Below are 72,089 nucleotides of genomic sequence, written 5' to 3'. Positions count from 1 at the left end.
AACAAATGTACAGGTTTGTCTCTTGTGTTTTCAGTTTACAGTAATTAGGGCCCAAGCACTGAAAGCGTCTGCGTTGAACTACATTGGCCACCAAACTCAGTCAACATGATGTCAATAAACATTGAGGATGCTAAATTGTGCTTGGATATTGAATATCTCAAATGGTGTTGTCAAGGAGATTAAATTAATGACGAAACAGGGAAACAGGAAAACATACAAATGGCTTTGACATAGTCTACTTACATTTACCATTTTAAACCTGTGATATTTTCAACTATCAACATTTTTTCATTAAATGAATGCACTATATTTTAATTAAATAATATTAGTTTCTGTTGAAGGTGAAACCTACAAATCATTGAGTTTCCAGCACTGAATAGGGGCCACTACTGTATCTGATATAGTGAAGGACACATGTGCAGCACTACATCAGGTCTTGAAAGATGATTTCCTAAAGGTTAGAATTCCCTAATATTTTTATTATTAGTATCAGAATAACAAACATTATGACATACAGTATTTACAAATATGAAGACAACCAACATAGTTTGAAAATGACAAACTGAAAGAGGAGAAAACACAAACATAACAGAATGTATAGATGTGGTGGGCATAAGGTTTAAAGGAACACTCCACCGTTTTTTTTTAATTAGGGCTTATTCACTTTCTTTCCTACATTTAGATAGGTGGGCAAATGAATTTTTGTCTCAGTGCATGCATTGTTTTAGTTTGACAGGGTCGGCGCTAGCTTAGCTTAGCTTAATGAATGGAATCCTTTGTTGCCAGCTAGCATATCCTGAATAAAAGTGATCAAAAGAATCCTGAAATGTTTTCCTCAAAAAACCTAATTTCTTTTCCACTGAAGAAAGAAAGACATGAACATCTTGGATGGCATTGGGGTGAGTAAATTATCAGGAAATGTTCATTTTGGGGTGAACTAATCCTTTAATTCATCAATTGATCACCAGTACAGCCAAAACAATTGCATAACAAGTTTACTGTATTGTCCCAAATAATTATACATGATGCAAATATCTACATTACTTAAGCACACAACATGCCTGTCTGTAATACTGCTCTGCTTACACTGGTCTCACTGGGGCGTTGGGCAACATGTTTTTGAGGAACGTCTCGGTTACGTATGTAACCCTTGTTCCCTGAGTAGGGAACGGAGACGTTACGTCGGATGACGACGAATGGGGTTTCGCTTAGAAAGCCTATCATCTTCGAGTATATAAAACGAGCCAATGGCAATGAAATGCCATGGGTCTGCGGAATTTGCATAGCGTATCTCCGCCCCACGCAGGGGGTATATAAGGAAGTGCGCGAGCAAAATGCAGATATGTCTTCGCTGAGGAGCCGAGACTGAACTCAGGCGTTCCAGCGGTACAGCGGAAGTGGCAGGGAGACGTAACGTCTCCGTTCCCTACTCAGGGAATGAGGGTTTGGCCGTGAGCATCTTGAACGGCAGCCTGTGAAGGGAGCGGTTCAAGACGCGCAGGTCCAGGATAGGTCGTAACCCACCGGATTTCTTCGGTACAATGAAGTAAGGGCTGTAGAAGCCGGACCTCATTTCGGCTGGAGGGACAGTCTCGATCGCACCCTTCGCCAGTAGGGTGGCGACCTCCGCTCTCATGACAGGGGCATTGCCACCGACCATTGTGAAGCGGACTCCCCCGAAGGGTGGAGGAGACCGCTCGAACTGAATCGCGTAGCCAAGCCTGATGGTCCTCGCGACCCAGCGGGACAGACCGGGAAGCTCTAACCAGGCTCCCAGAAACTGAACCAGCGGGGTCATACGGACCACAGACGTACCGTCGGATGACCGGCCCAGGCGTGGGTGGCATAGCGGCCCGGTGCGGGGGCACGGTCATTAGCTGCGTCCTGCCAGAGGAGGACCAGCGTCCCACGGGGGCGTGCTCTGGCAGGGGTCTGGCGACAGAGGGGGATGAGAGTGGCGGGGCTCGTGAGCGGCGCGCACTGTCATCCGAGAACTTTGTGAGCTCAGAGATGGGGGTGTGAGTTCTTTCTTTAACCATTTTAGGGTGCTGCCCGTCGTGGGACGAGCAGCGGGGATGGGATAACCAAGGATTCTCCCCCGGCCCTCCACCGGGGGAAGGAGCGGCCCTGCTACCGTCTCCTGAAAAGAACTCAGTGCCATCTCTGAGCAGCCCGTCTCAGGAGCGCCGCTTGGCCTGGCGTTTAGCGGGTCGCGGGGCGGGAGAGGGCTGTGGCGCCTTCCTCCACGACGCGGGCCGGAGGCAGATGACTGCTGAGGCCGGTCGGGAGGGGCGGGAGCCACAGGAGGGCGCCCTCGGCGGCGAGCAGGCTGAGGCACCTGTGCCGACGACTGCGCTGCCGAAGCAGCGGGCTGCCGGTGCAGGACATGTTTTAAAGCCTCAGTCTGCTTCTGGGCAGTCGAGAACTGCTGGGCAAAGTCCGCCGCCGAAGAGGCCAGCCTGGGATATGGGGGTGTCGAGGAACCGGGTCCGCTCGGCCTCCCGCATATCAGCCAGGTTAAGCCACAGGTGTCGTTCCTGGACCACACACGTGGACATCACCTGACCCAGCGAGCGTGCGGTCACCTTCGTCGCCCGGAGAGCGAGGTCGGTGGCGGCACGCAACTCATCGAAGAGTGCTGGGTCAGTCCTCCCCTCGTGCATGTCACGTAACAACTGGGCCTGGTAGACCTGCAGTGTCGCCAAGGCATGCAGTGAGGAGGCCGCCAGCCCCGCAGCTCTGTAGGCCTTCGCCACAAGGGTGGAGGAGAACCTACAGGCTTTGGAGGGGTGCTTTGGGTCGCCACGGGAAGAAGCACTCTGCGGACACAGTTGCATCGCAACAGAGCGTTCAACCTGGGGAACCCCAGTGTACCCTTTAGCAGCCCCCTGATCGAGAGGAGGAAAGGCGGAGGAGGTCGCCGAGCGATCACGGGAAGACAATGGTGCCTTCCAGGACCTCGTGACCTCCTCATGCACGTCCGGGAAGAAAGGTATTGGGGTTGGGTGGCGACGAAGGTCAGCGGCCGCTCCCAAAAACCAATCATCCAGCCGCGAGCGCACCGGCCCAGGTGGCGGGGACCACTCAAGACCAATGGCCGCGGCTGCCCGGGAAAGCATGGCCGTCAGCTCGGGATCAGACTCGGGCAATGCTGGGACACCCGAGGGTGGCAGCACAGCCGAATCGTCACTTCCCAAGGACTCCTGCCCACCTTGTGATGCAGCGATCGACATACGGTCCTCCTCTGGAGCGCCAAATGAGACATGCGGCAAGTCAGTGGACTGTACTGCAGGCTCATTTGGAACACTCGCGGGTTGCACAGTGCTAGAGGGCGGTGTGGAGCGTGGAATAGTCGGCGCTTTGTTCCACACCGTAACCCTCAGGTCACCCTGGCCGCCAGCCGAAGTACTAGCTCTCGCGGAGCCAGTAGATCGGGGTGCGGGTGAGGGGACTCTACCACGAAGGTCATTGAGGCTCGACCGCAACCGTGCGATGGGCATGTTCCCGCAATGGGAACATGACTCATCCACAAACGCTGCCTTAGTGTGCTCGACACCCAGACACACAAGGCAGCGATTGTGCCCATCAGAGTCAGACACATATAGACCGCAACCAGAAGTGCACAGGCGAGGCATCTTTAAAAAGACGTGCCGCGTGCAATGCTCTTTTGTGAAAGGAGAATTTCTCCACAAATGTTGAAGTGACCAGGGAGAGAACACACACACTCTGGCAAATCACTGCACAGATAAGCAGGGAATGTGCACTCGCTGGAACTCGCTGTCACACCAACACTTGGAGAGAGGCTCGTCTCGAAGAGAATGAAGAGATGAACTCAGAATTGGCTGTGGAGTGAAGAATCAACTTGGCTCCGAAGCGAAAACATATCTGCATGTTGCTCGCGCACTTCCTTATATACCCCCTGCGTGGGGCGGAGATACGCTATGCAAATTCCGCAGACCCATGGCATTTCATTGCCATTGCCTCGTTTTATATACTCGAAGATGATAGGCTTTCTAAGCGAAACCCCATTCGTCGTCATCCGACGTAACTCGGAGTGACAACAAAAGGGAACTCCAATTTCCTCAACAGCCAAGCCTGCTTATTAGTGAGCCCTTTCTCCCCACTCCCACTTGGTTTGGGTTTGAAAATCTTGGTGTATTGTGTCCATAATGTTGTTGCTCTTGTTTTCACCTCCTCCACTGAAAATATACACTGACACTGACATACACTGTGTTTCCTCTCTAAATCCAGCTGAACTAATATAATTTAATATTAGTAATATTATTCAAACAAACTATGTTCAATGCATCTTTTGTTAGACCTGAATGTAGCAGATGATCATTGACCTAGATCTAATGTTTACATTTGCTAGCTAGTGCGCTAGCAACTTTCTACACTCACCCGGTATGTTCAAATCTGAAGCGATCTCTCCCCAGCTCTTCTCTTTGTTGTTCCGGTTGTGGTACTCTTTTGAGGAGACATTAAATAGGCACTCATACTGTTGCCACATCTCCACCATCCGTTCTTCCTAGAGATGCACCGATTGATCGGCTGGTGACCGGAATTGGCCGATTTTCACGTGATCGGCCATGACCGGCGACCGGCCAATCAGTCTGACATATGCCGATTTTATGCCGGTCAAATGCACTCGGGCGCCGCATGATTAACCTTTTGAGCGGTACGGTCTCATATGTGGGATTTTTATTTCTGTGCCCCTGAGAGTAACGTTACGGTGCCACATTTACAATGTTCAGTGACATCGCATAACTGCCAGATTCAAACTGTGCTTTCGCGCGTTGGCTGGCGCTGAGCCAGAGTCGGACGCGTTCAGCGCTGTCATATTCATATATCACAACTAAGCAGTGTTTTCAACCTCATAATGTTTATTTTAGGTTTCAGATATTTAAATACACATAAGCACGAGTAAAACAATACATTTGGTTTGTAAAATACACACTGATGTCTGTGGAAGCAGCAATAACAATCTATTCAAATATAATTTGCCTACATGTGTTATTCATATCAGACAGACATAGTGGAAGTAACTATAAAGTTTACTCTATTCTTCTCAGTTCACCGGCCACTTTTTTGCATTTATTTCGGGAGAAACTGATGAGTTCACGTGCTGTAAATCCGACTGACAGCAGGACAACATTGCGGCGCCCATCTCATGCTATAGATCAAGACACACTCACTTACACGTATTTGAGAATCGGAATATCAGATAGGCTAGTTGATGACATGGTAAGCAAGTTTGTGAATATTTTGAATAAAGGAAAAGCGAAATAAAAGCGACACATCTGTCATACAGTATTATTGTGGCTGCAGTGTATCGCGTGACGCGTCGCCATGGAAACATTAAAGGGAACGTTCGCCTTGAAAAAACTCACTCTGGGGGTGGGGGTGTCAGTTAGAATATTTTAAACTTATGCGTGAAAGGGTTAAAGAAAATATCGAAAATAAATATGTGTGTGTGCTGTAAAGTGGTTAGAAAAAAATTAAATCGGAATCGGCTAAAATCGGTATCGGCAGGTCAAACTCAATGAAAAATCGGAAATCGGAATTGGCCTAGAAAATTGTAATCGGTGCATCTCTAGTTCTTCCATCTCCGTTGTCCACCGGACCCGTACAGCTGCTTTCGCGGTTGACATTTTCAAAAGTCTCCTTGTAGACCTGTCTCTCATTGGCTATAGTGGACGTACTGACGTAATCATAGTCGTTTCACGCCCGATTTATAATCCTAGATATCAAACATGTTTGATATTATCGGGGCGGCCCTGATGTGTCTGCGAGCAGATAGGGAGGTGCAAGATTCGATCTGTGAACGCCTCACATGACCAGATAATCTGTGCCGAACATAGGAACCGATCGAGGTCCTCAACAAGATTTTTTCTCAGATTCTCGGGAGGGGTAAATCGGGCATAAATCGGCCTAAAACTCCTGTAGTGTGAGCCAGGCTTTAATTGAACAAACAATGAACAGTTGTATTTTTATTATGTTACTTCACACAGTGCATTAGGCTAACTAATGTTAACAAATGCAACTTTGGATTTAAATAATGTAGGCTACTAGTAAATGGTGAAATTTACATTAATAAAGATTAATAAATAGTAGAAGTGCAGTTTAGTAATAGTTAATGTTAACTAATGTAGTTAACTAGAGTTTAATAAATGGAACCTTATTGTAAAGTGTTGCAGATTTGTGATACACCGATTCAGTGTTGAACAGATCAGTTGTTTTAACCCTTCATTAAAGTGAATCGGTTCAAAGGAGTCACGATCACACGCGTTGATTATCTCGGCAGTTTAGGACATCGCACAAGATTTGTGTCATAGAAAACATTTCATCACAGAATAGGTTTGTTTTGTTTATTGAAAGTGTTTTTATGTCAGCTGAATGGGCGGAACGCTTTTCAGAGAAGATAAGGCAACGTAAAAACATTTTTTAGCACAATTCACACCCAGCGGTAATTCACGGAAAAATATCTCAATTGATTTTGATCAATATGCGCGAGAGAGAGAGAGAGAAAATGAGCAGAGAGAGAGAGAGAGAGCCAGACACTCTCTCTCTCTCTCTCTCTCTCTCTCTATCTGCTCATTTTCTCTCTCTCTCTCTCTCTCTCTATCTGCTCATTTTCTCAGTAACATGCGCACTATCACAAGCACAGCAATCATCTACATCACTCACCGATCAAATAAGGCTTTGGCAAGACAAAAATTCGCTTTGGCGGGAATATGTGTGGGAAACCCTGAAAGTAATTAAGCAAAATGAGTGTTTTGGATATTGAGAGATGCTACAATGTCAAAGCAAAATGTGGTGTGTGTGTGTGTTAGGGATTACCGATACAGATGCTGATGATGAAATCGCTGAAACCCTTAGAAAACATGGAGTTGTGGTGAAAGTAGTTAGAGAAGCCCCCTGTACTGAACAGTCAGGGCCGTCTACTGTAATAGCAGAGTTTGATACACACAATCCTGTTGCACTCATGGAGCCTGATTTCCCACTAGAGATTAAACATGTGCAAAACCCCACAGTTATCTGGCATGCAGATAGTGTCAAAGTGTTAGCCGCACTCACTAAACAGTCTCATGCCCAAGCCCCAGTGGTGATGATGCTGATTCAGATGTAACGTCTTCTGACCACAGCACCTCCATCTTGCAAAGACACAAAAAGAAATTGCAGTCTAAAAGATCAAAAATTAAGTTCAGACAGAAATTCAGATCCAGTAGTGAGGAAAAAGACTCCAAAGTCAGCATTGAATGCACTTACTTCTGATGATTTAAACCCATCTGAGGTGCAACGCATAGTTGTCGAACACGTCATAAAAAATTACTCTTCTGCAGTGTAGGCACATTCACAATGGCTGCGTTCCTTCTCTGGCCGAGCTCCAAAACCCCCAGGTGAGGCTGACTTTGACACATGGTGTCTCCATGTTGCCCTTTTGCTTCAAGATTCTCTCCCTCCAGATGTTCAGCAGAGGAGGATCCTGCAAAGTCTCTTACCACCAGCCTCAGATGTGGTCAAGCAACTTGGTTCCACTGCCCCTCCACAGGATTATGTGAAACTTCTCGACTCTGCTTATGGGCTGGTGGAGGATGGCAATGAGATCTTTGCCAGGTTTCTGAACACTCATCAGGACACGGGTGAAAAAGCTTCTGACTACTTGCAGAGACTGCAGACCATCCTTAGCTCTGCTGTCAGGCGGGACGAAGTAAAGCAGTCCTCCACACATCAGCACTTAATGAAACCGTTCCAGCGTGGGTGTTGGGATCATTCCCTGATACTGATACTTGCCCTTCAGCTTGAGTCTAAGACGAGGACACCACCTGACTTTGCTGAGCTGTTGTTAATGCTCAGAACTGAAGAGGACAGAAGAGCTGCAACACTTGATAGGATGCAGCGACACATAGGTGGTTTGAAGCATAAGTTTACGTATTAACATACACCTTCTGTCAAAATGATGATTTATGGCTCTGGGGTTATGAACCCATGTCACTCATGATTGACAGGGAATCCATGTCTCAAGAAATCAGTGATTCTGATTTACAGGGCCGAACTGACTGACATGTATATGCCAGGTAAGTATAGCGATGTGTTGTCATGTCGTGACATGTCCTCCCGTGGTGATGTACGGGCATGTTAAATAAGCTTGTTTGGACATAGGCTACCGGGGTCTATTGCCCCATTATCTGTGGTGATTGGGGTTTATGTGTGTTAATGATGTTGTGAGTGCATGCCTACATTTAACCCTCTGAGGTCTGAGCTGTTTTCTGGGCCCTGGAGGTGTTCTGACATGCTCTGACATTTCTGGTTATTTCTGTTACTTGTGACATTTTCATGGCTAAAGTCTAATTACACTGTATTCAGCACAAACTCTGCTACAATAATATATCAGCAGCATGTATGTAAAAGTTTGTAGTTTTGAGATAATGACATTTATGCGTGGTTTGTGAAAATACAAAAAAAAATTCTCACTGAAATAAGGCCATGAAACCCATACTGATTATTTCTTCACAAGACTTTTGAAAATTGTATCACGTAGCCTAGAATATTTGCTGCAAAACTATGTGAAAATCACCCTGACTGCTCATTCAATATATTGATTTAAAAATTTTACGATGTGTTTTGTGTGAAAAAGGTTTATGAGGAGCTCATTAATATGTAAGCTTTTCACACCTGAGAAAGACAAAGAACCTCCCCTATCGGCCCTATTAGGAGCTATCAGGCCCCTGTCATTCTGAGCAACCTTGCACAATACTGTAAATGAGGAGATTTAAAAAAAGAATGGCTTTTAAATTGTTTGGATTTATTTACAACACAACATAATCCAAAGATACACAACAAATGCCAAAAAAGCACTTCAAAGACAGAGACCTTTGTGCCATTCCTAAAAAACATTGTACATACCTTTCATTTCCAAGATTTTCACTTTACCGTGTTCACGTACAGAGACTCATGTGAATGTTGAAGTCCTCAGTGGCATCTGGGCCCTGAAAAAAAAAAAAAGTGAACATACTGATATCAAGAGAAAGGCCTGCACGATTTTGGAAATAAATATTAGATTTTTCTGGTTAAAATTGCTTTTTAAAATTCCTTTTTAAAATTCACAGAATACACACACACACACACACACAAATGTTTCCAACAATATATAATATAATGAACACCAGGTTTGTTGTGCCTTGTAGGCATAAGGTATATGCGCAGTGCCGGATAAAATAATAATAACAATAAATAACCTATAGCAGTATAAATCATCCAAAAGATTTCAGTAACAACTAAGCTAGAGAAAAATATATTGATTATCATGTTACTTCAAATGTTTCCATCCGTTATGATGATATGAAATGAGATAATAATAAAAACATGAAGCAGTTTGGTGCGTTTTGCTTTCATCCAAAATATGATACAGTACATTCAAACGCGATCGTGCAGCAAAATATGATACATTCAAACGCGATCGCGCTCAAATATAAAACATTATGGTTACCATATACATATCTACGTTTGAGCAGATATCCACAAACACAGTAACAGTAAACACGGGTCTAAATATTATAATATTCCCCATATATCTAGCAACAGTTCAACTGCAACGTGACATTTATGCAACAATAACAAACTAATATGTAAGAATTTCTTACCTTACATCTTTCTTGTCTTCAAATCGCGTTCTTCTTCTTCTGAGGTAGCCTAAATCCAATGTAAGCTCAGGCACGTCTTTCAAACTCGACGAAAAGTGAAGTGAAGTGTTTTGTTGTTGAGGTAATGAGCGAGTCCGCGTTCCATGTGGAGATTTGCATGTGAATATCTTTTGCGCGAGTGGGCGTGGCCAAATTAACTGTAATGAGCAAGCGTTTGAGAAGCTGGACATCTTGTTGGTTTTATACAAATGACTTAAACAGAGAATATTTGTTTTCGTTTTGAATCCGATCATTTAAAAATACACACTTAAATGTTTATAAAGGTATATGGCTCATAAATGTGTGACAAGTATTCGCTGAGTTTTGTTTCAGTTTATAGACAGGGTTCTCAAGTTTTATCAAAATCTTGGAGTGAGATCACATGCGGTTGGGGGAGGAGCCCTAATGGAGCCCCGCCCCCACCTGGCCCCGCCCCCCAATTTTAACCATTGTTCATAATTAACCAGCACAAATTGAAATTATAACAATTGGTAAATCTGATAAATGACAGAGCAATTAATCACATCAAATATGCTCTTTAATGTTATATTTCAAAATTACAATTAAGTTACAAAAATTACAAAAATATAACAAATTGCTCCAAAAGGTTGGAAAAACAAATATTTTTGCATTTTGAATGTGTCTAGTCGAAATGGTATAATGATTTATTGTGTGGTGGGACATTGAGAACAAATTACATATTAGAGTATTATTAAGGTATGTGTGTGTGTGTTTGTGTGTGTGTGTGTGTGTACACAAGAGTACACACTCCAGCTTATGAAATGTGTTTTGTGTTGCAAGTGATTGAAAAATACAAATGCAATGGCAATCAATGATTCATGTAACGTTATATTTTGACAGGATATAAAATATTACCCAGAGCACTCTGCTTTAATACGTATGTAGCCTTAATGTAACTAGAAATACTATTAATACAGTATAATATATAATATAATTTAAAATAAAATAAATACATTTAAATTTATTTAAAAAAAAATGAAGAAATACATCTTCATTCCTTTTCATACCCACTAACATTTCCCTTAGTTTCAGATAATGTAAGCTAGCCAAACTGAGCCAAAGCTTCTGGCCTGGTTGCAAAGTAGTTGTAGAGTTTTTGACTGCATCAATAATAATGTAAACGATGGGCTATATATTAAATGTTCTAGCCTAAAAATGTTAGACGAGCTTTCTTCCAACTTACCTTCTCCATCATCACGATGTGTGTTCGCGCGATGTTGTTGGTTACCTAGTAACGAACGTACGGTGGCCGAGAATGTTCCGTCAACTTCCGTGTGTTCGCGCATAGACATCATCATATAATATCTATGTGTTCGCGCATCTATGTTGCCTATTAACGAACGCAATCTGGCCGAGATACGTGCTGGCGGCAGGAAACTTCACTTTGTGTGCCCGCGCCTCATATACAACGTTATATATAAAGCTTGTAGGACAACTTGGTTGGCATTGCCTTTTCAGCGTGAGAAATACACGGTGTGGCGTGTGAGCGTGTGAACTGGTTGAATTGCGTGTGTCTCACGGCCAATGCGTGAGACTTGAGAACCCTGTTATAGATGTGCTCAAGAAAAAAAAGTTCACCGCGACGGAGAGGCAGAACGCACACCCTGTTTATTTTCTTTATTTTACAAAAGCACAATGTTTTGATTTGATTGTAAGTGGACACATACAAAAGGAGAAATATCACAGATTCTTTTTTTATATTTCTTTTTTCTGTATGACCATAAATGACGGAGTAATTTAAGTTTATAGTGCTACAATGTGGAGAAAATCCAGCAAAACGCGCCCGGGCGTTTGTCGACCTCAGAGGGTTAACACTTTTGACCATCCAATGGTACCTGTATAAATTTGGGTAGTTCACTTCATCAGTATCTAACCAAGCAGTTCATGTCAGCGTCTCTGTGGATTATCCTTATTCTCAAACTACTATTTTTCCACGCCACATTTTGTTATTGGAAACGTGAGTGTGCTTCACAAGAAGATGGATGCCTGTCTTAACAGTAAGTGTTTTTTATTATTTAGTAATATTATTAAGAACCTTTATTTATGTATTTATATGAGAGTCACTGTTCTATTGCGTTACTTAAACAGGTTCTCTGCGCTTCAGGGGACGTGACCGGTGTGAGCCTTTTCGAGATTGTTGAGGAACTTCATTTCCTGAATCAATCGAGTGGTATGTATAATTATGTTTTATGTTTAAATGTTGCATATTGTGTGTGTGTGTGTGTGTGTGTGTGTGTGTGATGCATAATAATATTTTTTTTAATTAACCAGGAGATCCGAACCAGCGGTCTACCATAGTATCAGCGCGTGCATCTTCACGAGAGAGCGCTAACGTGTCCTGTAAGTGTTGTTGTTTTTGCTTCCTGAGACTGACCCGCTTGTGTTGTGTGTGTGTGTGTGTGTGTGTGTGTGTGTGTAAACACATATGTTTCATCCCTGTTTATACTGTGTTGTGCATGTGTAAAAATATCTTATTATCATTGCTTCTCCTCTCTCTCTATTTTATTTTAACCAGCCGGACCGAAACGGGAAACTATCACAGCATTAGTACATGGCCCTCCGCGAGACAGCGTGCACATTGCATCACTCGATAAGTGTTTGTAATTCGACATTATCAGCCGTTATACTACTATTATATGCTATTATGGCTTTGTTGAATTTAGTTTAAAACTTTCTTATGTGTATTCCCAGAAGGCTTATCAAACCTTGTAAACAGGATTGATGCGTATGAATGCACTAATGATACAGAGAAGGCTAGTTTGAGAGGAATAGTGGCAAAACCGAAAAACAGACTCAAGCGTAAAGCTGCTGTGGACATCCATGCAAAAGCAAAAGTTCCGGTTGATGGGGCCGCGAGAGACGTCGATTTCATACCACAGACATCGGCCCGGAAGAAGCCAAGACGATCAGCTGCTAAAAGTATGTGAACTAAAAAAAGCTGTTGGATTAGTTTCTGTTCATTCTAAATCAGATGCGGATTAAGTAGTAGAGGATGATAATGTTTTATATGGTTGTAATAGTGAGTGATTGCCTGTGTGTGTGTGTGTGTGTGTGCGCGCATGCGTAGGCCTATACAAAGTAACAATGCGTTAGTTTAGAACTGTTGTTGACACATAAACTTGCATATATAGTATGCATTTATTTATCATTTTTAACTAACTGTAATGGAGAACGGTGTGTAAAAGTGGAGACATCTCTTTTCAAACCCCTTTATAAATGAGTACATTGAAAAAAATATAGATATTATTTTCTCCCATCTTTTTCTTAACAGAGGTGGTTGTGGTTGACAATGCAGTTCCCCATATAAATTATGTTCAGAGCTGGAGTGATGGTCTGATAGAATTGTGGGATGACTGTGTATTTACACCCATTAAAGAAACACAGTGGCCTGTTCCATCCAGCGAGCGTGTGGTGGCTGTGGAAGAATCCGACCCTGAAGAGCTGCCTTCAAATCAGGAGGCTACCTGTGGTTTAAATAAAAAAACAAGCAAATCTGGTTTAACCCTCTGGGGTCTGAGGTGTTTTCTTGCCCTGGAGGTGTTCTGACATGCTCTGACATTTGTGCTTATTTCTGTTACTTGTGACATTTTCATGGCTAAAGTCTGATTACACTGTATTTAGCACAAAGACCCTCCCATAATGGCCCTATTAGGAGCTATCAGACCCTGTCATTCTGAGCAACCTTGCACAAAGAATGAAGAGATTTAAAAAAGAATGGCTTTTTGATTGTTTGGATTTATTTACAACACAACATAATCCAAAGATACACAATAAATGACAAAAAAGCACATTATTGAAAACAATGATCCAAAGACAGAGACCTTTGTGCCATTCCTAAAAACACTGTACATATTTATTTTCATTTCCAAGGTGTTTGATTTTCACTTTACCATGTTCACGTACAGAGACTCATGTGAATGTTGAAGTCAGCAGGACTCAGTTGCATCTGGGCCCTGTAAAAAAAAAAAAAAAAAAAAAAATTCTAAAATCTTTTAAAATTCACAGAATATACACACACACACACAAATGTTTCCAACAATAATGAACACCAGGTTTGTTGTGCCTTGTAGGCATAGGCTACGCGCAGTGCTGCATAAAATAATAATAATAACAATAAATCAAGAATTCCAAAGGATTTCTGTAACAACTACGTTAGAGAAAAATATATTGATTACAATATAAAAACATGAAGCCTATTGTTTGGTGCGTTTTGCTTTTCAAACGCAGAGCGCGCTCCAAAATATGATACATTCAAACGCAGAACTCGCTCCAAAATATGATACATTCAAACGCAGAGCTCGCTCCAAAATATGAATCATTCAAACGCAGAACTCGCTCCAAAATATGAAACATTCAAACGCAGAGCTCGCTCCAAAATATGATACATTCAAACGCAGAACTCGCTCCAAAATATGAAACATTATGGTTACCATATTATACATATCTACGTTTGAGCAGATATCCACAAACACAGTAACGGTTCAACTGCAATGTGAAGTTTATGCAACAATAACATAAACTAATAATTAAGAATTTTTTACACCTTACATCTGTCTTGTCTTCAAATCGCGTTCTTCTTCTTCTGAGGTAAATCCAATGTAAGCTTACGGCGTGTCTTCCAAACTCGATGAAATGCAGAGACTTTGGTGAAGTTTGGTGCTTTGTTTTTGAGGTAATGAGCGCGTTCATGTGAGGCGTGGACGATTTGCATGTCAATATCTTTTGCGCGTGTGTGCGTGGTCAAATTAAAAATAATGAGCAAGCGCTTGAGAAACTGGTCATCTTGTTGGTTTTATACAAATTACTTAAGCAGAGAATATTTGTTTTCAGTTTGAATCCGATCATTTAAAAGTACACACTTAAATGATTATAAAGATATATGGCTCATAAATGTGTGACAAGTATTCGCTGAGTTTTGTTTCAGTTTATAGACGTGCTCAAGAAAAAAAAGTTCACCGTGACGGAGAGGCAGAACGCACACCCTGTTTATTTTCTTTATTTTACAAAAGCACAATGTTTTGATTTGATTGGAAGTGGACACATACAAAAGTAGAAATATCACAGATTCTGTTTTTATATTTCTTTTTTCTGTATTACCATAAATGACGGAGTAATTTAAGTTTATTGTGCTACAATGTGAAGAAAATCCAGCAAAATCGACGCGTTTGTCGACCCCAGAGGGTTAAAAATGGCTAAACGTTGTCAGGACTCTGATCAGGGTCGGGTAGGTAGGTTTAGACGAGACAAGGGCAGTGTGGTACCCCTTGAGCAGTGCAGTACCACAGAAACATTGCTCTGTTTAATTCAGACATTGGTGGATATGAATAGGTCTGAGTCAACAACTGATACATTGGTAGAATTATTAAACATTATGTGATCGATGTCAGATGAAGATCCTGAACCAAATATTGATTTTGAACATTTTGTAAATACCCAACATGTAGGAGAGGTGTCAGAACCTCCTCCAGAACCAAATTCTGATTTTGATCATCTAGTATCTTTTCACCAGTCAGGAGAGGGATCGTGTACCCACTCACACCGCACACTCAATCCTGATGCACCCAACATGGGTCTGACACATAGCAATATAGAATCACTTGTAAGAGAGGGTGGCGATGTGAGTGGGTACACTGTACTGCCACGAGCTCGGTTCAGTGGTCTGGAAATCCAGAGATGACATGATCACTCAGATTACATGACACACTTTCTGAAATTGTGCCGTTTTCCAGACTGTTCAGCGGAGACGGTAGTTTAATCAGCATTACCTTGAGGGGTCCGAGTTTGACATCAGATGTTAGTACACTTTTGTCGGGTGGCAATAGTTACAGTGTAGATCTATTTATAAACGAGCTTGAAAAAATAATGCAGAGCAACTCTGATGTGCAGTTTGATGAGAGATTTAAGAGTGACGATAGCGAGAAGTAAACGCGGCGGTGCTTATCGAAAGTTACGTGATCTTGCCCACAATGAAGTGATTGGCAAAAACAGACTTAATTTGTTCTGTCCCACGAACATTTCAAACAATCTTTGTTTTGCAATCTGCCTGGCACATTTCCTAAACCCTGAGAAACCACACGCAGAGCTAGAGTCTGTAGCATCTTCATTGCAGAAGTCTGTATATGCTGATCAACACAAGATAGCGTTTAATGACATCAGACAGTTTGAACACATGCTGAATGTTAGTCTTCTATCGGTCTGATACAGTGTTTTGGAGAAGTATACAAACACAGACGATCCGCATCCTAAAACAGCATTTTTGTACCTGCATGACTATTTTATGATTAAAAATCTATGCTCATTTATTGGCACACCATACGTGTGTGAGTTTTGCTACCAAGGATTCACTTGTAGAAGAGATCACAGATGTCGGTACACCTGTGATGTCTGTAATGCCCCAGAATGTCATAAATGACCCAAAAAGCCAAAACATTGCGGCGACTGTCTGCGGCACTGTAAGTCTGACTATTGTTTTGAGATAAACTACATCCTTGTGCATCGCTTTCTGACAGGACTTTTACGTGCTTTTCCCAAACCACTGAAGTGACGTTGACGTCCTGGTTAGCAGTAGCATGAGCCGTCAGGCAAGTGTTATTTAAATAAACTCCTGATGTACTTGCACACTTTCCAATGCCTCGTTTTATGAGTACAGAACCTATTTGTACTACTGTATTTACGAGATAAATCCTAGGATCCGTTAGCGCCTGCACTAAGCCATCCGGCTGATATCTCTGAAATAGTCAGAGGATGCAGTGCAAACTATTTTACCCTTAACCCCCTGAGGTCGACGGTATCGCCGGCGATACCAGCTCGCTTTTTTTTTATCAGTGTAAAAGAAACTCATAAATACTCTGTTGACTTTGATTTTCCATAGGAGTTTCATACATCAATCGATTCTGTTAAATGTGTATTATTTTTGTGTATACTCACAATAAAAACAAAGTGTTGTGCTTTTTGCCAAATAAAGAAAAATAAACACGAAGCGAGTTCTGCCTTCTCTCTGTCCGTGTAGTCCATTCTGAAACGCGTCCGAAAATGAACTGTAGCTCAGCGAATACTCAGTCAAACAGACATACAGACACACAGGCATGAAGCTTGAATTCTCTTCTTTTAAATGAAGTAATTTATATAAAAAACAAATATTCTCATCTTGTGAAATCTGTATTAAAGAGAGCGATTCCAGTCGACCTAATTACAGCTGACTCAGATGTAATGTGACTCCGCCCACGAAGAGCGTGCGCTATTCAAACGCAAATGATTGAGGCAATCCACGCAAACCTGTGAACGCCCCCATATCAGCTGGAGAAAATACAAGTTTATTCAGATCATTACTTGTTTACACCATCTCGCAGCGCTGTGAGGAATAATAATAATGGAAAATGTCCCTCAGAAGTGCGGGTATATCGAGGACAGGCTGAGGAATACTAGTAAGTTTTTTTCCTTCACGAATTTCTTCACGTGGGTTTCTGTTTATGAATGAATGAACGGCAGAGATGCGCGCTGTTTACCACAGCTGGCAAAGACAGTTTAAATTTAAATCGCGTGTGTGAATGAATGATGATGTTTTAGCAAACTGTATTGCTATACTGAGATGAGTAAAAATCGACTGAAATATGTTGAAATAAAATGTAGGCTATTTGTATAAGCAACGTATTAAACTGCAAATTAACAATATGCCCTAATATTTCATGAAAACAACGTTACAGTCAGGCGAAATATGAAAGTTTATAAAGTTTAAGAAATATACAGTTTTTACTGTAGAATATACTGCCTCGTCAAATAAGCTTTTGTTTAGCAATTTCAATATATAAAATACTATTTTTGTCAAAAATCAAGTCATCAACTAAGATGTTAGCTGTTCCAATGTTGGCTATATTCAAACTAATGAATACATAGATAAAATGTAGGCCTATAATCATTTTTTTTACAAAGAAAGAGTACACTTGAAATATTGTTGAAATTGTAATTATTGTTGTAATTGTAACCTTTTTAATAAAATAGCAAAACATATTTACAAGATAAATGTAAGCAAAATCTTAAATGGTCAATATAAGTCTTCTTCTAAATATATCTTTTGTCCTTGCATTGTGGCTCAGTCAGTGTCACACCTGAATGAATGGCTCATTATGCAGAGTCATTATGCAGAGTGGGTGGGACAATGTAATCTAAGGTGAAAACCACTCCTCGTTCACGCCCCCCTCGCATATTGACTTTCCTAGCAAAACCTGTTTTACATCAATTTAAATCAATGTATGGTTTTATGTGAACGATAAGGCAAGACTATTTTCACATAATTTTGAAGAAAAAACTATAGGCAACGACATCCATTAGTCAAAAGTCTTATTGCCACATATTTAGTATGTGTTTTGTGGCCTTATTTCAAAAACTTTAATTTTTAGTTTTTTCGATAACCACGCATAAACATTATTCTCTCAAAAATGAAAACATGTACATACATGTGGCTCACATATTATTGTAGTCCTGTTTGTGCTATATAGAGTGAATTTACACCTTTGCCATTAATATGTTTATAAGCAACTGAAAAAAGCACAAATGTCAGAGCATGTCAGAACACCCCCAGGGCCCAGAAAACCACTCAGACTCCAGAGGGTTAAGCGGTCACCCATGCTTCCCAAAAGGTGTAATTTTTTGTAATAGTCGCAAGATGCAACGTGCTAAGTCAGTGATATTCATAAATCGGAAGGTCTCCTTAATGAGGTGCCCCATGCTCCATTCATTAGTACCTTCGTTTTGATCTATCCTGGAGTAGCTTTGCAGGAACACCAGGCTGCACATTAATCTACTAGGAATAATGATTTCTGAATAATGCAGAATAAATCAAGATGTAACATTCTTGAAGATCTCAAAGCTTTGCAACGATTTCTGGGACTGTCAGGGTGGTATCATAAGTTTATTTCCCACTTCGCTGACATTGTTGCTCCATTGAACCACCTCAAAAAGAAAGGAGTTAAGTGGGAGTGGACTCCAGAGTGTCAATCTAGTATGGATGCACTTAAGAGTTTAGAGATAACTGGCAGACAAAGAAAGTTGATCTCCTGACAAATGGTCACACACCCCCAAAAGGTGCGACCTCTGAATGCAAATTTCTTTTGTTAGTACATTTCCATGTGAAAGGTTTGAATATATAATGAAATGTAGCCGGTGATTCGGGGCCTTTTCTGTAACTCAGATTGGTCTGTGAGGCTGAGAGTGAGAGCTCTTAGCCTCATGTATTTCTTAATGTTGGGTTTGCATCTTCTCTTTATTCCAGAGCATTTGATGTTTTGTATCGATTATCTCTGAATTGATTATGAAATTGGCATGATACATTTACCTGACATAATACATTGTAACATTTGATTATTCTAACAGACTTTGACATTATTTTCATTAACGAGTTAAAAGGAATAGTCAAACATTCACTTACAATTGATGATCCACAGATATCATTAAAACCTTTTCATTTATGGAGGTGAAATAACGAGAGAATACATATTCAAACGTATTGCATTTAATCAAAAAATACTTTGGCTCGAGAAAAGACAGTAACATGTTAAGACCTTTCGCGCTGGTCGGATGCCGGACTTTGGGCCGATCGAGCATGAGCCTTACACATATAAAAAATCTGTCTTAATGTCTTTAGCTGCATTCATTTGGAGATTCAAATGTAATTGCACTATTTAATGTTGGGTGTGATTAATCTCAGTGTGTGGTTAATTCATTAATTTGTTTAATCGGTTGACAGCAATAGTTTCTGCATATTTGATCAAAATATTATGTCATCACAACGAGTCCATCTTAGCAGACCAGCTCAGACTAAACTGGTCCTGTCGGGTTGAGATGTCTGAACACTGAGATTCTGCCTGCAGACCAGCACACACACGAGAGGGTCTGAAATCAATCTCACACTCACCAAGAAATGAGGAATAAGCCAAAGAAGAAGAGGAGGATAAAATGGAGTAAAGACTAAGAAGAGAACATTGGGCAGTAAAAGCACCAGCAGAGTGAACATGAACACAACCCAAATATGACGATCTGGTTTTCTGGATGTGTGAGAGTGACGATCAGTACAACATGAAGCTAAACTAGATATTATCCATGTGATCACTGATATAATGAACACTGAAAGATCAACCAAAAAATTATATTCCAACGAATACAAAAACCCAAACAAAAACAATAAAATCTCACTGATAATGATACAGAGAAACACCTCTATGTAGAAAGTGATGAAACAGGGTGAAGAGAAAACCGAAGCAGTGTACAGTGGATATTTCACTGAGAGAATTCCCTCTAGCGCCACCAGCTGGTTCAGGACGAGACCACAGTCTCTTGATGAGGACCATAAAGATACAAAAACACGAAATGTCCAATGTTCATTCCAGTAGAACTCATATAAGACAAGTTTTGACAGTATGATGGGACTGAAGAAAATCTCAATAAAGTCAGTGAGGAGGAGGAGGATGATGAAGGCTGAAATACGGTGTCCATTCTTTCTGTGATTAATTAGATCTCTGGCAGACCAAACAAGAGCTGGTAGACCTGCACACACACCGATGATGATGAAGATGGACCATCTGACCCTTATCTGTTGCGGGACATGATCCCAGAAAAATAGATGTTTTTCCATATTCCAGTCTGTCTTTGATCTGTTTGCGATATCCAGCTGAAAATATGTAATTAAATAAATGAAAAAGTGAAGAATTAGTATCTGCTGAATAAATGCTGAGCAACTTTCAGAAGACACAAAGCTCATTCCAGCTAAACATACGACTTAAAATATTCAGACTGAAAATATTAATGCAGTCTACCCTTATGAAACAAAAATATATGAGAATATACTGCAAAATATTATGCGATATATTACATAATGCATTTCCATATATGGGAAACTAGTGCTTATATTTTTCAATATGCTGCAATATATGCCCTGACTGTGTATGGCTGTATATTAATACATATAACATATTTATAAATGAAGACAAAAATAGCATTACATGTAATATTCACAAAGTTTTATCCTTTATTGTGTACAAATACTGCACACACATGTTCCCATATAAATGTGAATGTATGTTTTCACACACACACACACACACACACACACACACACACACATTCACGGAATGAGTTACAACAGATTTTTAGTTCCCAGCATGCTTTGCTTCTGACTGTTAAAGGAGAGCAAATGTTAAAGGTGAACTAAGTAACTTTTTTTCCTTAACCGAACAGCTTCGGAGTCATTGGAATAGTTATATGACTTTTTTCGGGTTGAATGGTAGTCGTCTCACCCCCCGGGAAAACCACCCTTGCAACTTTGGGCCGGCGGGCCGCCTCAGCGTTAGGAAGTATCGCGTGATATCTGGTCTCGCGGTGTAATGAATTGCTTTACAGCAAAATAATCTGCTAAAATTCTGTCATTATTGCGCTCCCTCACGCTGTTCGAACCCGAATGAAGAAGACGTTTTAAAGAATTTCCCATCTGCTTTGATGTCGTTGATCTACGACTACTAGCCTCTGGTATCTGAGAGTCACCAACGAGTTTTACGACAGTGTTGTCAAATATCTATTTTCCGAAACTGTAGGGGGAGCTCTATAGAGAAATCTGCGAGCAAAAAGCGAAGAAATTCCCGAAACTGCATAGCCCTGCTTTAAAGTCAAGTGTTATTAAATGTGTTTTGCTCAATATTAATATAGGGGGGAGATCTGCTAGTGTTTAATGTTCTATTATTGTTTAATTTAAAAGGTTTTCTGGTATGTGTGCCCTATCTTGCACCCAGTGCAATTGACTTTGTACACCAACGCATGTACCATTCCTATTTTGCACCTGCACACAGCGGACTTTTCCCTCCACAGACGCACGTTGGTAAACTAGCAAATGCATTTCCGCTCCCCGGGGCGGTTCAGCGAAAAGAGGAGGCGTGTTCCGGCGCAAACGTTCCCTGTTGTTATTTTGCAGGTTTAGAAAACAATTCCGCCACTGACCAGGAGAAACCTCGTCTAAAGTCAGTGGCGCGTTGCGCATGTTATTCATATGCTATTTTAAGGGTGCATGCTTGGCCATAATCAATGTAGCGTGTGCACAACGCACACACTTTGCTTCTCTCATCTACACAGATGCAGCAGTTTTCATTTTTAGAAAACCATACATTATTACAAGGAAAAATATTACCACATGAGGGAAATCATTGTTGTGTCCATGAAGATGTGAAAAAATAGGCATAAATCTAGCTCACACATTTACCCAAATTATCATACGCCTGTTTAACTGAAGCTAATTTGTGTGTGTTTCTCCATCCCCAATGTCACTCTCTGTGTGTTACGGCCCTGACGAGAGCGTCGGTCTCCTCGGCTGTGAACCACTCCTGCAAATCCGCCGTTATAATAGCAATCTGCCATGGAACAAGCGCGCCTGCTCTTAAAGGGAATGTAAGATGATGCTCTGATTGGTTTATTTCACGTTACGCCCAAACCACACCTATGAATAATGAAGCTCCTTCAGACCAACACATTTTAGACTTGCGCCGAGATCCGCCCAAAGTTACTTGCGTTTCGCGTTTGATACTTGCGTTTCAGATCGTTAAAATAGGGCCCGTGTGTGTTTTTGGGGTCATTGTGGGTCAAGAGTAGAGCCTGTGGTTCGGTTGACGATTGGCCGAACATTATTAAGACTATAATTATTATATTTTAAAAGTAATGTCTGTGCTCTCTTCAACATAGTGATAGTCTCTTGGCTAAATACTTTAGTACATGCAGGTGTTCTGGTGCTTTTGAAAATATGAAACATTTATAATGTAAATAATGAAAAAGTATAAATAAATATATTACACTATATATTTCTCTATATGTGTTTATGTTGCATGAGTAAATATATCTGCAATATATTACACATGCAGTACCATATCTGATCACATATACATATATATATATATATATAAATAATGAAATGTATTACTGAATATAAAATTACATACATTATGATTTATTAGTAAATATATTGTCACATTTTTCGATATATAAAAAGCAGCAATTCCTTAGGTATTATTCAATATATTGTAATATATGAACACAATATATTTCTCTGTATATTTTCAAATTTACTGTTAAACCATTTCATATATTGATCATTCATATATAGGGAATTATATATTTTCATAAGGGTAGTCTGTGTCACATCATGTCAGTTCATCTTTAATAACTAAAAGTGAAGTAAAATAAACAACCATGTCTTACCTAGATATATTCAGGAGATTTCTGCAGCGCTGTGCTCATGGCATAAGAACGTTTGCAGTCTTGCTTGATTTCTTCTCTCGTTCTGTCTGTGTTTTTGCTCTTTCTTCTCTTTTCTACTGCTGGTTTCTGGTTTATCTGCTGGTTTCTGGTTTATCTGCTGGTTTCTGGTTTATCTGCTGGTTTGATCTCAGCTCTCACATCTGAGCTCTGACTGTGGTTTCAGTAAGAAACACGGATAATATCTGCTTAAACCATCTTAACTTAAATGTTTAAAAGCTTTAAGTGAAATTATATAGCACCTCTGTAAATGTAGTGTAGATAAATAAAGTCATTCCGCACGATTTTCTGTTATTCATTAAGTTTTTTTATTAAGTTTTATTATCATACTGGGAATTTGTCCTCTGCATTTAACCCATCCAAGTTAGTGCACACACATTAGGAGCAGTGAGTACTGACATTACCTATCATTCTTGAGAATCGAACCTGCGACATCTGTGTTACAAGTCTGACTCTCTAACCATTAGGCCCCCAATAGAGAAAAGATCATATTAATATAATAGACACAGACTTGTAGTGGAAATAACATTAATTGACATTCCATTGATGTTTAATTGATGTAAAAAAGGCCTATCACTGAAACCACAGTCAGAATTTGTGAGCTGAGAACTGCAACCACACAGAGTTCAAAACCACCAGATAAAACCACCAGAAACCAGTGGAAGAGCAACACATTCTCACTCTAAAGACGTCAAAAACTGAGACATGGTTAAGTGCTTTGCACATCACTATTGCAGTTCAATAGGCAATTCAAACTAATTTACAGTTCAGTCAGGGCCACTTTCGTCAAATGTATATTTATTATAATGATGCATACAGTTAGTGTTGGCGGTATGGTTCTGTTATGGGCAAAATCCACTCGCCCGTCTATGCAGCCATGCCTGAACAGAGCGGCGAGAGCAGCAAGTAAAACCCCCTGGGGTAACTTAACACATCCAGTAATCATGCATACATAATTACAATCACAATTTACATGAGTGTTGTAAACAAGCCAGAATACATGAAAGATGATACAATGAAATTAACTATTACTGCAATGAACAGAATTGATTATATTACAGATTCAGCTATGTGGAGCTGGGGATGGAGGGGGAGTTAGATGCAGTGTGCAGATAAGCAATAGAGAGTCTGAATCAATGGGGATTTAAAGGAAACGCTGAGATGAGTGTCACAACTGGATTGGTAAACATCAGGAACAGACTGTCAGCTTGTCATATGAATGCTATGTAGTTTAATGGAAAATTAACTGAAATGTATAGTACTGGCCATAGTAGAGAGTTCCAGTGAGAGACATTCCAGAGCCTAACCCAGAGAACATTGCACAGTCCATAATGGCTCTAACATGTATATGTGACTAGGACACACAAAGATCCGCTCGAGCTCCTGACCAGATTCCAGTGATGACTCCAGCCCCTGACCAGAATCCAGTGACGGGTCCAGCCCCTGACCAGAGTCCAGTTACTGCTCCAGCTCCAGATATGCTCACTCCCCCAGACAAGGCACAAAGGCTGAGCCTCCCTGGCTCACTGACAATTGATGGCTGCTCTGTCAAGCCTTCGTCATCAATTAGAAACCCGGGTGTGCTCTTTGATACAAATCTTTAATTTGAAAGCCATGTTTCTAGCATCTGTAAAACCGCATTCTTCCATCTTAAAAAAAAAAAAAATTAATTATGATAAATGCTTTCAATGAAAAATGAGGAACAGTCAGTTCATGCGTTCATGACCTCAAAGCTAGATTATTGTAATGCTCTACTGGGTGGTTGCCCTGCACGCTTAATAAACAAACTACAGCTGGTCCAAAACGCAGCAGCTCGAGTTCTTACCAGAACCAGGAAGTATGACCATATTAGCCCAGTTCTGTCAACACTGCATTGGCTCCCTATTAAACAACGTATAAATTTTAAAATATTACTGATTACTTACAAAGCACTAAATGGTTTAGCTCCCCAGTACTTAACCCCCTGGGGTCGACAATCGCGCCGGCGCGATAGGCTCGCTTTTTTTCTTATCAGTGCAAAAGAGACTCAAAATACTCTGTTGACTTTGATGTTACAAACAAGTTTCATACATCAATCGATCCTGTTAAGTGTGTATTATTTTTGTGTATACTCAAAATAAAAACAGAGTGATGTGCTTTTTGCCAAATAAAGAAAAATAAACATGATGCGAGTTCTGCCTTCTCTCTGTCAGTGAATTCCATTCTGAAACGCGTCCGAAAATGAACTGTAACTCAGCGAATACTCAGTCAAACAGGCATACAGACACACAGGCATGAAGCTTGAATGATCTTCTTTTAAATGAAGTAATTTTTATAAAAAACAAATATTCACAGTTTATGTAATATGTATGAAAAGAGAGAGATGTCAGTCGTTCTCATCTCAGCTCATTATGTTTTAATGTGACCCCGCCCACGGAGAGCGCGCGATATTCAAACGCAAATGATCTGAGGCGATACATGCAAACCTGTGAAACGCCCGCAATCAGCTGGATAACACACACCGCGAGTTCACTTTCAGACTCATGTACTTTACGACACTGTGAGGAATAATACTATCTTAATAATAATCCTGGAAAATTTACCTCAGAAGTGCTGGAAGTTTCATTTCGAGGAGTAACAGATCCAGCTGAGGAATAGGTCAGTTCTATATTTGCTTTGTTCTAATTGCAAGTGTCTGCACACGCAAAAAGACTGTTTAAATATGAATCGCGTTTCTGTGCGTGATGAATGAACGCGCAGATGCGCACTGTTGTGTAACTACTACAGCTGGCACAAATACTGTTTCAAAATGAATCGCGTTTTTGTGTGTGAATGAATGATCAGCTTTTACCAAACTCTATTGCTATACTGAGATGAGTAAAAATCGACTACAAAAATCGGATAGATCATAAAGTTTTTACTGTAAAATACTGCCACATCAAATAAGCTTATAATGTTGCCAATTTCTGCTCATATGTTAAAAATATATATACTATGTTTTGTCAAAAATAAAGTCATCAACTAAGATGTTATTATAGTGTTTGTTCCAATGTAGGCTATATTCAAACTAACTTTTTTAATGAAATAGCAAAAAAAAAAAAAAAAAATTATATATATATATATATACACAAGGATAGATGTAAACAAAATCTTAAAAGGTCAATATAAGCCTTCTCTTTAAATAATTTTTGTTGTGTTTTATTAGTGACACACTTGGGTAGAGAATATATTCCAAATCTGAAAATAGAGTATGAGAACAATTAACTGCACAATTACTAGAAATGTTTACCTTGGATATTATACAATTTGAAAGCACAATTTGTGGAAAAAAAACAACAACTGTGTTTCCAACTGTGAACCAATTATAGGCTATATATATATATATATATATATATATATATATAGCAGCTGTCTTATAAGATTAATTTGAATAATTTACTGCAATATAAAAATTCATCCCTTATGTGGCCGCGCTACATAAATCCCACCCCCCCCCCACCCCCACCCTTTCAACCAGGAAATAGGCAGCTTGATCTGGTGAAGGGGGTCGGTGGATTAGACGTTCCAATGGTCCCAGAATTTGCCTACCGAGCATGAGTTCAGAAGGTGTCTTTCCAGTGGTTTCTTGCTGGGCGGTGTTAATCGCATAGCGGAATTCTGGCATCCACTGGTCCCAGGTCTGATGTTGTTGATCCACATAGGCAGCAATCATAGTCTTTATTGTCCGGTTGATCCTTTCTGTTAGATTTGACTGTGGATGATAACTTGTTGTGAGTTTCTGAACACAACCCCATGTTTTACACAGATCGCCCAGAATGCTGGAGGTGAATTGGCGACCCCTATCGGACACCAGATATTTGGGTACCCCCCACCGTGTAAATATCTCCTCCCGGAGGATTTTCACAATTTTCTGGGTCTTACTGTCTCTCAGTGGGAACATTTCCACCCACTTAGTGAAATAATCAACAATGAAAAGGAGGTACGTGTTCTGTCTTTTGCTGTTGGGGAAGGGTCCCATTAGGTCCACCCCTAACATGTGTCCAGGTTCTGTGATCTGTGTACTCTGCATAAATACAGAAGGTTTGGTATTGCTGGGCTTATATTTCTGGCATATTTCACAGCTTTTGACGTATTGGCACACGTCCTTCCTGATGGACGGCCACCATGCCACGTCTAGGATTTTCAGCAGAATTTTTAAATGTCCAAGATGGCCTCCAAGTGGATTATCATGGTAATAATGCATGAAGTCAGAGGTTAATGATTGTGGTACTACCAACTGATACTTCTCTCCCTTATTTTTTATAGGGACTTTGCGGTACCACACCCCTTGGAGGTCTTCAAAGGTGATGGGTTGATCTTTGACTGATCGAGGTTTGATGCTAGACTGCAGGTGAGTGATGGTATTGTCCAAACGTTGAGCTTTAGTAATTTCTTTCAGAGAGTGAGGTAATGTAGATGCATGGTGTCCCGCGGGTTAGGCGTGAGGAGGTTTTAGGGCTGTTGAACGCCCATGCGAGTGCTGCGTGGTCAGTGAAGACGTTGAAGGGTCTTCCCTCCAGGTAATGTCTCCACTTTTCAACAGCCCAAACCACTGCAAGACATTCCTCTTCAGAAGTGCTGTAATTTTTCCTTGATGTATACGCCACCACCTTTTCTCCCTCCTCTGATTGTTGAGTGAGGATGGCACCCAATCCTACCTCACTTGCATCCGTGTGAACCTGGAAGTCTTGGTTAATGTCTGGTTGTATTAACACTGGTGCGTTTTGTAAAGCTTGTTTAGAAAAAGACTTATATTGACCATTTAAGATTTTGCTTACATCTATCTTGTAAATATGTTTTGCTATTTTATTAAAAAGGTTACAATTACAACAATAATTACAATTTCAACAATATTTCAAGTGTACTCTTTCTTTGTAAAAAAAATATTATAGGCCTACATTTTATCATATTCATTAGTTTGAATATAGCCAACATTGGAACAGCTAACATATTAGTTGATGACTTTATTTTTGACAAAAATAGTATTTTATATATATATATATAACATATGAGCAAAAATTGCTAAACAAAAGCTTATTTGATGTGGCAGTATATTCTACAGTAAAAACTGTACCCAAATCTAGTCAACAAAATGTTGTCTTTCATATTTCACCTGACTGTAACGTTGTTTTTATGAAATATTAGGGCATATAAATGTTAATTTGCAGTTTAATACGTTGCTTATACAAATAGCCTACATTTTATTTCAACATATTTCAGTCGATTTTTACTCATCTCAGTATAGCAATACAGTTTGCTAAAACATCATCATTCATTCACACACAGAAACGTGGGGAGAGGGAAAGAGATGTAGATTAGGATGACTCAGAGGTGAGACTTTCGTCTCGATGGTGCACGAGGGCTAGTTCAAATGTTAATTTCCAGAGAGGTCCTTTGTCCTCTTGGGATCTGGTTCGCTCTTCAACCAGACTGTCCAGCATTTCCTAATTTCTCAATTCTTACACATGTTTGCTGTACTCCAGTACTAGAATGAAGGCCAGTATGACCAACACCGATACTGATGCCTCTATTTGTTGGATATATGTATTATTTTTACATTTCTGGGGATGAAATTGGTAATTATAGTCATTCAGCATACAGTAAAAAATATTTTTTTAATTTATTTAAAAGGCCTGAAATTGACAGATGTTTATGTTTATCTTTTATTAACAATCACCGAACATTCAAAATATTATAGTAACTTTTAATTTAAGTAAACTTCCCTTTTATTTAATGTGTTTCTGATGTGTCTGTCAATACTCTTTGTCATTCGGCTTTCTCTGATTAAATTAAACTGTATCTTTCATTTTCAAGATATATGGCATAAGTAATTAGTAATTAAAGAATTTGTTTTCTGTATTTGTATCAATCCTCTAAATACAAAGTCAGTATCTGTGTCTTCATTACTGAGAGGAGCACATTAATGACTGATGAAGATTAATGCGCGAGCGCCCTGTATGTGACCCATCAATATATATGTGGCTCATCCTCTCTCTCTCTCTCTCTCTCTCTCTCTCTCTCTCTCTCTCTTAGTGCATGCTGTCAGTGAGGAGGGTGTGTGTGTGAGAGCGTTTCTATCGTGCGCTGTTCTTTATATTTTCTTTTGTGTGTTTTTCTTTTCTATTTCTTTTTTTTTTTTTTTAGTTTACTCTTTGTAAAGTTTAATTTAGGGTTCTAGTAAGTAGGCCTAGCGTGCGCGGGTCTGGCGTCAGGTGTGTCGTCCACAGGTGACGGACGCCATTATCCCTCCGCCGTGGGTTCAGGCGTGTGCCAGAGGCCAGTGCTACAGGTGGAGATGTTGTGATAGCGTTTGGTGAGCAGTTAGGCTGTGGAAATATCGTCTCGGCTTTGAGAATGAATAAAGCCGTAGTTGTTTTTCTTAAAACAGAAGCATTGGTCAACAAGGTTATTGAGAACAGTTTGTGGGTGAAATACATTTTCGTTAATACCACTCCGCTGTTTGCTCCGGCTACGAAAGTGATCATTTCAAACGTCCCTCCGTTCATTGAAAATGTGGTCATTGTGACAGAACTTGCAAGACTCAGAAAAGTTGTAAGCGAGGTTAAACCGGTTTCCTTAGGCTGTAAAAATCCTGTGCTTAAACATGTGTGTCTTTTAGGAGACAAGTGTTCATGTTTTTGAGTTCTCCGGATAAATTACTGGATGTGTCGTTTAGAGTGAAAGATGGCGATAGTTCATATCTGATATTTGCAAGTACGGAGAGTTTGTGATGTTTTGAATGTGGGGAGTTCGGACATAAAAGACTCTCGTGCCCTCAAAAGAAAACTCCGGCAGAAGCGAAGATTAGTGGTGAGACGGAGGAATCATCGCTGCACAAAGATGTGGAGTTGAAACCAGCAGAGGAAAAGTCAGGCTTGGACGGCGCTCTGGTGGCTGAGACGAGTCAGGACAGTGGATTGGAGGAGAGTGAGAGCGTTGTGAGTAACTTAAACCGTGTTGATAATGAACAGCCGAGTTGTAGTAGTGTAAATGGCACTGCAGCAGTTGTGGAAGATCAACTTGTAGTTGATCGTGTAGGCCTACACGTCAGTGGTGTGCGAATGTGACAGAACTAGTTAAGTGAGTGACAGATGCGGTGACCTATCAGGGTGGAGGATGGGCTATTTAATGCTGATTGGCTGTACCCTGAGATACGTCTTTTCCTCCCCTCTTGCGTCATTGACTAGCGCCTCAGGTATACTTTACTTTACTTTATTAGTCCCATCACTGGGAAATTTATCTTGGACAACGTGCAAAGTCCATACATACAAAAACATACATTAAAAACGAATAGAAATAAGTAAAATTAAATATATAAAACATAATGGCAATCAATACTTACAATACAACATACATTAAAATAAATAGCAGGTAAGTGAAATTAGATACATAGAAGACACAATGGCAATTCATAATATTTTATCTGTTTAACACTTTGATTGCAGTAGAAACAAAATAATTTTTCAGTCGATTGGACCTACACATCAAGACCCTATACCTCCTTCCTGATGGTAATAATTTAAAGTTGGCATTCAGGATATGAGTATCGTCTCCAACAATGTTCCTGGCATGGTTTAAAATTGAAGCATCGAACAACTCTTGTGGTGATCGGCTCTCCTCACCCCCTATAATTTTAAAGGCGGTGTGCACCAAACGTCCTAATCTTGATTTTAATTGGACAGAGAGATTACCATACCATGCAGTAATACCATATCTAATCAAGCTCTCGAAAATAGACTGATAAAACAAATACATGATTCTCTGATTCACTCCAAACGCTTTTAACCTGCGTAGAAAGTATAGTCTCTGCTGTAGCCTGGAACAAAGATTATTGACATGAAAAGACCAGCATAGTGAATTATCTATAAAAACTCCCAAGTACTTATATGAAGGGACCTGTGCAATGATATTGCCGTGTATCATTACCGGACTATGGTCCCCTACACTTCTAGGATCGAAAATCATCTCAACCGTCTTAGTTCCATTTAGTATTAAGGAGTTATTGTCACACCAACCTACAAATCTCTCCACCTCAGAGAAATAATGAGAAACATTATCTTTCCTATTTAATAAGCTTAAAATTGCAGTGTCATCAGAAAATTTGATAAAAAAAGTATTGTCTTGACGTGCTACGCAATCATTGGTGTATAGTGTAAATAAAATTGGCGAGCAGACACATCCCTGCGGGGCTCCCGTGTTCGTAATTTTAACCTCAGAATACGAGTTGTTGACTCTCACCTGTTATGTGTGGTTGTTCAGAAAGGAATAGAGCCACTTAATACAGTATGGATTTATCTTAAGCTCTTTTAACTTTGTTGTCAGCAACATGAGATTTAAGGTATTCAACGCTGAACTAAAATCAATAAAAAGTAAACGGGCATATGATTGACTGTCTTCTAAGTGACTGCTGACCAAATGAGAGATGTAGTTAATGGCGTCTTCAGTACCTCGCCTCTCCCTATATGCAAATTGAAGCGGGTCGAGTAATGGTTTGACTTGATCCTTTAACCCCACTGGTATGTGCTAGTAGCGGCTTGTTTAACTCGTGTATTTAGAACACCTCTGATGTGTTGTCGTTTCCTTGAATTATAGCGTTTATCTCGTACTTTCCTGCAGTGCATTTCACCAGCGCAGAGTAGTTGACTGCTCACCCTTCAGGTGTGTAATCTGTCTCTGTATCCAGTGGTGGGTTATGATGGCGTGCGGTATAGTGGGTCGCTATGTCACTGTTATTGTGTTGCTTCCTGTACCCCAGTTAATCTGCGGTTTTGAAAATCGGCTGTAAACGGTAGCCTGTGAAAATTATATGGTGGGTGATATCCTCTCTCGGTACGTGTTATGCAAGATGGTTGGAAAATTGTAGTGGGAAAAGAAGCATTAGTAACATCTCACTTCCTTTAAGGCGTTCGTGAGGCGTGGATCCTCTCTCTCGTCCTCGGCACGTTCTCCCTCCCATTTCTTCAGTTGTTGGGCTTCGTATGACCCTGAGTTAACATTGATAACCACGGTGTTTGTGCCATCCTTCGCATCGCTGCGACAGCGCCGTGGGCCATCAACAAAGTAACAGGATATGTATCGTCTGGTTCCTTTTAGGGTTATAGACAATGCTGTAAACTGGGACTGACGCTAGTTGTACGAGAACCAGGTGTGTGTGTGTGTGTGTGTGAGTAGTACTGCACTTTTGGAAAAGCCATTAAGTGGTCCTTCCGCCGGTAGACTCAGTCTGGTTGTTTGGTTTAATTCTTTTTGTCTAATTCTGGTGAGAGTTAGGTTTACAGATTTTCTCGAGGTTCCTCCTATCCTAGTGTGTAAAGGACTGTGTTGGTGTTTGCCATTTCCTACCGCCCTATGTGATCACCTTTCTGGTAAATTGCCATTAATTGGACATGTAGCTCTAAGCGCCCTTTTAAAGAATATACTGTTTCGATATACTGTATTAATTGCTTGCATTCCCTGACCTTCCTGGCGCACACAAACCTGTGTGACCCAGAGTCAATTGCTGGGTTATTTTGATATTTCCTGGTTGGTTCAGGGTGGCGTAGTCGACAATTATCACCATAAGCTAAATCTGTTTATTAAGCTAAATCTGCTCTTTTTCTTTCTCTATTGCTGTTCTATTACAAGATAGAAAGTCTAAGGCCTTCAATAGCCATACAGCAAGCCCAACTAATCTGGAGCCTATTACATGTCAAACTAAGATCGCTGTGGGGACAAAAATTAAGACTGTTAAGTTAGCACTTTTAACCTGTTAAGCCTCACCAGTGCGTCGGCGCACTGAAGCGTTTTTTTTTTATATATAGCTCAAAGTTACTATCAGATTTAATGTTATACTTCGACAAACTATACATCATTAAAAAGATATAAGACTCAAGTTTCAGTATTTGACCACTATTGTATTCTGAGAAACTTATAGCGACAGTTATTTCTTAATTTGTGTCAGGAGTTATGAAATGAAAAAATGAGTCGATACCTTTAATATGAATTATGCGCGTCAGCCGCTTTCATTCATAAAAAACTCCCGTGCTGTCGTCATGACAGCGATACACAAAACAACGTCCCTCAGGGCTTTAGCTCAAAAATGTGCAGATTTGGAGAAATATTGATATATTCTCATAGATTCACATCATATTTCTATAGACAGGAATAATATTTATTGAATTTATACCAAATGCGTCGATGTAATCATTATGAGCGCTTGCATACTCTGATACTGTGTTTTCAATCCATACCAATAGCCTGAGGGCGCTATTATGCACAATAATTGTCCATATATAGAACATGAAGAAGAGCCATGATCATGTGATCATGTAATGCTAATCTATATAGACTATCATTGTGCAGAACAGTATACAATAGTATATTTTCTGTCTGATTTTTTTATCTGAAGCCAAATTAGATCACAGAAGATTATTTAAAACACTCATCTTGCGTTTTAAAGTAAGTTTGGAGCACAAACATGGTTTTAATCTCATAAATTGTCGTGTATTGATGGTGTGCTAAGCTAACATGCTAGCTAGCCCTAGGTGCACCTGCAACCTAGAAGTTATACTTTTATGATTTTTTGAATGCTTACTGAAAGTTTCTTTATTCAAGAATGTTCTTTATTCTTTATTTAAAATGTGAGGTGAACTTTGAGAAAAGAAATTAGGGACTGAAACCCTATGAATAGCCTGTGAATAGCCAGTCGTTAGTAACTATAATGCAGACAAAAGAAATGCATATTTAGAGCCATAACCAGGCTGGAGAAGTGTGAATGTGTGCAGGGGGAGACTGAGACTGAATGGGGATCGTTTGCACCACAAAACAATAGAGACAATATACTGGATAGATGGTTAGAAGATGGCAATAAACATCAGAAGCATCTTAGCGTCAAATCAAAATAAAGTAATTTGACATGGTCTTGAAAAACATGTAACTAAATACAGAGTTTTGGACTTATTATCTTCAGATTTTAAACATAAAATGTTTAGACATGTGGCTTTAGCTGTAGTGCATTTCTAGATTGCTCCAGTGCCAACTTCAATTTTATTTTCATGAGGATGTTTCATTAAAATTAATTTCTAATAACTTTACAAAACTTTGAAGCTATTTATAACAATTTTTGTCATTATGACAATAATTAATTCTACATTTACAATAAACTGCCAGGTGTCAGCTTTCAAATGAGACCATACTTGTGCTTTTAGTACAAAGGGTTCATGAACTGTATCTGTTTCAGTTTGGGTATGTCATTTCTGGGGATTTTTCAAAAGTGGGGTTGCAGCTTAACAGGTTAAACATTCGCTCATTTAAAAATAAATCACTTCTAGTCAACGACTTAACCACAAACAACCTGGACTTTATGTTTCTAAATGAAACCTGGCTAGAAGACAGCTGCAGTGCAACAATCCTCAATGAAGCAGCCCCTCCTAACTTTACTTTATGAGTGTCTGCAGAGCTGTTAAGAGAGGTGGGGGTGTAGCTGCTCTTTTTAAAGATATCTATCAATGTAAGCAAATATCATTTGGGAATTACCCATCTTTCGAATATCTGGGTATTGTGTTAAAAGGTGCTCCATGCATTTTACTTATCATTATTTACAGGCCTCCAAAATACTCTCCAGCCTTTGCTGATGACTTTACAGAACTGTTATCAACAATTACCTCAGAGTTTGACTGTTTTGCCATTGCTGGGGATTTTAACATCCACATAGATAGTGCAGAGAATAATATGGCAAAAGAAATGAAAACTGTTTTAAAAACTTTTGATCTGACTCAGCATGTACATGGACCCACACACAATCGCGGACACACTCTAGATTTACTTATCAGTAAGGGTCTAAACATTTCACTGATTGTTATTAAGGATGTAGCACTGTGTGATCTTTTCTGTATTTTCTTTGATATATTGATCTCTCCTGCCACTGAAGCTAGATCTGTGTCTGTCAAGAAGAGATCCCTAAATGAGAACACTAGTGTACTATTTAAGAAGGCTATATCCTTAACACCAAGCATATCTGCAGACTCTGTTGATTTTCTCCTTGATTCTTTTAACTCAAAAGTTAAAGGTGTAATTGATGATATTGCTCCTGTGAAAGTCAGGAAGAAGAGTGGCAGACAAAAAGCACCTTGGAGAAACTCAACAGCAGTGCTAAATATGAAAAGACAATGCAGAAAAGCAGAGCGCATGTGGCGGAAGACTAAACTTGTAGTCCATTATAACATCTACAAAGACAGCCTGCATGCTTTCAATGTGGAACTAGGCAAAGCTAGACAGACTTTCTTCTCAAATATTATAAACAGTAATTTAAACAACACACGCACTCTTTTTGCTACTGTAGAGAGACTGACAAACCCTCCAAGCCAGATTCCCAGTGAAATGCTCTCAGACAGCAAGTGTAGTGAGTTTGCTTCTTTCTTCTCTGAGAAAATCAATAATATCAGAAAGGTGATCAGCACACCCTTGAGTTGCACTGGGGTCAGACAGATCAGACCACCTGAGAAAGTAGTTACTATGTCTGACTTCAAAGAAATTGATGGCAAAATTTTGGAAGAAACCGTACAGCACCTTAAAACATCAACCTGCGCTCTTGACACTTCCCACATCATTTTAGCGCAATTTTCCACCGGACAAATTGCGATTGTTAACTCATGATTTCTGTTCTGTGCGTCTGTGCGCACCAATCTTGCACTTCTATCTACTCCTCAACCAGACCACCTAGAGACTTCGGGTTTTCGGCATTATGTTAAGGAAGTTCTAATCTCGGGAACGCACAAAAAAAATCCAGGAAAAGATTTACTATCTCTTAGTGTTGTGATCCCATGAGGTGAGAAAATTGCGCTAAAACACTCACCGAGTTTTTATTACTTGTTTCAAAAATGTGTTAAACAGTTTAGCTGTCACTATCCAAACAATTTATGAATAATTAATTAACTGTGTGTGTGACAGTTGTCTCTGCACAAGTAAATTCAGACAGAGAAAGATACATATTTTATATTATACCCAGGCAATGGACAAATGTCTGCTCAGGTATTTTTATTATTGCAAATGAAAGGTTATAGACATTAACAGTGAGAAGAGAATAAATAAAGGGGGAGGGGGGGATGACACTGGTTCAGAATTAATTAATTTGTCTGCCATTTCTTTGCACAGTAGCTAGGTGTCACTAGTGAGCAATGCTAAATGAAGCTTCGAGTAATGAACCTTTGGCTGAAGCAATGGGCTGCGAGGTCTCAGTGGTTCAGGAAGCCTCATTTTGCCATCACTAGGTCCTTGGCAGTGCAGGGTGACTGCAGTGGGCTGAACACAGTCCTGGAGAACAAGGATGACTGAAGTGATCAGAGAAACCCTCAGCAGGCAGAACCCAACAAACACTGGCAGAGAGACGCAGGATAAATCCGTGAGACAGAAGTACCAGGCGGAAAACTGCACAGAACAAGACCAGACAGAGAACCAGCAAACAACGATCCGACACTGAACATGACAAACACGGCACTACGTATAGGACTCATAAACGAGGCACACCTGCGACTGATCTGATTGCTCGTCACCACAGCTTACGCTGATAGGCAATCAGATCAGAGCAGTACACACAGAATGAACAAGCAAACCCGCAAACCGTGACACAGGTCTTATCCCTTGGAAGTACTTTTGAGGAGATCAAATGTTGGATGGCAAATCATTTTCTACAATTAAATGAAAGCAAGAGCGAAATTTTGATTTTAGGCCCATCTAGGTCCTCATCTCCTTTCAATTTAGGTTCTTTCCCCATCAGTGTTCAAACTCATGTAAGGAATCTTGGGGCCCTATTTTAACGATCTGAAACGCAAGTGTCAAGCACAAAGAGCAAGTAACTTTGTGGGCGGGTCTTGGGCGCTGTTGCTATTTTCCCGGCGGGATAAATGACTCTTGCGCCCGGCGCAAATCTAAAAGGGGTTGGTCTGAAGTAGCTTCATTATTCATAGGTGTGGTTTGGGAAATAAACCAATCAGAGCGTCATCTCACATTCCCTTTAAGAGCAGACGCGCTTTTTCCATGGCGGATTGCTATTATAATGGCGGATTTGCCAGGAGCAGTTCACAGCCGAGGAGAGCAACCACGTCACGGCCGTAAAAGAGAGAGAAGTTACATTGAAATGGAGAAACCCACCCAAATTAACTCCGGTTAAACAGGCGTATGATAATTTGGGTAAATGTGTAAGCTAGATGTATGCTTTTATAATAAATTGTCTGTCTATCTATCTATCTATTGTAATAATGTATGATTTGCAAAAATGAAAACTGCTGCTTCTGTGTAGATGAGAGAATCAAAGTGTATGCGTGTTGTGCACACGCTACATTGATTACGGCCAAGCATGCGCCCTTAAAATAGCATATGAATAACATGCGCAACGCGCCACTGACTTTAAACTATTTTTTCCTGGTCAGTGGCGCAACTGTTTTCTGAAACTGCAAAATAGCATGAGGGAACGTTTGCGCCGGAACACGCCTCCTCTTTGCGCTGAACCGCCCAGGGAGCGCAAGTTCATTCCCTAGTTTAGGACGTGCTTCTGTGGAGGGAAAAGTCCGCTTTGCGCGGGTGCAAAATAGGAATGATACATGCGTCGCTGTACAAAGTCAATTGCGCTGGGTGCAAGATAGGGCCCTTGGTGTTACATTCGATTCGGCACTAAATTTTGAAAAACAAATCAGCTCAGTGGTGAAGGGAAGTTTCTTTCATTTGAGATCGATTGCAAAAGTAAAACAGTTTTTGTCTCCAAAAGACTTAGAGACTGTAATCCACGCCTTTATTTTATTTATTTTTTATTTATTTGACAGGGACAATGGACAGTAAGAAACTGTCCCAAAATTAGCTACAGAGCTAAATTTCATCTGCAGTCCCTGGGCAGAAAGTACCAAATGCATTCATTACATCACGTCTGGACTACTGTAATTGCCTGTACTGTGGCCTGCCTCTGTAAGAGACTTCTGACCGGTAGCAATTTTACATTGGCTTCCTGTTAAGTTCAGAATCGATTTTAAAATTGCTGTTTTTGTGTACAAGGCTCTATCTGGTGTTGCACCAAAATACATACGTGGCCTTCTGACAGCATGTGTATTTTTTATTCTTTTGTGTGTTTTCCTTATATTTCTTTCTTTTTATACCTCTAAGTTTGTTTATTTGATTTAGTATTATCTTGTGTGTTGTTTGTGTGCGTCTCAGGCTGGGACTGGGCTTGATGTCTCACACGCCGTCACGGAGTCAAGACAGTATCCGTGGCGAGTGTGGAGGCTTGCTGTCTGGGTGTAGGAGAGGTTGTTGGCCATCAAAACATTCTCTCCGCTTCCTGAATGAATAATGCAACTGTCATTTTAACTCGGTGGAAAGAGCAAATGAGGTGTTTGCACGAGGTATAATCATTGATGAAATACTTATACCTTTTTTACCTCTGCTGTTACCGTCAAAAAAAGTCACAATATCGAATATCCCTCCGTTTCTCAGTGATGATATTTTGAAACGAGCACTGTCACGCTATGGAAAGTTGGTTTCGCCGATCAAGAAGATTACGATCGGATGTGAATCTCCTTTATTGAAAAAAATCTTTTAATTTAGGAGATTTGCATTCATGATCATCAAAGATGACGCAGAATTGGACTTGGCACTAAATTTCCATGTGGACGATTTTTAATATGTCGTGTTTGTAATTACTGACAAAATGAAGTGCTTTAGATGTGGTAAATCGGGCCATTTAATCCGTTCATGTCCCGACGAGTTTGTGAGTAAAGTTGGCACGGATTTAAATGAAAATGAAGACTCAGAACATTAGTAATCTGGGTTTGCTTGTGTTTTTTTGTTTAGTTTATTTATTTCAGTATGGCTAAAGTGCGGATTGCCTCCTTGAATGTCAGTAGTGCCAGATATTATAGAAAAAGAGCTGAGCTGTATGAAATTATCAAGCAGAAAAAAACAGATGTCACTTTGATTCAGGAAACACATAGTGACATGAACAATGTTAATGATTGGATGAAGGAATGGGAAGGCTTATCTTTTTTAACAACACGTTAAGTGGAGGAGTAGCAATATTATTTGCAAAATATATAACAAATATTTCATAACTAATACAAGTTCATATCAAGTTAAAGAGTTTTTGAAGGGTAGACTTTTAAAAGTGACAGCACAAGTGGAGAATTAATATTTTTGTTTTTATTTGTGTGTATTAGTGATCGACCGATGTATCGGTTTACCGATATTTTCCCCGATATTTAAGCATTTTCCCATAATCGGGTATCGGTTTTGTAATATCGGATTCGCCGATAAACGGCGCCATCTTGTGGCCGTTTCGAGAATTCCGCCATTGCAGCCCGCGTCTGAGGAGATCAGTCAACAACAACTCTGTGCACAGGTAAAACATATGTTCTGCTTGCTTTGCTTTAATTATTCAACTTTATTTAACATAACAGACATGCAGAAATGAGATTTGAGACATGAATGCCTGATATAGTTTATTTATGCAGCTTGGTTCTAAAAAATTGAGACGAACTCATGGAGTCACGTAGCGTAATCCGTCATGTCCTGCCCCAATAAAGACGTAAATTTACATGGATTAAATAAAACAGACATGAATGAGTGAATGTTGAAAATAAAAGCGCTGAATTTTATTCTCTATCTGTTGTATTTGCTCACCATTAGTCTCTAGAAAAAAGTTCGTTCATATTGCTGAGCACTCACTGGGTTGATGACCAGGAATGCTCAAGTACGGCCACTGAATGAAACTTTTGACAAGATTATCTTGTTTAAACATCCTAGATTATATTTTCATTTACTACATAGCAATTATTTCGCTAATACACATCTAAATATACCGCTTTGTGGAAATTAATTATTTATTATCTCCACGCGCGATCGCGGTTGAGTAGTTCTGTGTAAAATAAATGCATAGATAAACAGCACTTTGTCAGTTGGCATTTCATGATCTAGATTCAATCTAGATCATGAAATGCCAACTGACAAAGTGCTGTTTATATAGTCTCGAAAAAAAAAAGTTTGTTCATATTGCTGCGCACCAGGGGCGGAGTGGGACCAAAAAATCTACCGGGAAATTTCGTAGACCGCCGGCCCTCGGTGGTAAAAAACAAAAAAAAAAACAAAAAAAAAAAAACACTACGTTTGCTAAAAAATATAGTGTTGAATGAGAGAATATTAAATAGATTTTTTTTGTTCCTCTATAGTTTTTTCACAACTTTCTAAAAGAGTAAAAAAATTGCGAGAGATGGATAACGGCAGTCAGAAGAACTCAGAAGAGAGAAATATATGTCAATTTGTCATCACTCCCACAGACGCAGCATTAGAAACCCTCACAGCAGCATTAACTCGTTTTTTGTAATTTTATTAAATGTAATATAATATAAAATAGTGTTATAAATGTAAATACATTTTTTTTTTTTTTTTTTTGCAAATATTAAAAAACTTTCCAGGATTTATGCGGATGATGACCGTTAAAACGTGTCATCATCACCCTGTTGAAAAGGGTCCATGGCATTTTCACGGTGACATGACACCTTGCTCGTTGAACAAGCGCAACATTCAGCATTCAATCAAATATTCTAAAAGATGTAGGCTATTATTAGCCTACTAATAAGGTTATTTCAACATAATATTTCGTTATTTCGACATTTATGTGCGTGCAACAAGCAAGATGTGCATTTGTAAATCCGGTAACGCGTGCATTGATTTTTAGTAATAAATTAGTGTTTTCTGACAGTGTCGGGTGTCGGCTGCAAAGATGAAGTTGACGATCGCCATATTCGTAGTGAACGCGCCTATAGAGAGAAATGCATGATTACGTAATCAGAGAGTAGCCTTTTTCTTTTCGTTTTGAATTATTTCGTTTAAATTTATTTCAAGCTTTGTGTATTTGATGTGTTTCTCATGTCTGTGTGAGGCATTCACTGAGTTTCGTTAATTTAGTTCGGATGAGATGCGCTCAGTTAACGTGCAATGCAATTGACCGCGCGGGCGCCTCAATGATTAGGCTATATTGTCTGTTTGTTATATTTGCTTATTATTAAATCCAGGAAATTGGTTGATAAAAAAATTATTAAAATTAAGATACAATTTATACAAAACGAAATTCACTTTAATGAAAGGTTTTCTACAAAACAAAACTTAATGAAATGGTCAAAATCATGTCTGTCTGACCCACCCACTCCAAGTCTCTCGATATAGCGCATCATATCTTACTTGTGCTGTTCACTTTTCATAAATAAACATAAATGGAAAATAAATGCCATTATAATATTTTAACAAATATGAAACCAAACGCGCTTATTTAATGGCTACAACAGTAGGCCTACAGACTCTCTATTTGTGCAAATTGCTGCACATTCATTTAATTCTGAATTTTGCACAAGTTGAAAGGCGTTTGTTCAAATCAAGTTCACGGATAATTGTGCGTGCATTTATTAATCATTATGATACTAAAATCATAAAAATGCTATGTACTAAAAATCAGATGAGCCCAGAATATGAACGCAACGTTTAATTACACGTTTCCTCCCATAGAAAACCATTAGGCCTATAAGAAAGCTTAATGTAGCTTAATGCAGATTAGAATGCCCCCTTATTATGTCGAAATAACGACTTATTATGTCGAAATAACGAGATATTATGTTGAAATAACGTCTTAATATCTCGAAATAACAAGATAAGTTTTCTTTTCTTTTTGCTTCAAAATGCGGTTCAGGGCTTCCATAGAGCCTACAGCCTGAATATAATTGCTTCCAGAAATTATTTTTGGGGGTGCTTTGGTCTTTCTTGGGGGTGCTGAAGCACCTGCTAGCCCCACCCTCCCGCCCATGCTCAGCTCCACCTTTCAGTTTTCTTTTTTGCCTTTCCATCATTTAACTCACTCTCACGGACGTTAGACTTCCAAGACGTGACGAGGAAAAAGAGGTGTTCGGCGGCTTTTTACATCAAAGGCCGACCCGATTTTGGGAGGGGCCGCTCACTGATCCCCCTATGTTTTTGAAAATCCTATAGACATGGTTGGACCTGCCGAACGGTTTGAGCACTTTTATATACTGTGTTGAGCAGAGAGGCTGCACAGTTTGACCAGCGAGAAGCGGCCACACATCAGGCCGCCAGACGGTGTTGCTAAAATAACTCGCAATGTATAACTATTATCAGACCGGCCCTCGCGGCCTCAAAACACTACCGGCCCACCGGGAAAAGTCCCGACTCTCCCGATTGCCACTCCGCCCCTGCTGCGCACTCACTGGGTTGATGACCAGGAATGCTCAAGCACGGCTACTGCATGAAACTTTTGACAAGATTATCTCGTTTAAACACCCTAAATTGTATTATCATTTACTACATAACCATTATTTCGCTAATACAAATCTAAATAAATACCGCTCTGTGGAAATTATTTATTATCTCCACGCGCGATCGCGTTGAGTAGCCTAAGTTATAGTTCTGTGTAAATGCATAGATAAACAGCACTTTGTCAGAAAGGATTTCATTAATAACATACTAGTTGGAAAATGCAAATATGCTGTTTTGTTTGTTACTTTCCTGACAATGTTATATTCCAGCTAATATTATTCAGTGAATTACTATTACCCAGTGAATTATTCCTCACTCTTTAAACCTATTAAACGGCACATAAACCTTCTAAAACTGTTTAAAATGAATTACATTTCAATACAAAATACAATACAAAAAATACCTCCAACATGTGGAACCACTTAAAGATACATCACTCAACTATCTTAGAATATATTTTAGAATCATTTTTGTGCTTTATTTTTTACCTCATCAAAGCTTTTATTTTTAAACAAAGACACTTAGTAACAGTGCACTTTATTTTTTGGACTCAGACCCCTCTATTTATTTGTGTATAAATATAAAGTTGTTTTATGTATGCAAGGAGGGAGTGATTGTTATAAATAAAATTGTTTGTTCAGTTCATTTGTGTTGTAATAATTGTGTCAAAAACAGAAGTATAACAGTAAATAAATATCGGTTCTGCATATCGGTAATCGGCACATAAACATGCAAATAATCGGTATCGGTTATAAAAAATCAATATCGGTCGATCACTAGTGTGTATGTCCCCAACTCAACAATTGATAGGATGTTGTTTTTAGATACATTATGTTCTGTTTAACAAGATGTTTCTAATGATGATGATTTATTTCTGGGAGGAGATCTTAATTGTACAGTGAGCAATTGTGACAGAAATCATATAAACATGAATTAAAGGGATGGTTCGGAGTAAAATCAACCTAGGGTCCTTTGCACCATGACCTCGAGGCAAACACCCCCCCCAGAAGCCTTTTTCCCTTGGTCGAACATGATTAAAGTTAGAGCTTATTTAGAGATATCAGCCGAATGGTTTAGTGCAGGCGCTAACGGATCCTAGGATGTATCTCATAAATTACCCCACTAATAATGCCCAGAATGGCACCAGACTTATACAGTAGTACAAATAGATTCTGTACTCATAAAACGAGGCATTGGAAAGTTTGTAAGTACATCAGGAGTTTATTTAAATAACACTTGCCTGACGGCTCATGCTACTGCTAACCCGGACACCGACGTCACTTCCGTGATTTGGGAAAAGTACGTAAAAGTCCTGCAGAAAGCGATGCATAAAGATGTAGTGTAACGACGCCCAGTTCCAGGAATGCACTAATATATTGTTGGTAGTACCAGTTTGCAACAATTATTAGACAATTATTAAACTTTTACGTGCTTTTCCCAAACCACTGAAGTTGTAACACAGATATGGATAAAATACCCGACATTCGAAGTTATTAAATCAAGCGAATTCATGTGAATACTGTCGTATATGAACAAATAGAAGACGAGAAGACCTAGAGTTCACTAACATTAAATAGGAAACAGATTTCATTTGGTGTTCTTCTCACGAAGAACAAAAACAGTTTTTCCTTAAAGAAGCACAAATTGTGAAGACAAACATGACAAATTGTGTGTCTGCGACACCTTGACTCATAATGCGTAACTTAATTGATAGGTTTGTTTAAAGTGTAACAGTCGTATCTGCGATAGAAAAAACATCAGGCTTCACTTTTCATGTTGGGCCTATTGTGTGTCCTGTGACCGCTTCGCAGACAGACCTAAAAGAATATCGCAGTTTAAGTTTTTACATTTTTGTAATTTTCTTATGCTGTATTTGTTCATTAATTCCTATATGAACATGTTTGACAGTGCTCAAAGAGTCGTCTAAAAAGGGTTTCTGTGTTATGCATTCATTACAGCTAAATGTCTCTTTTCTTATACACCATACACACTTTTGTAGTAAATTGTGCACGCGCGATTGTTGCATAAAGATTATGCTTGGACTTTATCCATAGCCTTTACAAGGGACAGGTGATGTTAGTCACTATAATGTGGTACAAGCACGCTAACAAATCTGACAGAATCTATTTACATATTGTAAATGTTTACTACAACTATGGGAGGATCTGGGTGTGTTTTGTTTATGACGACTTAAACTATTTGTATTGTTGCTGGTTTTTTTTTTTTTAATTAATTCGCCTTTGCATAAATTACTACTTCTTGGATGTTAAACACCACGGGGTATAATTTAAAATGTATGTTTGTCAAAAGAAAAATCATCTGTATTTTAAAACACTGCTTTTTCTCAAAACATCAGACGTCAGACGTATTTGGTAGCATTATTCTCTCATTTCATCGTGTAATTAACTCTATCTTTATCCGGTTGAAATTTGTAGAAATAAGATAAGTACATTTATAACACAAAAATAACCAGTTAATGGCTTTGTGTCAGAACACAACAGGTATGACGAAATGATTGGTTTTAACTTTTTATTCTGACTTTAAAGCTAGATTATCCTTTGAAAAGTGTAATACAAGACATTCAGTCTTTGCTTTTGGGGGATATTTGGAAAACTATCTTACATACGCTGTGTTTTCTCCGATTGACGTGAGCCGTTGACCATCCTTAATGCCGTCGTTGTGTGAGGAACTGTTTGGAGTATTGCAGCAGCTATTTCTTAAAATGGGCAGGGATGCATAATGTTATTGTTAAACACTGTTTTTTAAGCTATCTATTGTGCCTCACCTAACCAGGATGTCCAGCACAGAGTAAAGCAAGCTAGATTAAACCACTGGCAATATATTATAAAAAAGAACACAAATACAGTCTCCTTTCATGCATCTGTTCTCATAACAAAGCTCTGCTTTTAGAAGGATCGAATAATATAAATGTTATCTTACCTAATGGTCTGCACACTGCTTGTGAAGCTCTCGAGGGCCCTTTTGATGAAGACTGCATCAATGTCCTTCTTCTGGAGCTTCTGGTACAGAATGTCGACGTGGGGCATGATTTTGTGGAAAAAAAAAAAACACAGAAAAAAAATTAAATCTTCGTCCTGTAGCATCCTCACGTAGTCAGATGCCTCTCTCACGCTGAGCTGGTCAAATGGACCATGTGAACCCGTCTTGATGGCAGATTAGACTTTTAGTTATTGAAATATGTTCTCAGGGCAGCATTGCATCTTATTGGTTCTCTCAGTCATCCAATCAGCGACAGCAGGAGGCGGGACATGGATTATTTGAATTGTTTTTCTCAGAACGCGGGAGACATCACGCTAAGGAGATCTTTGCAGTTAAGGTAATGTTATGTTTTATGTTGAACTATATTAGATTATTACATTAAATTGCCAAGATAATTAAGTATTTGGATTTTAAGTAAAGCTTGTTTTTCTATCGAGCTGTTATTTAACTAGCCAGCTAACTAATGTAAGTAAGCTAACTCGCAACATTAGCTAGCTAGCTCTTAGAAAGGATAATAGCTAATGTTAGCTTATATTCTATTATAACTTTTACTGGCTATAATAGCAAGTTACGCTGCTGTCATTGCACACTTTTGCTGTGGTATTGTTGCTGCGCCCAAGGCATTTTGTCATAGCTACATACAACAAACTGCTCTTTTGTGCATTTTTTATGCATATATTCTAATACTGGTCTTAGAGCACCGTGTCATATTTAAGTGCAACATTCATTTGCTGCTCTAAGGACATTTTTGCAGCATAAATTCTAATACTGCCCTCAGGGCACTTTACTGTATCTCCATGCAAAATTCTTTTGCTGCCCTCAGGGCACTTTACCGTATCTCCATGCAACATTCTAATACTGCTCTCAGGGCACTTTACCGTATCTCCATGCAACATTCTAATACTGCCCTCAGGGCACCTTACCGTATCTCCATGCATCATTCTAATACTGCTCTCAGGGCACTTTACCGTATCTCCATGCAACATTCTAATACTGCCCTCAGGGCACCTTACCGTATCTCTATGCAACATTCTAATACTGCTCTCAGGGCACTTTACCGTATCTCCATGCAACATTCTAATACTGCTCTCAGGGCACCTTACCGTATCTCCATGCAACATTCTAATACTGCTCTCAGGGCACCTTACCGTATCTCCATGCAACATTCTTTTGCTGCCCTCAGGGCACTTTACCGTATCTCCATGCAACATTCTAATACTGCCCTCAGGGCACCTTACCGTATCTCCATGCAACATTCTAATACTGCCCTCAGGGCATTTTACCGTATCTCCATGCAACATTCTAATACTGCTCTCAGGGCACTTTACCGTATCTCCATGCAACATTCTAATACTGCCCTCAGGGCATTTTACCGTATCTCCATGCAACATTCTAATACTGCTCTCAGGGCACTTCACCGTATCTCCATGCAACATTCTAATACTGCTCTCAGGGCACTTTACCGTATCTCCATGCAACATTCTAATACTGCCCTCAGGGCACCTTACCGTATCTCCATGCAACATTCTAATACTGCTCTCAGGGCACCTTACCGTATCTCCATGCAACATTCTAATACTGCTCTCAGGGCACCTTACCGTATCTCCATGCACCATTCTAATACTGCCCTCAGGGCACCTTACCGTATCTCCATGCAACATTCTTTTGCTGCCCTCAGGGCACTTTACCGTATCTCCATGCAACATTCTAATCCTGCTCTCAGGGCACTTTACCGTATCTCCATGCAACATTCTAATACTGCTCTCAGGGCACCTTACCGTATCTCCATGCAACATTCTTTTGCTGCCCTCAGGGCACTTTACCGTATCTCCATGCAACATTCTAATACTGCTCTCAGGGCACTTTACCGTATCTCCATGCAACATTCTAATACTGCTCTCAGGGCACTTTACCGTATCTCCATGCAACATTCTAATACTGCCCTCAGGGCACCTTACCGTATCTCCATGCAACATTCTAATACTGCTCTCAGGGCACCTTACCGTATCTCCATGCAACATTCTAATACTGCTCTCAGGGCACCTTACCGTATCTCCATGCACCATTCTAATACTGCCCTCAGGGCACCTTACCGTATCTCCATGCAACATTCTTTTGCTGCCCTCAGGGCACTTTACCGTATCTCCATGCAACATTCTAATACTGCCCTCAGGGCACCTTACCGTATCTCCATGCAACATTCTAATACTGCTCTCAGGGCACCTTACCGTATCTCCATGCAACATTCTTTTGCTGCCCTCAGGGCACTTTACCGTATCTCCATGCAACATTCTAATACTGCTCTCAGGGCACTTTACCGTATCTCCATGCAACATTCTAATACTGCCCTCAGGGCACCTTACTGTATCTCCATGCATCATTCTAATACTGCTCTCAGGGCACTTTACCGTATCTCCATGCAACATTCTAATACTGCTCTCAGGGCACTTTACCGTATCTCCATGCAACATTCTAATACTGCCCTCAGGGCACCTTACCGTATCTCCATGCACCATTCTAATACTGCTCTCAGGGCACTTTACCGTATCTCCATGCAACATTCTAATACTGCTCTCAGGGCACCTTACCGTATCTCCATGCAACATTCTTTTGCTGCCCTCAGGGCACTTTACCGTATCTCCATGCAACATTCTAATACTGCCCTCAGGGCACCTTACCGTATCTCCATGCAACATTCTAATACTGCCCTCAGGGCATTTTACCGTATCTCCATGCAACATTCTAATACTGCTCTCAGGGCACTTTACCGTATCTCCATGCAACATTCTAATACTGCCCTCAGGGCACCTTACCGTATCTCCATGCAACATTCTAATACTGCTCTCAGGGCACCTTACCGTATCTCCATGCAACATTCTTTTGCTGCCCTCAGGGCACTTTACCGTATCTCCATGCAACATTCTAATACTGCTCTCAGGGCACTTTACCGTATCTCCATGCAACATTCTAATACTGCTCTCAGGGCACCTTACCGTATCTCCATGCAACATGCTAATACTGCCCTCAGGGCACTTTACCGTATCTCCATGCAACATTCTAATACTGCTCTCAGGGCACCTTACCGTATCTCCATGCAACATTCTTTTGCTGCCCTCAGGGCACTTTACCGTATCTCCATGCAACATTCTAATACTGCCCTCAGGGCACCTTACCGTATCTCCATGCAACATTCTAATACTGCCCTCAGGGCATTTTACCGTATCTCCATGCAACATTCTAATACTGCTCTCAGGGCACTTTACCGTATCTCCATGCAACATTCTAATACTGCCCTCAGGGCACCTTACCGTATCTCCATGCAACATTCTAATACTGCTCTCAGGGCACCTTACCGTATCTCCATGCAACATTCTAATCCTGCTCTCAGGGCACTTTACCGTATCTCCATGCAACATTCTAATACTGCTCTCAGGGCACTTTACCGTATCTCCATGCAACATTCTAATACTGCCCTCAGGGCACCTTACCGTATCTCCATGCAACATTCTAATACTGCTCTCAGGGCACCTTACCGTATCTCCATGCAACATTCTAATCCTGCTCTCAGGGCACTTTACCGTATCTCCATGCAACATTCTTTTGCTGCCCTCAGGGCACTTTACTGTATATCCATGCAACATTCTAATACTGCCCTCAGGGCACTTTACCGTATCTCCATGCAACATTCTTTTGCTGCCCTCAGGGCACTTTACTGTATCTCCATGCAACATTCTAATACTGCTCTCAGGGCACTTTACCGTATCTCCATGCAACATTCTAATACTGCTCTCAGGGCACCTTACCGTATCTCCATGCAACATTCTTTTGCTGCCCTCAGGGCACTTTACCGTATCTCCATGCAACATTCTAATACTGCTCTCAGGGCACTTTACCGTATCTCCATGCAACATTCTAATACTGCTCTCAGGGCACTTTACCGTATCTCCATGCAACATTCTAATACTGCCCTCAGGGCACCTTACCGTATCTCCATGCAACATTCTAATACTGCTCTCAGGGCACCTTACCGTATCTCCATGCAACATTCTAATACTGCTCTCAGGGCACCTTACCGTATCTCCATGCACCATTCTAATACTGCCCTCAGGGCACCTTACCGTATCTCCATGCAACATTCTTTTGCTGCCCGCAGGGCACTTTACCGTATCTCCATGCAACATTCTAATCCTGCTCTCAGGGCACTTTACCGTATCTCCATGCAACATTCTAATACTGCTCTCAGGGCACCTTACCGTATCTCCATGCAACATTCTTTTGCTGCCCTCAGGGCACTTTACCGTATCTCCATGCAACATTCTAATACTGCTCTCAGGGCACTTTATCGTATCTCCATGCAACATTCTAATACTGCTCTCAGGGCACTTTACCGTATCTCCATGCAACATTCTAATACTGCCCTCAGGGCACCTTACCGTATCTCCATGCAACATTCTAATACTGCTCTCAGGGCACTTTACCGTATCTCCATGCAACATTCTAATACTGCCCTCAGGGCACCTTACCGTATCTCCATGCACCATTCTAATACTGCTCTCAGGGCACTTTACCGTATCTCCATGCAACATTCTTTTGCTGCCCTCAGGGCACTTTACTGTATCTCCATTCAACATTCTAATACTGCTCTCAGGGCACTTTACCGTATCTCCATGCAACATTCTTTTGCTGCCCTCAGGGCACTTTACTGTATCTCCATGCAACATTCTAATACTGCCCTCAGGGCACTTTACCGTATCTCCATGCAACATTCTAATACTGCTCTCAGGGCACTTTACTGTATCTCCATGCAACATTATTTTGCTGCCCTCAGGGCACCTTACCGTATCTCCATGCAACATTCTTTTGCTGCCCTCAGGGCACTTTACCGTATCTCCATGCAACATTCACTTGCTGCTCTTAGCGCATTTTGTTGCAGATATTCTAATACTGCTCTGAGGGCACCTTATGACATTAGATCTACAATTGGCTGCTCTAAGGACATTTTTGCAGCATAAATTCTAATACTGCTCTCAGGGCACCTTACCGTATCTCCATGCAACATTCTAATACTGCTCTCAGGGCACCTTACCGTATCTCCATGCAACATTCTAATCCTGCTCTCAGGGCACCTTACCGTATCTCCATGCAACATTCTAATACTGCTCTCAGGGCACCTTACCGTATCTCCATGCACCATTCTAATACTGCTCTCAGGGCACCTTACCGTATCTCCATGCAACATTCTAATACTGCTCTCAGGGCACCTTACCGTATCTCCATGCAACATTCTAATACTGCTCTCAGGGCACCTTACCGTATCTCCATGCAACATTCTAATACTGCTCTCAGGGCACCTTACCGTATCTCCATGCAACATTCATTTGCACCTTATAGAATCTAAATGGAACAACACAAATCTAAGGGCACTTCATATGCTACTTTCTGTGTAGTACTGAAATTTGCAAACATACAACTAGTTTTCTTCTAATCCGGTAACATTCAGGTATGCTGTGTCTATTTCTGAAATGTTTTGTAAAATTATTGTTTTCTTTCTTGTATTGTTTATATCAACTGCAGATTATGGAGCAGCTATGGATCGAAGGCATCCGAAGGAAACTGAGAATAGAAAAAGATTCCCGTGATTCCACGGATATCAAAATTGTTTTCTTCTGTAGTTCTTCTACATAGTTCTCCATAAACTCTGTTTTCTTGTCCCCATGAACAAAGACCTTTTTCTTGGCGGCAAAACAGAACAGCAAAAATTATTATTTCCATGCCTGTGAAAGAGGCAACAAACCAACAGGAAAAAGCATGGGCAAGGCATGTGAAACAAGGGCCAATTCCTGTGAAGCCTATGTGTCGTTTAAATTTATAGAGGAGACAGGTTTCACAGCAGTAGTAGTTCGGCAGCAATTAACACACACAGGACATGATTTGTCAAACCCTGAAGAGAGGAAGAAAAATGCAATTAATCCAGAATTGTTAGGATTTGTCGAGATATGGCTCACACAAGGTCTATCCATATCACAGATTGTCATAAAAAGTTGTGATTGGGCATGTAGTCGGGGTTACACCGAGAAGCATGACAGGCGTTTCTTCCTAACTCCAGAAGATGTAAGGTTGGTAAAACGCCACCTCCGTATCTTCACTTTGCCGGACATCGATGATGCTGTGAGTGTGGAAAAGCTGGTGACGGGTGAACTGAAAGAAAATATTTGCTTTTTTCAACCTTTGACAAAAGACCAGCCACTGGTTATTGTTGTCCAGACACCACAACAGAAGGCTCTACTCCAAGAGAACCCCCACCCCATGGTTGTTATGGACGCCTCCTACAAAGGTTTGACATCATATGGGTATGCCCTGTATGCCCTTGTACTTGTCAATGAAACTGGAAGAGGAGTACCATTTGCATACCTAATAATGAGCCAGGAATCATCAGCAATACTTGAGCTTTGCTTGAACATGCTTTGTTCAAGCAATCCAAACTTTTACCCAAGGTGAGAACAGTTCTTTTCAAAAGCCCAATACCCATACAAGGACAAAGGAGTTGTAATACTGAGAGATAATTGAATACCTTTTGTAACTTAAACAATGGTCAATTTACTACATTTGCCTAGATGAAATTGTGATACTCCAGTATTCTGCAATATTATTATCTGGAGTCTGGTCTTATTTTTCCTAGGTCAGTTATGATCGACAGAGACTTGAAAGAGCTCAATGCCATAAGAGAAGTTTTCCCCAAAGCCAAAGTTCTCCTCTGTTGGTTTCATGTTCTCCAGGTACTGATTGCATTTAAGAAATGCACGAGTAGATACTTTGAACATTCTGTTTGGTTGTAAATAAATTGATTTACAATTTTGATATCATATGCCTGCTGTAGCTTCTGAAAAAACAATGTAGCCTCATTTACAGTGCCATATATTGTGTATTAAAGGCTGTACATCGCTGGGTTACATCAAGAGATGGTGGGAACCTGTCAACTGACAAAAGACACGTCGTCATTCATGCCATGACCTCAATGAAAGCTTGCATAACGGTAACTACGATAGATATATAAAATTGTATGTGTCTCAATATCTTCTATTACCCTTGTTTCGTCTGTGTTGGGTACTCTAAACTGGCAACCATAATATATGGTATGGTATGATTTCAGGAGGAAGATTTTGTGACAGTGTCCACTAGTTTGTGCTATGACCTTGATGCCCAGCTTGGCAGCAATCGAGTGACAACATACCTGAAGGTGCACTGGCTTCCACATGCAGCACTATGGGCCAATTTTGGACGACTGTTTGAGCACAACAGCAGTGACACCAACAACAAGGCAGAGAGGTAGTCAAAGATTAATAATCATGTTTTTTTCAAACATTACAATGCATGATATAAAACAACAAAGTAACTCATGATCGGGAACATTTGGTTCCCTAGACGGCACATTTATCTTCTAATCTGCCACTGAACACAATTTTTCTGGTCACATTTGGAATTTTTTTTTTTTTTTTTTTTTTTTTTGTATTTACAAATTAAGTTATCATTTCCAAAGTTTCCAATATCACAATCCTATCTCCCCAACACTGAGTGAGTATTGTTTTCTCAATCTATGATTTACTCATAACAGTATATTATTGTTTTCCCGTTTTAGGTTTTTTCTGGCACTTAAATACCAGTTCCTAAGGGGAGAGGCAAACAGAAGAGTTGATCAACTTCTTCACTTGCTATGTGGTGATATTCAAAAATATTATTGGTAAGGCCAGTATAACGTTATTGTGATGCTTATCACATTAATTTTGGTCACACCGTCTATTAGGATATTAATTCTGTAATGCCATTTGAGTAAGTGTTAAGTAAATTTGGTAATGTTATCTTTCAGATACTTGAAATTACTAATTCTATGTTCACAATACTGTCCTCTGTTACATGTCCTGCATGAATGGAATTAAATGAGAATTGAATTAATTAAAAATGATCAATTTCTGTGATTAAAAAGGTCAATACTATATTTCATTTTATACACAATAATGCCTGTTATCCTCAGACTAAATGCTCTTTTGTTAATGTAGCTACCTGGACGACTTGGCAGATGCAGGAAGACTGAGGGTCTCCTCGTCAGCATCAACATCTACAGCAGCCAAGAACACAGTGGGACAGCAGATCCTGATAAATGAGCAAGGAAAGTGCTCTGTGCAAACAGGGGCAGGCCCCAACTCAGATTCAACTTTGAACACTGTGGATCTAGTCAAGATGCAGTGTGACTGTGGATTGTATGATAAGGGAAATGTATGCACACATATTGTATCAGCATACACTGAAGCACAGAAATGTATTGATATTGCACAGCTACATGCTGACATGGCTAGAGATATTGTTGCCAAAAAACAGTACCACGTTGATGGTGATTTCATCACTGTTCACCCCACTGATGTAAGTGCCACATTTGTATTTACTGGTGACCCTGCCTTTTGTACCTGTGCTGTCAACAGTTACGGTCAAAAGTGTGTGTGCTTACATGTTGCTGACTGCCTGCAAACCACCAACAATTCACATTCTACATGTCCCACTACATGTCCCACTGCTGGAAGCGAAAATCTGTTTGTGCCAACAAATGTCAATGCACAAGTTCAACTTCAGTCTATGTTGACAGATTTACTGGAGTGGAGCAAATCAGAAAATTACATGTATAGTAGTGACCTGTACACTACAGTGAAGAGGGCACACACAGTGGCCTTCAATCGTTTTGGCATTGTGTCAAGAAAACGAAAAATACACGCACTTCATGCTTATCGCCAGCGGATAGAGCAAGCCAAACGAGAGCTTTACAAAAAGCGCAAAACAAGAAGATACAAGCGCTAAATAATAATAATAAACAGATTTAACCAAAAAATAGTTTAATTGCATTTTTTGCAGTGATTTAACAGTGAACAGTATAGGACATTGAACAGTTTGCAGCACATAGTGTAATTGTGTCAGAAATAGTGTCAATTTAATTTTCTAGAGCCCTTGCTTTTGCAACAAGGCACTCTCTGATGATCTGAAATAGTGATCGACCGATATTGATTTTTTATAACCGATACCGATTATTTGCATGTTTATGTGCCGATTACCGATATGCAGAACCGATATTTATTTACTGTTATACTTCTGTTTTTGACACAATTATTACAACACAAATGAACTGAACAAACAATTTTATTTATAACAATCACTCCCTCCTTGCATACATAAAAAAACTTTATATTTATACACAAATAAATAGAGGGGTCTGAGTCCAAAAAATAAAGTGCACTGTTACTAAGTGTCTTTGTTTAAAAATAAAAGCTTTGATGAGGTAAAAAATAAAAGCACAAAAATTATTCTAACATATATTCTAAGATAGTTGAGTGATGTATCTTTAAGTGGTTCCACATGTTGGAGGTATTTTTTTGTATTGTATTTTGTATTGAAATGTAATTTATTTTAAACAGTTTTAGAAGGTTTATGTGCCGTTTAATAGGTTTAAAGAGTGAGGAATAATTCACTGGGTAATATTAATTCACTGAATAATATTAGCTGGAATATAACATTGTCAGGAAAGTAACAAACAAAACAGCATATTTGCATTTTCCAACTAGTATGTTATTAATGAAATCCTTTCTGACAAAGTGCTGTTTATCTATGCATTTACACAGAACTATAACTTAGGCTACTCAACGCGATCGCGCGTGGAGATAATAAATAATTAATTTCCACAAAGCGGTATATTTAGATGTGTATTAGCATTTTTTTCGAGACTATATAAACAGCACTTTGTCAGTTAGATTGAATCTAGATCATGAAATGCCAACTGACAAAGTGCTGTTTATCTATGCATTTATTTTACACAGAACTACTCAACCGCGATCGCGCGTGGAGATAATAAATAATTAATTTCCACAAAGCAGTATATTTAGATGTGTATTAGCGAAATAATTGCTATGTAGTAAATGATAATATAATCTAGGATGTTTAAACAAGATAATCTTGTCAAAAGTTTCATTCAGTGGCCGTACTTGAGCATTCCTGGTCATCAACCCAGTGAGTGCTCAGCAATATGAACGAACTTTTTTCTAGAGACTAATGGTGAGCAAATACAACAGATAGAGAATAAAATTCAGCGCTTTTATTTTCAACATTCACTCATTCATGTCTGTTTTATTTAATCCATGTAAATTTACGTCTTTATTGGGGCAGGACATGACGGATTACGCTACGTGACTCCATGAGTTCGTCTCAATTTTTTAGAACCAAGCTGCATAAATAAACTGTATCAGGCATTCATGTCTCAAATCTCATTTCTGCATGTCTGTTATGTTAAATAAAGTTGAATAATTAAAGCAAAGCAAGCAGAACATATGTTTTACCTGTGCACAGAGTTGTTGTTGACTGATCTCCTCAGACGCGGGCTGCAATGGCGGAATTCTCGAAACGGCCACAAGATGGCGCCGTTTATCGGCGAATCCGATATTACAAAACCGATACCCGATTATGGGAAAATGCTTAAATATCGGGAAAAATATCGGTAAACCGATACATCGGTCGATCACTAATCTGAAACACAACCTGGCATACTTGGGGTCCAAGTGTGTGTGTGACCTTTGAATACATGTCCATGTTGTCGCCCAACACTTGTTCGATTATGTCGAGTTCAGCACTGTAAACAAACAAAAGAAATCTCTGAGACAAGTTACATTATATACAGACAGTACAATTACGAATTGAGTGAAAGCACTGGCATAACAACATTATGCCAATTCAGAAGGAGAAAGACTTAAAAAGTGGAAGGAAAAAGATATCTGTATGCATATTTTACCTCAAGTCATGATCCTCTCTTCTGCAGCCTCGCTCAGCCAGCTGCTGGCCTATGATTTTGAAGGGTATTTCCTTGGTCAAATATCCTAGGTCTTTAGCAAGACCTTGGCACTCCTCTGTGACACAAAAGGAGCCAATGAGTAAATGAGACCTTAACATGTTACTAATGTAGTTTATATTTTAGTTACTAAACCGTTTGCATTTTGTTAAACTGGCCATTGGCATTTGTTTGCCTATGCCTCATTCATTCACCTAGGCTACTTATGCCTCCAACATGGCTGACATTCTAAAACTTGCAGTTCTACAACCTTTGGTAGGAACATCTAATTCAATAATAAGGGAATCTGTTTGAATGTACACCTTTAAGAAATCGCCTAGTTCTGACTGCATATATGTTACCTTCAACTAGTTTGGTGCACATTGTAGTGTTTGAGCCATACGGACTCAGCTGCACCCCTGCCTCTTTCAACTCCCTCACAAGCTCCTTTTTTTCCCCTTTGCCTTCCTCAAATAAGTCACCATGAGTTGACCAGAGAACTTTTCTGGTGCAGAGCATCTCCTCTGCAGCTCCTCTACTGAAACAAAGTGCCTGTGCAATCATAACACATCATTTTTTGTGAACATCAAAAAACAACATATCTGTAGACAAAGATCACCTATAAAAACATGAGGCTTAAGTGAACAACATCATATTGTTTGACAAATAAGCCATTACTCATTACTCTACATAGTTTGTAGTTTTACCTGTTTTTTGCATTAGTTGCATTAGGCACGTAACACACATGTTCTACTGATGTTATCTGCACTCTTGCCTCTATCAAGTCAATTTGTCATATAAAAAGGCACACCCACCCAACCCAACTCTAGTCGTAGCATTACCAACCTTTTAGCTTTCTTTGAAGACGCCACCTTCAACAGGCTGTCCACATAGAATCCATCTTCAATAAAGAATACATGAATATTAATTACAATAATTTACATTTTGTTAAATGTCATTTCAGTTCGGTGTCATTTCAATGTTAATAATGAAATATTTATTGGCACCTCTGTTGAAATTAGAGAGAAGAATGGTGCGCACATCCAAAAAAATCTAGAGATGCACCGATTGATCGGCTGGTGACCGGAATTGGCGATTTTCACGTGATCGGCCATGACCGGCCGGTCAGTCTGACATATGCCGATTTTATGCCGGTCAAATGCACTCGGGCACTGCATGATTAACATCGCTCAACATCAGCATCACACGTGCACACGGAACGCACATGTAGGAAACCTCGTGAATTACAGCCGTTTCACACCGCAAATGTCAGTGGCGCACAGAATAAGTATGTTTATTGTGTTTTAACAAGAACTCCAGTATGTCAGAAAAGAAAACAAAGACTCAAAAATATTTGTATAAGATTTACCAATTTAAACTTGTTTTCATTATTCAGTTTTGGTTGCAAGTATGGTTATGATTATAAAAAATAAATAAAGTAAACTAGCCAGAAATTATAGAAATATCTTATTTGTGTGTGCTGTAAAGTGATTAGAAAAAATGAAATCGGATTCGGCTAAAATCGGTATCGGCAGATCAAACTCAATGAGAAATCGGAAATCGGAATCGGCCTAGAAAATTGTAATCGGTGCATCTCTAAAAAAATCAATTGTATCAAAGTAGAAGAGGTGGTCTGCCCCCTGTTTATGCTCCAAAAGGAAATTTATTTACTTGAAAACAACGCAATGTTTCAATCCCATCGGATCTTCATTAGGCATTGAAAACATGGGGCGAGATGGCCTATATCACATGACTGCACACTCACGTTCAAGTAGTCTTTGTACATCTGAATGTGTGCATGAGAAGAGGCGTGCGCAGCTGCTTTGTGTGTACGCAAGCTTTGTACATAAGTCCCATGCTCTTTTTAAATGCACATACTAGAGATGATTAGTACTACAGGAATGAGACGTGGAATCGTGCATATACGTCAGCTGAATTGGAAATTGAGCTGTTGTTTCAACTGTCGATCGCAGAGGCTACCTGTGCCTCTAAGAACCAATTGGGCAAACTGTACAGCCAATCAGACCAATGATACCAAAGACATTGGGCTTAACATGAGCATAGAACCAGTCTTGGTATCCATGCTGACCTGTAGAGCAAAATCCAAATAGCTCGCAGGGTAACATTATAATAATAAAGCTTCATTGCAGACACAGGTCCATATAACACCACATAAAGTATAAATAGTATAGTGTATTCTGCTCCTTCTATACTCACTCGGACTACAAAATATCTTATTTGAGCCCAACTTTGTATATGTGTGCCAGCAAGTTAACAATCAGTCCATCCTATCCACCTTACATGTATAGATAGAATATAAAAGTACAGTATCATAATATTACATACCCTTTTTCTCCGATGCCTCCTCCTCCTCCTCCTCTTCCTCTGCATCTGATGTATCTGCATCATTTGAACAGACAGGAAGTCAAATTGACACAAATTTCAAATTTTATAAATAAAAATGATGATCCTGTATAAGCCGGATTAACGCAAAGGCAAACTAGGCACGTGCCTAGGGCCCGATTGGCGGGATGGGGCCCGGACAGAGGGACAAAAAAAAATTTACAATTTTTTTTTTTTATTAATTAACTAAAAATAGTGACGATGTTTATCTTAACCATAGACTGTTACATTACGTCACATTAACGCCAGCCCATGACTGTATATATAGAGGCGCCAGCCAGTTAAGTCCGAGGGGACGTCAGCGGCGGTCAGAGGCGGTCAACGAACGCATCCATCAGGTGCTGCGAGTGCGAAGCAAAAGCCTAAATAGGCACGCAAAGAAGCACAGCTCGTAATGCAGGTCATCGATTTTGGAGTGATTGCAATGTAGCTATTTTAAATATAAACTTGTGGGCTACTGTAGATCAGCGTAATTTCTGGAAAAATCATTCACCGCTTTGTTAGTCTACGAGTTTAAAAGAGCGCGAGCGTCATTAACGTGCCCAGACGCGACGCTTTGAATTTACACGTACAATGAATAACATCGCGTTGGGAGCTGACTAGTAAAAAAGCTACAAAAGTAAAAGACAAGACGTTTGTATTCAAAGTTAAAAAACCAACACACTGCAACATTTTTAAATGTTTCAAATAAAGGATCTCATATCTATGGGTCTATCTTCTATATTCTGATGCTGATGATTAGATAATACCCTGACATCATAGCCTATACGAATATTAGTTTAGAATTTTTTTCCTGCTCAGTAGCGATCGTATCTTTCTCTTCCACACAGGGGCGCCGCTAAGGGGGGGGAAAGTTAGGACGATTCTAAGGGCCCAGGCACTTTTGGGGGCCCCAGAGATCGATTTTATTAACGGAATGGGTGCGGTAGGGGGCCCAACCTCATATTCTTTCATAGGGCCCAAAATTGATAGTGGCGCCCCTGCTTCCACATAGCATATTTAAGGTAGCAATGCAATACATAATATCATATTACTGATATTAATAATATGACAATATCTGCAGTCAATATTGATTAAATGGGAGGGAAAAATCCTGCCCATAACGCAGCTATGAAAACAATTATAAAAGCACGTTCATGTTCATCTACTGAAGTGGTATTCTGGAACGGTGAATAAACTGAATAAAACAGCAAAATAACAACAAGAACAATAACATCTTCATTAAACAAAAAAGAGATTACCTTAGATGAAGTTTGATGTAGTAGGCTACCAGTAAAAAGTCTGGACCCATTACTATTTTTAATGTTTTTGAAAGAAGTTTCTTATTATGCTCTGCAAGCCTGCATTTATTTGATCAAAAATACAGAAAAAAACAGGAATATTCAGCGAGGATGTGTTAAATATATAAAAGTGATAGTGAAGACTTTTTTAAAACAACTTTTTAATAATCAAAAAATCCTGAAAAAAGTATCACATGTTATAAAATAAACATTAAGCACCATTTCTAACATTTGATAATAAATCAGAATATTATAAAGTTTTCTGAACGTGACACTAAATTCAGCTTTGCATCACAGAAATATATTTTAAAATATAGTAAAATAGAAAACCATTATTTTAAATTGTAATAATATTTCACTATATTATTTTTCCTGTATTTTTGATCAAATAAATCTAGGCTTGATGAGCATAAGAGACTTCTTTCAAAAACATTAAAAATAGTAATTTGTCCAAACTTATGTACTGTGTAAGTAAAAATATACTAAATTTAAAATGAAATGTTGTATAAATAAAAAGGTTAGGAATCATATTTATTTCAAGTGTTTTTTATTGGGGGTGGGGGGCCTCCAACATGAATTTTGCCTAGGGCCTCCTAATGTCTAGAACCAGCCCTGTGTATAACTCAACAGAACTAATTAATTGTTTACCTGCAACAACCTCCACCTTTGTTTTTGCTACTATTGACACATAAAAAAAAAGTTACTCTGAGGAAACAAAGGGTGTTTAACTCTGAATAAAATCTCAGAAATGCATGTTTTACCTTCAACTGCCTCTGCAGTCTCCGTCTCAGCTGTTTCTGCCTCTGTTAATACATGAAAAGAATCTACATTGGAAATATGTGACATTCTCAAATTGTGATTTTCAATAAGTTTTTCAGTCACCTTTAACAGGGGTGCCTACAAATTTGTTGGGCGCTGTATGAAACATTACATTGCTTGTGTAATGTAACGTGCATAAATAGAATATAAAATACAGTATGTCTACCCACTGCAATCCAACTAACATCAGTAACAATGCTGGGGCCAACTAAGAGTAGCCTCCGTAAACAAACCCGTTTGTGTGTGTGTTGTCCTACCTGGTTTTGGACTCTTTTCTGTAGAGCAGAATGTGCATGTCTCCTGCAAAAGATTTTGCATGATAAATAGTTATGCCAAATACACATCAAACGATTCTTTTGTCACAGACCAGTCATGGGAGTCATTCAAATTAAGTCCCAGTCCCTGATGAGGTGGACTTTGGGTTATCAACACATCATGACACTTCACATGTGACCCCTCGTCATCACAGATTTAACTGCCTATTCACTCTTCACCCAAGGATTATGTTAATGACTCCCTAGACCAATCTGTGACAAAAGAATCGTCTGATGTGTACTTGGCTTTAATCTGACAGCGGAATGTTGCTTTAGATAAAATATCATTAGCACTTGCCTTTGTCTTCCCTGGCATCTTCTTGTAGCAGACTGTACAAATGGCTGAACTATCTGAAAAAACAAATGCTTTGTATAATACAATGATACTTTGGATAACACAAACACATTAAAAGCAACCATAACCTTCACATATTTCAAGAGCCATAACCAGTCCAAAGTATGACATCCTCCGAATTTACTAGTTAAAGCTACCACTCCAAATCATCAGTGACTTGAACTTAATGCAGGGAGCGACAGGTAGCCAGCAGAGCTCAATAAGGAGCACCCATACATACACAAATGTATACTACTTACCAAGGGACTTAAACAACAAAGTCCCAAGTCTCTCCCGCTCTTGGAAGATGGGGAGGCATTGAAGGTGACCTTGGTGTCCCTGGAGGATCATTTCTGCAAACTAAAAGAGCAACAGAAAGTCTATTTTAATGAAATAACATCACTTATAATAACTGAACCTTATAGAGCAGGCAACAAATTGTTGTAAAAAAATGTCAATTTGGGAAAGGGACTATTACAAGAGAAAATGATGGTGCTCGTTTAATAATTATACTATCATGACTCCTGTATCATATGCTGAAGGTAGCACTGGTCCATGTCCAATATCCATTAATATTTGATCTGCAACTTTCATTCAAAATTGCTCTAGTTAAAGTGAAAACTAAAAATGTCTATATTTTCAAAAGACAACAGAAACATTATGCAGAAAATGACCAAATTGTACCATTACTGAGAACACTCCACATGAAACAGAGTCCTTTTGCAAGTCATGGTCCCTGTTTATGAACTTCCAGGGCCTTTGGCAGCCTCTGCTAGCAGCAAATAAGCTGAAAGATTAGAGAATATAATTATGAAGGAGATCTCTTCTGAGGTTTCATTACCTCATTTTATAGAGCAATACAAAAACCGTGTACCTCCAATTTTCGATGATTTGGGAGCAACGCTGTGGATGCTCCCCCAATGAGTCAATGTATGTAATAGTTCCCTCTTTCAAGTTGCAATGCTATCCGGAAGATGGGAAAACGTATGAGAAAGGTTTGAAGGGCAGTTTCAACCAATCTTGAAATGACTGTGTTGAAAATCATTGAAACTTTTAAAATGTCAAGCACTAACAGCTCAAACAACACAAATGAGAATGGCACGACAGCAACAATAATGATAACTAATGTGTGATGCTATTTTGCGCATAAGGCCCATTTCACACCGGGAACGTGGCATGAACGTCGCGTATCTGTTGCGTGTCAGTTGCGTGGCAGCTGCGTGGCGTTTTCTGTCTTTGCTTACCAGAAGCGTGTCTGATGCTCCGCTGCGGCGGCCTCTCTGCCTTTTTTTTTGCTCACGTTATTTTTTTCTTCACTGTTTTGAATGGAAACACTTCCAACACGCTTGCGTGAAAAATAGGCGTGAGTCATATTCCTAGCATGCACGCGTTTGAGATGTGCGTGTCACGCAGGCGGTGTGCAAGGTCTAACCTGCTAAGATGCGAGCCGAAATAAAAACGGACACGCCACGCAGCTGACACGCTGACACCATTCTCCCGGTGTGAAACGGGCCTAATAGTCTCTACATAACCTAACAGCAACCTACAAAGAGGGTCCAATGGCACTCTCCCACCAAGTAGGGCCCGAAGACGGCACTGGCTCCTTTAAGAATGTTTTTCTGACAGGAAATGAAGAAAACATTCATGAACAAACAAATAAACTTGACAGCCAATGTATTCTGTAGCACTGAACAAAAACCTTAAACATGCACATAACTCTTACTTTTAGAAAATAAGTGCTCCTGGCCCTGGAGCTGCCTTCCAAAATCAGGCGCATAGCCTGGCTATTTATGGGCTCTGTCCCAGGCTGGCTCTAAGCGAGGGAGATAAATGGTTTAAGTCATTAAATGATGTTATATCTATATTTGATGTATGTATATGTGTGTGTGTGTGTGAGAGAGAGAGAGAGAGAGAAAGAGAGAGGGAGAGAGAGAGAGAGAGAGAGAGAGAGAGAGAGAGAGAGAATTATAAAGGTATGGGTTACCCTGCTGATTATGTAAAATAGGGCATCCATTACCTGAGGAAGTAATACATAAACAAATATATAAAATACAATAAATCACAATAGAGTCAAGGTGAAGTGAAAAGCTGACACAGCCTAGTGCTGTGCATAGCCTAGAAGGGGAAGAGAATAATTTTTGAAAAGAAATAGAACATGACCTCATCTGGAAGTTCAGATGGGCCTACAAGGGCCTCCAAACTGCCCAGAAAGATTTTAAAAGGCCCAACTGTCCCAAGGACATCTTCAGATAAGTCTGAATGGATAAAGAAATTAAGTCCCAAAATAGGTAACCTTACTTAGGCTAATGGCACAAATTTAATCCAATCAACTAGTACAAGTAGCATACAAAACTACTGTAAAGTAGTGTTGGCAATTCAGCAACTTAGTTTTTTTCTCTGGCGACTAGAATTCACATTTTATAGACTAGCAACTTTTTTGCCGATTTGTTCATGTTTTTTGTTGAGAAACATCAAAATATGTAGTCTAACTTCCCTACAGCGCTCTGTCTCAATTGCTTGTCTGCTAGTTAGTGATGTCACACCAGCCTGAAATGGGCAGCTAGAGCATATGGGCAACAGTTTTAGCCACATGTACTATGATGAGGCAAGTCAGGGGCCACATATTGTACAATTTAGACATAGCCTAGTTGTGTTGAGTTGAATGCCATGCCAATGATGTTTCATGTTACAGTAGCCCCAGCATTTCTCGGTATTTCACTGATTTTTGGTAGGCTACAGCCTCATCATGGGCCTATTACATAAATGTAATTGAAACACTCCAAGGGCTGCATCTGGCCCAGGACCTTATGTTGCCCATGTGTATGATCGTACTAAAAACACCAACTAAAAAAAGTACCGGTATGTGCTCTACCTGGTCAGATGTAAATATGCGAATTATGCAAACAATATAATTATGTATGCAGATGATGCAAATGACTAACATAGATTAGGAAAACAATAGTATAAGAATATCTTACTGTTCATTTGGCTTGGTCACGTTTTCCAAACTAGACAAAAGACACAAATTAAAAACATGTATTTCTCCTGAAGCAGTAAATGGGATACTTATGACTACCTTTACCAAAAAAAAAGTATACTTCAAGTTCATTTTATTAAGTAAACTTCAGTAAAGTTCAAGTATATTTCCCAAATATACTTTACATAGCAAGTATACTTATACCAATGCACTAGTGGTATACTTATAAGTGTACTACTTTAATACTTCTTGGGACTAAATTGGCCCACTTTGTAGTATATAAAAGTATACTTTTATGTATACTTTAAGTGTAAAAGTAGTAAAGTTTGAGTACACAAATAGTTTATATTTAAGTTTTATTTTGAACTGCAACTATACTATAAGTGAACTTATAGATATAGTCAAGTCAAGTCAAGTCAAGTTTATTTATATAGCGCTTTTCACAACATAGGTTGTATCAAAGCAGCTTCACAGTAATAAATTAAAACAATACATCAATGTTTGTTTCTAGTGGAACGTCCATGTTTGGTAATGCTGATCAATAGAATCGTTGATTGATTAGTTAAATTAAATATCCCCAAATATCCCCAACTGAGCAAGCCAAAGGCAACAGTGGCAAGGAACCGAAAAACTCCATCAGGACCTAATGGAGAAAAAAAAACCTTGGGAGAACCCGGGCTCAGTCGGGGGCCAGTTCTCCTCTGGCGTTTATGAACTAGAGACCGGATTTAACTGTAAGATTAAAAGTATTATATGAATGCCTGGCTGAAGAGATGCGTCTTTTTTTTTTTTTTTTTTTTATGTATAAAATATGAATTAGAATGATTTATTTGTACCTTTGTGCATGTCCACAATATGTTGTTGTTTTTTTTTTTTTTTTTTATATATATATTTTATTGATTTTACACAAACAACAAACCAACAAGCCCAGCTATTACCAACATACAAAACAGGGGGAAATTATTCACATACACAAATTGCACATCACATATTACATCACATAACCTACATTATTGTTTACAACGAAACACATCCAAAAAAAAAAAAGAAAAAAAAAAAAAAAAGGAAATTTCAAAAGAATTTATGACTTATTGGTGAAGACAAAATGTGGTCTCCCATCCTGTAGCAAACCAGCAAGATCACCAGGAAGGTGATCAAGAAAAGGTTGCCAAACATTATAAAACAAGTTGGTATTGCCCCTTAATATGGCACTGAGGCGTTCCAGAGGAAAAACCTTAAATATTTCTCTGTACCACTGTGTGACCGAGGGAGGTTTTTCCTCAATTCACTGGAACAGAACACAACGCCTTGCTAGAAGTAAGAGTTTACCCATTAATAACAGTTGTCCTGCAGATAAAGAGAGCTGCTCTAAATGTATATTCAGAAGGAACAAGGCTGGTTCTGATTTAACTGTTTTGTGAAAAATTAAACTTAGCTCCTGAGAAATATTCCTCCAATACCTGAGTATTAAGGGGCATTGCCAAATACAATGATAGTAGGTCCCTACTTCCTTCTTACACTTCCTACAGAGGGGAGAGACTTGGGGGTTAATCTTGTTTAGAAAATGAGGGGTGCGCTGCAGTCTATGCAATATCCTGTACTGACTCTCTCTAAGTCTATTACACATAAACAGTTTCTTAACAGATTCAAATGCATCTAACCAGGTATCAGTATCAAGATCAACCTCCAAATCCTTTTCCCATGACTCCCTGCTTTTGTTAACATTGGCACAGTTAAGAGAGTACAGTTTTTCATAAAAGAGTGAAATAAATTTACTGTTATTAGAAGCAATTGAATTAAAAGTAAGGAGGAGGCCATCAATTGGACTCTCTATTGATTGGTCTGTTGAAAGTACAAGATTGGACTGTACAAAATGTCTAACCTGAAGAAAACCAAAAAAGTGGCTGTGTGGTATTTGGTATTTATTCTGAAGTTGTGAAAATGACATAAAATTACTGTTTTCAAATAAATTACCCACAAATCTTAGCCCCTTTGAGTACCAAAAATTGAAAATACTTTTCCCCACACCAGGAGGAAAAGCTTTATTTTGGGTTATAGGTTGTAATGCTAATGAAGAGCCTCTCTGACCAACATGTTTAGTGATATCACGCCAAGTCTTTAGAGTGTTAAGCATGATGGGATTATTTTTAACCTCTGCCATGATTTCACCTTTGTCAATTGAAATAAGACTGATGGGGGAGAAAGGGGCACAGCACCAGTCATCTACCAGGGTTCCCTCCTGGTGGAGAAAATGATTGAGCCAGCCTGATATTATGCGTGCATGACAGGCCCAGTTGTAATACAAAAAATTGGGAAGGGCTTGGCCCCCTCTGTTAACGGGTAATTGTAAAGTCTTCATCTTTAATCTAGGTCTCTTTCCGTGCCATATGAAATTTGAGAGAGCTCTTTCTATACCTAAAAATGCCCTTCTAGTGATCCTAAGCGGTAACATTTGCATTGGATATAAGATTCTGGGAAGCACGTTCATCTTTATCAGGCTGATCCTGCCCATCCATGACATAGGGAGATCGAACCATCTTTTGAGATCACATTTAACTGCTGTCAAAATTGGCTTAAAATTCAATTTATACAATTCTTCAACCTTAGCTGATACTCTGACGCCCAGGTAAACAAAGCCAGCACTCGACCATCTAAATGGGAAATTGACAAGGGTTGCATGTTCTCCAAAGTCACCCAGTGGCAGGGCCTCTGACTTGTCATAGTTAATTTTGTACCCTGAAATTTGACCAAATTGACATATAATTGCTACCAAAACGGGTATAGAATTCTCTGGTTCGGTGATAAACAGTAATATGTCATCAGCATAAAGCGATATTTTATATTCAAAGTCTCCTAAAGTTACACCGGACAGTCCATTGTAATTCCTAATAGTCTCAGCAAGTGGTTCGAGAGCAAGTGCAAATAAAAGCGGTGAGAGGGGACAACCCTGACGTGTACCTCTACTCAAAGGGAAAATATCAGACACCGAACCATTTACCATGACCCGGGCAGCAGGAGACCTGTATAGAAGCTTAACCCACTTAATAAAATCCGAGCCCAACCCAAATTTTTCAAGAACATCGAAAAGGTACTCCCACTCCACGCGGTCAAACGCTTTTTCGGCGTCTAATGAGACCGCCAGGACCCTCTTCTTTGTACTATGTGAAAATTGTATTATGTTTAGGAGCCTTCGAACATTAGAGACAGAATATCTATTTTTGATAAATCCAGTCTGGTCTGGTCTAACTAGGACAGGAAGCATCTCCTCTAGCCTTCTAGCCAGGAGTTTTGATAATATTTTGCAATCAACACCAAGCAAACTTATTGGTCTATAAGACCTGCAGCAATCAGAAGGCTTATCTTTTTTTAAAATCAGAGAGATGTGGGCCAGATTTAAAGTTGGTGGAAGCGTGCCTCTTTCAAACGATTCAGTAAACATGTTAGTCAGGGGTCCAACCACCAGCTTGATCATCTTTTTATAAAATTCAGGCCCGAATCCATCCGGACCCGGGGCTTTCCCACTCTGTAGTGATTTAATGGTCTCTGTAACTTCTTGTGCTGTAATTGGTCTACATAAGTCATTTCTACAATCTTCAGTTAAGGTGGGAAGATGTATTCCATCAAAAAATCTTTTTCTCTGCTCTGAAGTGTTTTGGCATTCGGAGGAATATAGTTCTTGATAAAAATCCTTCAAAATTTTGCACATGGTTTTGGTTTCGAAATGCTCTGTACCTTTACTATCCCTAAGTGATGGTATTACGTGAGGCCCTGTCTGGCCCCTGGCTAGTCGAGCCAGGAGCCTCCCAGGTTTATTGCCAGATTCAAATAATCGATGCTTAGCAAAAAAGATGGCCGATTCTGCTTTTTGAGACAAAAGTTGGTCTAGGGCAGAGCGGGCTGCTTCTAATTTTTTAAGTATAGATAATGAGGCGGTGGTCTTGAGGTCCCTATCCAGAGCTATAATTTGTTGCTCGAGTTCTATTTGTTTTGCTAGTGTACTTTTTCTCTTTGCAGCTGTATAGGAAATTATGGATCCCCTCAGGAAGGCCTTGCATGTTTCCCACAGAGTAGACGCAGAGATCTCAGGTGAATCATTTGTTGAAATGAAAAGGTCCCATTGTGATTCCAAATATGTTAAAAATGCAGGGTCACTTAGAAGAGAAGGATTTAAACGCCAGTGTCTAGATAGGGGGTTATGGTAAGGCGGCATGAGTTCTATAGAGACCGATGAATGGTCTGAGAGGACACATGGATTAATAGAACAGGCTGTAGTCTTGTCTAGGGTTAACCTCGAGACAAAAAAATAATCAATTCTCGAAAAAGAATGATGAGGGCGAGAGAAAAATGTGAAGTCTTTATCTTGTGGGTTAATTACTCTCCATGCATCAAATAAAACCAGATCTGAACAGAGCCCCTTTGTAGCTTGGGCCATTTTGGTGGGGGGTAGAGTTTTAGGTGGGCTGTGGTCCATTTCTGGGGCCAAAACGCAGTTAAAATCCCCTCCAAGTATGACATATGGGGGGCAAATTGAGGAGATGTCAGCCAATAATTTAGAATAAAATGAGCTGTCAAATGTATTGGGGGCATAGACGCTTCCTATGAGAATGCGTTCTCCATACAGACACCCAGTGACAGCAACATACCTTCCTTCAGTATCTTGTATGACTTTATCAAGTGTAAATGTAAGATTTTACAAGAAGTATTGCTACTCCCCTACTCTTTGAGTTAAATGAAGAATAATAAATTTGGCCGACCCAGTCCCGCTTTAATTTCAAGTGTTCCAGATCAGTGAGGTGGGTCTCTTGTAATAGTGCCACTTGTACCTTATCTTTTTTGAGCATGGAGAGAATTTTTCGCCGTTTCACCACATGATTGATACCTTTGACATTCAGAGTAATAATTTTTGTGTTACTCATGATGTGAAATACTTATCAAGTATCAAGTGAGAGTGATCCATTTAGGGTAGATAAGACAGAATATATATAAAAAAATAAAATAAAGAAATAAAAAACCACAAAAAAAAAAAAAAAAAAAAAAAAGACATAGCATTCCACACTTATTGGGCAGATAAACTGTGCTGGGATAAACATGCCCATCTCCAACAGATGGGAGAACGTCAGAACTCTGAACCAAGTAAACAAAAACAAAAAGCTACCCAATGGGTAGTGTTGTAAGAGCACATGCTGCTGAAAGGAGTAATCGCTTCCGGAAAACAAAACAGTTTCCATATCTCACTCCCACCCCCACAACATAAAGTTAACAAGCACATTATTATTCTGATCAGCCAGATCAGCAAAAAGCTCCTGTAGCTACAATATTATCAGTAAACAGCAGATCTCTCATATTTTAATAAAGGAAGAAACATAATTGAGCCAACTCGACTCTGAACCCATTTAAATTCTCATGCAAACTGTTTTAGTTTGCTGTAATAATAGTTTTAGAATATATAGTCTTCTGTACATATATAATAAAACTTACTCAGTCCTTAGTGAACCGGCAGATGAGAATCACGGACCGGAGTCATCTTCTGACTCTATTCCAGCGTATTGAGAAAGTTTTCTGCACTTCTCCGTGTTTCAAATTTGTGCTCCGTACCATTGAGGTTCACGGTGAGTGTAGCCGGGAATCGCATGCTGAAACGGATACCTTTTTCAATAAGGGCTTGACATACCCCATTGAAGGCGCGACGTCTCTCTCGAACCGCAGTAGACAGGTCCTGGTGAATAAGGATCTTCTTGCCTTCGTACTCCAGGTTCGGCTTCGCCCTCAGCGCTGCCATTATCCTGGGTTTGTCTCTGGAGTTGTGAAGCTTAATAATCACCGGACGAGGACGCGCTCCCCGTGGTCCCAAGCTGCGGTGTGCCCGGTCGATCTTGATACGGCTTTTAGTACCGGGGCTACCCTCTAAGCCGAGTACGGTCGGGAGCCAAGATTCAAAAAACTGTATAGGACGTTTCCCCTCCGTGCCCTCTTCCAGATTGAGGATACGGATATTGTCCCGCCTGCTCCGGTTCTCCATATCATCCATGCTATCTGCCATTATCTTAATTTTCTTCTCTGTTTCGGCGACTCTTAGCTCCAGCCCGGCCACTGTGTCTTCCACATCCGAAACTCGCTGCTCTGCCGCGGTGATGCGTTTGGACTGGCTCTCTAAAGTTGAGGAGATTTTTTTCTAGAGTCTCTGAGAATTTAGAGAGCTTTTCGTCCATGGCGTTAGTAAAACTTTGGGTTACCTCGCGGATCAGAGTCGCGGTGTCCACACTAGGCAGAGGCCCATCGTCTTGTGTTGGAGAGTCGCTAGCTATGCTAGCGTTAACAGCTGAAGTACTATTTGTCAACTTCCGTGACTGAATTTTCGTCTGTTTCGACATGGTTAATCACCAGCAAAGTTCACTTGTTTGTTGCCACATATGTAGTTGCTATTTTAGGCTAAGAGGGGTGTAGTAAGTTGCAGGAAATATAGTTAATATTGTGTGGGAGCGGGAGCTCAGCGATAACACGTCCTCAGCCAGGCATAGTCACGCGCCCCTCCAAGAGATGCGTCTTTAATCTAGTTTTAAACTGGGAGAGCGATTCTGAGCAACGAACAGTATCTGGAAGACTATTCCAGAGTTTTGGAGCTAAATGTGAAAATGCTCTCCCTCCTTTGGTGGATCTGGATATCCTAGGTATGACCAAAAGCCTCGAATTTAGTGACCTTAAAGAGCGCGATGGATTATAGGGCGATAGAAGATCGGTTAAATAGACTGGAGCTAAGCCGTTTAGGGCTTTATAAGTCAGTAGCAATACCTTGTAATTAATACGGGACTTTATAGGTAACCAATGCAGTGATGATAAAATTGGTGTTATATGATCATATTTTCTTGATCTAGTTAGAACTCTAGCGGCTGCATTTTGGACTAACTGTAGCTTGTTTATTGAGGATGCAGGACAACCAGCTAATAAAGCATTACAGTAATCTAGTCTCGAGGTCATGAATGCATGAACTAATTTTTCTGCATCAGAAACAGATAGCATATTACGTAGCTTAGCAATGTTTCTAAGGTGGAAAAAGGCTGTTTTTGTAACATATGAAATATGATTTTCAAAAGACAGGTTGCAGTCAAGTATAACACCCAGGTCTTTTACTGTAGAGGATGAAGTAACAGGACATCCTACTATGTTAAAGTTGTATTGTGAGAGGTTTTGTGGGCGGTTTTTTGAACCGATAAGTAGTACCTCTGTCTTGTCTGGATTTAATAAAAGAAAATTGCGCGTCATCCAATCTTTTATATCTTTAACACACTCTGTCAATTTGGATAATTTAGCGTTTTCATCTGGCCGTGATGAAATATAGATTTGAGTGTCATCAGCATAACAATGGAAACTAATTCCATGTTTCCTTATAATATTTCCAAGTGGCAGCATATATATTGAGAATAATAGAGGGCCTAACACAGATCCCTGCGGCACTCCATAGTTTACTGGAGTTATGATCGATTTTTCTCCATTTAAATAGACAAAATGGTAGCGGTCAGATAAATACGATCTAAACCAGCTTAATGCTTGTCCTTGAACACCAGTATAATTTTGTAGTCGATCTAAGAGTATTGTATGATCTATAGTATTGAACGCAGCACTAAGATCAAGTAAAACTAGTATTGAGATACAGCCTTGGTCAGAAGCTAAAAGTAAATCATTTGTGATTTTAACGAGCGCAGTTTCAGTGCTATGATGCGGCCTGAACCCAGACTGAAACTTTTCATAGGTGTCATTTTCTTGCAAGAAAGAGCCCAGTTGAGCGGACACAACTTTTTCTAGTATTTTAGACATAAAAG

The 72,089-nt window shown here is 39.7% G+C and overlaps 3 long non-coding RNA genes across 3 annotated transcripts; 1 reads left to right on the top strand and 2 right to left on the bottom strand.

Annotated features, from left to right (window-relative positions):
* Positions 1-52,587: 52,587 nt before the first annotated feature.
* Positions 52,588-54,067, top strand: LOC307171630. The gene is made up of 3 exons (XR_013823577.1): positions 52,588-52,616; positions 52,927-53,028; positions 53,345-54,067. It is a non-coding gene; the product is annotated as an uncharacterized lncRNA (long non-coding RNA).
* Positions 54,068-55,864: 1,797 nt separating this feature from the next.
* Positions 55,865-57,047, bottom strand: LOC307171216. Its single transcript, XR_013823511.1, has 3 exons — positions 56,992-57,047; positions 56,110-56,224; positions 55,865-55,950 (listed from the first exon to the last, which is right to left on the bottom strand). It is a non-coding gene; the product is annotated as an uncharacterized lncRNA (long non-coding RNA).
* A 6,038-nt stretch (positions 57,048-63,085) lies between these two features.
* Positions 63,086-63,496, bottom strand: LOC307171741. Its single transcript, XR_013823594.1, has 3 exons — positions 63,456-63,496; positions 63,280-63,312; positions 63,086-63,108 (listed from the first exon to the last, which is right to left on the bottom strand). It is a non-coding gene; the product is annotated as an uncharacterized lncRNA (long non-coding RNA).
* Between the last annotated feature and the right edge of the window lie 8,593 nt (positions 63,497-72,089).

Source organism: Squalius cephalus (assembly GCF_949319135.1).
Source record: "Squalius cephalus genome assembly, chromosome: 14".
NCBI lineage: Eukaryota > Metazoa > Chordata > Actinopteri > Cypriniformes > Leuciscidae > Squalius > Squalius cephalus.
This window is presented reverse-complemented; position numbering and strand designations above follow the sequence as displayed.